General features: G+C 44.6%; 3 protein-coding genes across 3 annotated transcripts; 1 reads left to right on the top strand and 2 right to left on the bottom strand.

Moving 5' to 3' along the window:
• The first annotated feature begins 32751 nt into the window (after window positions 1-32751).
• On the top strand, window positions 32752-38680 carry LOC119388726 (uncharacterized). Its single transcript, XM_037656155.2, has 4 exons — window positions 32752-32996; window positions 35170-35397; window positions 37589-37775; window positions 38358-38680. The coding sequence occupies exons 1-4, from the start codon at window positions 32794-32796 to the stop codon at window positions 38505-38507; spliced, it is 768 nt and encodes a 255-aa protein (XP_037512083.1). The 5' UTR covers window positions 32752-32793; the 3' UTR covers window positions 38508-38680.
• A 2558-nt stretch (window positions 38681-41238) lies between these two features.
• Window positions 41239-60120, bottom strand: LOC119389707 (ester hydrolase C11orf54 homolog). The gene is made up of 9 exons (XM_037657072.2): window positions 59675-60120; window positions 59000-59098; window positions 57099-57172; window positions 55420-55521; window positions 51777-51842; window positions 49926-50018; window positions 48256-48405; window positions 46664-46777; window positions 41239-44810 (listed from the first exon to the last, which is right to left on the bottom strand). The coding sequence occupies exons 1-9, from the start codon at window positions 59736-59738 to the stop codon at window positions 44637-44639; spliced, it is 936 nt and encodes a 311-aa protein (XP_037513000.1). The 5' UTR covers window positions 59739-60120; the 3' UTR covers window positions 41239-44636.
• A 3174-nt stretch (window positions 60121-63294) lies between these two features.
• LOC119388724 (cell cycle checkpoint protein RAD1-like) lies at window positions 63295-70564 on the bottom strand. The gene is made up of 7 exons (XM_037656154.2): window positions 70329-70564; window positions 70070-70225; window positions 68248-68333; window positions 67348-67582; window positions 66467-66531; window positions 65073-65217; window positions 63295-63425 (listed from the first exon to the last, which is right to left on the bottom strand). The coding sequence occupies exons 1-7, from the start codon at window positions 70434-70436 to the stop codon at window positions 63390-63392; spliced, it is 831 nt and encodes a 276-aa protein (XP_037512082.1). The 5' UTR covers window positions 70437-70564; the 3' UTR covers window positions 63295-63389.
• Between the last annotated feature and the right edge of the window lie 1525 nt (window positions 70565-72089).

The following is a 72089-nucleotide window of genomic DNA, read 5'->3' as shown; positions in this document are numbered from 1 at the left end:
CAGCCAATGTCCGTGCGTTAACTCTGTATTTGAGCATTCACAGAATTCTCAGTAAGGCTCAGCGATGCTCAGCCTTGAAATATAGAAGGGTACACTTTTGGGCTGGTTGGGCCATAGTTATAAGCAAAAAACAGCGCTGAAAGACAGCACAAAACGAAAGAACCCAAACCACAGCGCTAACAAAGTGCTTATTCTTTCAGGCAGCATCTGCAGGTCGTAACTTGAGCCTATTGAATGGCGCGTCAGAAGCGAATCGAACTGGATGCATACTATTCACACTGGCCTATAGTTGAAATCAAGAGTTTGACGAAAACTCGTCTGACCGGGAATGCTCATAGTCAAAGGAAAAAGGAAGACGCCGGCCATCTTTTTGGTCGGCGTCTTCCTTTCACCTTTGACCATGGCCTATAGTTACTCAGGCTATTCCTTTTATTTTACCCTTAAGTAACTCAGTAATTACGTTTATTTACCAATATTTTAATTATTGGCTGAAGATCCAAAGCTTGAACGCAAAGTTTTTACAGAGCACCTCCAGAAATCACCGAGTGAATTGTTTCCTGTGCGATATGTCTCACGTAGTCCTTTTTTCCGCGTTGAAGAGAAACACGTACAATTACCTTTCTTCGGTATTGATCATGAGGTTGGCAAATAGCACAAATGATTTACGGCCACCTTTTTAGACCGTTCTTTATAACGAGGTTTCTTTCGAGACGAAAGGACCCGTTAGTTCAAAGGAATGCTGAGCCATGTGCAACGCATTACACAATTCTTCACTACACTCGAAACCAGAACAGTGTACGCTCCTTGCAGGCAAACCTGCGGCCGACGGTGCAACCGTTCGCCGTGGTCATCATCGTTGCGCACATAACAACCTCCATCGGAGCGAGCCTACTTATGGTGGTGCTCTTCGCCAAGAGGTACGGTTCCGCCGGAGGCATGTGCCGGTCTCTCGAGTGTCTCGAGTACGCCAAGCTGCTGACGTCATCCATCGACACCACGGTCAGTCCCTGCAACAGCTTCACGCGCTTCGTGTGCGGCAACTGGGAGCGCAACAACGAACTGAGCGTACGCGAGACTCTGTACGTGAGGGCTCTGGACCGCATGACGAGGCACCTGTTCACCGTCGAGGTGCCGTCCTCGGGCCAGAACAGCGTGCAGAGGGCCGTCGCTGTGTACCGCAGCTGCCTGAACGTACTACACGGCCAATCGAACGAAGTCGCTTCCGTCTTCCGTCAAGAAGGCTCTGAGCGAGGCCGGGATTGCGTGGCCCAGACATGCGGATGCCACTCGCGTCGACCTGGTGCACACACTCATGTACACCTCGTTGAGGCTCGGATGGGACGTCGTGTTGCGACTGGTGCCTCGCCTGTCTGAAGAGCGCACGACGCTGCTCGTGAACCCCGGCAGGGCCTTCCAGCACCTCGTCTATCGGAGACCAAACGTTGGCGAGGCCTTCGACGTCTACTTCAACACACTCAAGAAAGTTTTCGGAAGCGGCGATAATGACGAGGCTAATATTCCGGAAACTACGCTCGTCGAGGACATCATTCGCCGCAACCTGACAACGACCTACATGCTTCGAACGCCACGTCGAGTGCTTTCCGAAGCGACTTACGTGCCACTCGCCGGACATCGCTGGAAAGTAGCCCTCAGCAACCTGACGCTGAACGTTCGAAACTTGGAATTCGTGACAACGGCGCTCGAGTACGTGGTTGAATTCCTCAACTTCTGGCAGGCGATGGGCGAAAGGCAAGCGCACTACTTAACATCGTGGGCTGTGGTACAGGTTGCCGCTCTATACGCCAACCGCGAACTAATCGTCAGCTACCATGGCGGCTGCACGATGCGTGCGCTAGCCTACCACGGCGCCTTCTGTGTCGGCTCCGCGTACGCCTTTTCTCACCGGGCAGTGCTCCTCCATTACAACGAAGAGGTGATGCGTGGCAGCACCCGTGCCGTGGCTACCCGTGGCTACAGAACCCGTGGCTACAGCCGTAGTCGACGCCCTCTTCCGCCGTCTCGCTTCGTGGCCACTGTACCGGGAGGGCATCCAGTTCGTCGACCAGTGGACGACCCTGTCACAATGTTTCCTGGGCTTTGACGCCGAAGACAGAGCGCCCGGCGTCGTTGGCTATGACATGACGAGCTCGTTCGTCGACAACTGGAGAAAATCAACTCTGCTTCCGGAAAGTTCGAACGACTCCACTGTCATCGACGCCCTCGACTCGCTCGCGCTGCTGGCACTATTCTACGAGAGCCGCTCTTTCCAGCTGTTGCCAGTGGCTCTCTCCTTCCCAATCTTCGACGTTGGCCTCGTGACGGCGGTCAACTTCGGTGGTCTCGGCGGTTAGGTCGCGTCGGCTCTAGGACTGCTGCTTCTGGAGGCCTACAGCTCTGCCTACGTCGGTGTCTCTGGCGGCGACCGCTTCGGCAACCTGACTGCGTGCGTCACCACGGGATCCAGTGATCAGTTGGATTCCAAGGCAACGGTCGCCATGGCACTTACAGCGGCGGCTCTCTTCGACGCCTATGCGGATGAAGATCCCCTTCCAGCCAATGCGCCGAGTCTGGAGCGTTTTACCGGCGCCCAGATGTTATTTGTGTCGCTTTGCTTCGCACTCTGCGAAAGCGGCCGCAGCAACAGTGGGATATGCGACTCGGCTCTGCGCAACGTCGCGGCATTCGCCGATGCCTTCCAGTGCTCTCAGCAGGCGCCCATGAACCCATCACATCGCTGCAAATTGCCTTGATTTAAACACTATCCTGCACGCCGTAGCTGGCTATGATGTGTATGGATGACGCTGCGTGGATCGTGCATCGCAGCACTCTTTGTTTAGCACGCAGTGGCGCTTCCAACTGTTACTTTCACGAATGGTAGTCTCCTTCACCTGCCGCTCTTACTTACTTGTTTTTATTTGTGCAATACCCTTAGTTCTTTATTGCGTTGTTTAACTAGCGATGTAGTGACATGTGGCGTTCTGTGGCGATGTGAATACATTAATGATGCATGTACTTCAGGCGGCGTCACCTAGGCGTTGTTGCAGAGGCAACGTTACAGAAGGGGATGTATTGCTCATACCTTTGTGCCCCATAAATGCAAATTACGCTAAAGTACATTCTGCCACGCAAAAAATTTTAACGTCTGCGTTTTTCAGATCGCTTACAGCCAGAGTATGCGGATCATAGGATAAAGTGCTGAAAGTTGACGAACCCAATCAGTTGCAGCGCAGAACTCTGCAGTGCAGCGCAAAAGCACTTTAGGTCCTTATTGTTTTCGAGTAAAATATGTCATAAAGGGTGGTGCCCCCCAACTTAATCACAATGACAGCCCCAACTGCTCGCACGAAATCCATCACTACAATCGTCCTTAATATACATTTGCACATGTAGTACAAACACAGACGCCTCCATGTTCTGCCAGCCGAAAGCGATCTGTCTCTACACAGGGAACTACTATAAATAAACCGAAACTGTAGCGCGAACGAATCACTATTACACCGGCAAAACAGCACATTGAATACTAGGCGCCGAGGCAAAGTGACACGTAAAGGGCTGCCGCCGTCTGATCACCGCTTGAACGAGCACGCGCAGAGTCGGGCATGACAAGAACGGCGGCGAGTACGCCGTTGTTGCTGGACCATCGCATTTACTCGATTGTAACGCGACCACGATTGTAACGCGAGGGGTGACTTTTCATTGCGTCCAGGAAGAAAAAATAGAATGTCGATATTCGACTGTAACGTGAGGGTAGACTTTAGGTAGCAAAAAGCTGAAAAAAATTTCGTTACATTCGAATAAATACGGTACACCGTCTAAGAAAAGAAAATGACGTTCCTTACCGTTCATGCAGGGAGCAAACAACTCGTGCATACGACACAGCAACAGATCCCCAGGAATCTGTCGTTGGCTGAAGCAGAGCGTGGTCTTGACGGTTAGCTTTGTACCACGACACACGGAAACGACCGACGAAAAGCGAGGCCTGTCTTAAAGAGAACGCTAACAACCGACGTCTTTGGGAGATTCTGAGATGTTTACCAGTACCGTGAGCTTGAAGTTCTTTTTTATGTCCTGCAGGAAAGTGGTGGCTTTCTTCAGCGGTTCCAGCTACCGTTCTGCTACAAATCGCAAAAGGCCCAACGCGCACAGAGTGCAGGAAACAATTCGAAGCGAGCGAAAGTCGAGGGAAGTTCGCTGCGCGTACTGCGGTGCTTCACCCGTTTCCGCGAACACTGCTTGCGTACGCGCGTATTCTTTTTTTTTTTTTGCCGTTCGTGATGAACCAACGTTTGTGCCCTCGCGCACTCTCCCCCAATACACAAAATTTAACGCATGCCAAACGTAAGTTAGCCATAGCGTATTTCATGTCGAAACATCATCCGATAATCAGGCAGGACACTTGAACGTGATCCTGAATGTCACATTTCGGTAGCTTCCTTCTTTTTTCGTTGTTGTTGTTGTTGTTCCTTGAGCTGAAAAACGTGTCATACTTCACCACTGTGCTCCCCCTCCACAAAGCATAGTCGTAATACACAATGGTACTAACAGCGCAAAACAGGACGAGGGACCAGGAAGAATCGCAGACAAGCGCTGCGATCGTAATACACGTCACGGTTGAAAAGCGCAAGTATTTATCTGCTCGCACTAATAGGAAGACTGACGAAAACACGAATTTCAAAGTATCATGAAAGCAAGGCCGTAGGCCTAAAGCGCCGAAAAGAAGCGGATCTCTATTACAGGTGCGAATGTTAGCGACAGCTAGGCATATTGGAACTATAGACAGTTCCGTGTTGCTCAGTGTTTGTTGGCATAACTTGAATAAGCGTTAGTAATTAAGTCCACGCAGCGGAAAACTGATGAGGCCGTCGCTATGTAGCACCTCGTCGTGATACCCTATAACCGCTGCAAAGTGTCTACTTCATATTACTTCGATTTCTTCGTTCGTTCGTCAAGAGAAAAAAGTAAACGGGAACAATCTGCAAAAAGAGCTTCAGTTGGAAACGATACGTCACAAAAGAGTCAATAGATTCTCAATAACCCTTGTATTTCAAGAAGCAGGTATAGTTAGGTCGTGTCTTTCTTCCATAATAAGAGTAACCCATGATGAGAAAGAAGTTCGTACAGACAACTTTTTAGGCACTGTTTGTACAGGCGCGGACTTATCACGAAGACTAACTTCTTTGTGGGGTTTATCTCGGTATTGTCTTTCTTGCCTTTTAACTTTGAAGCAAATCACAATCTAGGAAGCTGACATGCATGGCGTAGGCGACTTACGAAACAGCAGTATTAACGCATTCGGCCGCATTGAAAAGCTCTACTTTCTTTTCTTATTTATTTCTTTACTAGCACCAACTGTAGAGGAGAACAATAGATTCGCTTGTCGAGATCGCAGCGTCTTCGTGCGCAATTAGCAATTCAAAAAAAAAAAAAAAGATGTACTCGGCTGACTTGTGATTCACGAGAACTTCTTCAAGGGCAACCAACAAAAACTTGAAAGGCGAATGAGTGAGTCTTCAGAGACGACGCGGCAAGGTATGCGTATAAAGGAGTCTTAATTTCTACTGACGCTGCACAAGCCTAAATACAAAAGGCTTTATTCCCCGGTTAATTCAATCAGTATGCAATATACAGGACCCTGCGGGAATACAGTTGGAAAAAGACGAAAGAAAGGTCGACAATAAAGATGTCGGAAGGTATCTGACCTATTGTAACAATCTAAACGCTTCGACTTGCGCAATATTCGAAGAAAACACGGGATCGGCCCCTTTAGAAATCAAGGCTAACAATAGAGAACAACGCAACGTCGTCTGGCTACGTCACCACGCCGGTGTCCGCAGATCGTGAGCGCTGTGGGTGGCAAGTCCAGCGCTTCCGAAGGAAACTCATCGAGGCAAAATCGCGCAGAAGCTTAAAGCTGAAAGCTCCCGCTGTTTGGGAAAGGTGAAGACTGATAAGCTTGCGGTGGAGAGAAGGCAACATGTGACTGGCAATTCGGTTGAAATTTGTGGAACACAACGATGGAAGTACACCTTCCATCACCTTACAATTTCACGTTCGATACGGTTTGTCAAAATACCCGAAAATGAACGCGAAAGAAAATTAAACTGAAGAGGTTACTTTCATGATTCACAACTTGGCTTCAAAGTGGATACAGTATTTTCGCGTGTATAACCTGCGCCCTCAACAACCATTCGCGGAATTTTTTTTTAAAATTATCTCCGCGTATTGCCGGCGAAGCTAGCTTTTTCTGCATGCCTTTAAAGCAGTGTCTTGAAGCCACCTTTGCAAACCGGAATTCACGTTTTTAAATGCGAAGCATTTCTTAGCGAACTTCTGCGACTTTGAGCGTATCTATCTATCTATCTATCTATCTATCTATCTATCTATCTATCTATCTATCTATCTATCTATCTATCTATCTATCTATCTATCTATCTATCTATCTATCTATCTATCTATCTATCTATGTGGCGCCTACGACTTTGTGCTCTCCTGGCCGTTTCGTTAATCGGATGTATACCAAAATTGGTGTGTCATAACATGGCCTTATTACGAATATAAATGGCAGGTCATATCATGAAAATCATGACACGCATGTCATGAACAGCACGATTTACATTCCACGGCCTTTGGGCTCCCTGGCCGTTCCGTTAATCGGATGTATACCAAAATAGCTGTGTCATAACATGGCCTTATCACGAACATAAATGACAGGTCATATCATGAAAATCATGACACGCATGTCATAAACAGCATGATATACATTCCACGGCCTTTGGGCTCCCTGGCCGTTTCGTTAATCGGATGTATACCAAAATTGCTGTGTCATAACATGGCCTTATCACGAACATAAATGACAGGTCATATCATGAAAATCATGACATGCATGTCATGAACAGCATGATTTACATTCCACGGCCTTTGGGCTCTTGCGGTCGTTGCGTTAATTTCATATATACAAAAATTGGTACGGCGTGACAAGAGTTCATGGCGAACAGGTCCTAACAGGTCCTAACATGCAAATCACGACGCGCATGTCATGTGCAGCATGATTTACATGACATGGTCTCGGGGCGCTCGCGGCCGTTTAAATGAAGGGATACATACGAAAACTGGTATGACGAGACATTTCTGTATGACGAACATAACTGGCACGTGGTAACATGAAAATCATGATATGCATGTCGTGTATGACATGATTTACATGCCACGCTCATGGCGCACTCGCAGCCGTTTCGCTAGATTGATATACACCAAAATTGGTATTGTGCGATGTGACTTTATGAAGAACATGAATAACAGGTGGTAGCACGAAAACCATGACATCCATGACATGTATGTCATGGTTTACATGCCACGCTCATGATGCATTCGCGTCCGTTTCGCTTGCGTGATATACACCAAAATTGGTGTTACGCGACACGACTGTATGACGAACGTGAGACGTGGTAACATGAAAATCATGACATCCAAGTCATGTACGACCTGATTTACATGCCACGCTCATGATGCGCTAGCGGCAGTTTCAGTAGATTGATATACACCAAAATTGGTATTGCGCGATGTGACTGTATGAAGAATATGAATAACAGTTGGTAAGATGAAAACCATGACGTGCATGTCATGTATGTCATGATTTACATGCCCTCTCATTGTGCATTCCCGGCCGTTTCGCTAGCTTGGTATACACCAAAATTGGTATTGCGCGACGCCACTGTATGACGAACGTAAATGAAAGGTGGTAACATGATAATCATGACATGCATGAAATGTACGACATGATTTACATGCCATGCTCATGGCGCACTCGTGGCCGTTTCGCTAGATTGATATGCACCAAAATTGGTATTGCGCGATGTGACTGTATGAAGAACATGAATAACAGGTGGTAACATGAAAACTATGACATGTATGCCATGTATGCCATGACTTACATGCCACGCTCATGGTGCATTCGCGGCCGTTTCGATAGCTTGATATACACCAAAACTGGTATTGCGCGATGTGACTGTATGATGAACATTAGTGACAGGTGGTAACATGAAAAACCATAATATTCATGTCATGTATGGCATGATTTACATGCTCTACTCATGGTGCACTCGCGGCCATTTCGCTCCTTTGATATACACCAAAATTGGTACTGCGCGATGTGAGTGTATGACGAACATAAATGAGAGGTCTTAACATGCGAATCATGTTATGCATGTCATGTATGGTATGATTTACATGCCACTCTCATGGTGCGCTTCCGGCCGTTTTGTTAACGTGATATATACCAAAATTGGTATGGCATGACACGAGTGCGTGATGAACATGAACGACAGGTCATGCATTTATATACCAGAATATGCGTTTCATTGGCATGGTGTACACTAGATTGTGCATGCATGCGTGCATGGCAAACATGCGATATATGGTGGACTAGATGCCATGGCATGAATGATTTCATTTGGCTCAAAGACAAACAAGGCGATGTATGCAGCTCTTTGCTGGCTGCTTCGCATTGCATCGATTCCCACAGTGCGTGGGATCTGCCTAATTTTTCAGTTTCCGAACTCCTCTTTTCGAGGCGGGCGCGATTTGCTCCTAGGGAGTGTGGGGGCGCTGCAGTCTAACTTTGCGCCAAGTAAACTGCCGCTCTCCGCTGGCTTCCCTGCCGCCGCAGTTGTGTGCGTTTTAAGTCGGTGCTTGGTAGCGTCTTTTTCTTTTTAATTTAGCTCCATTTCTTTTATTTTCTGTGCGGGGTATATGCGCGAAATTACAGTACCTACAAAATTCGTCCATTCATCTATCCAACCATATCTGTGTCTATACGCCCCTCCATCCATTCTGCTGCAATGATGGCTTTGAACGGAAATCCTACACGGTGCCAGAGGCACGACAAGGGCCACTGTTTCCCCGCCATTCACTTAGCGAGCGAGCACTCTGATGTTTCAGGTCAGAACACGCGCCGTGCATCAACACCAGTGTACACTAATGGCGGGTACTCTATCAAAGCGAAAAAGAAAGCGCATATGTTGCACGCGCCGAGGTAGACCTGACTTGGCACCCGTCTAAAAGGGTAATCAGTTCCTCTACGAGATGAAAGGCTTCAGCGAAAGGTACAGAGGCTGCTCCTTACGCCGGTATCTCTTTCCTGCTGGACGGCGTTTGTTTCCCGTTTACGTAATCGTTTTATCTGCGTTGTATTATTCAAGCTCTCCTCCGTAGGTGCTCCGAGAGCGCATACCAAGGCGCGTTGCTCAAATGCGCGGTGTCACGGTCCTGTCCCGCGGGATGCGGCCTCGAACTCGTCGTTGAGTGCCTCCCGTAGGACTATCGCCTACGCTAAGAGAGCGTCAAGAGAACCAACGACCGCGGGATGCCGACGCAGAGACGCATTCCTAGAAGGACAGTTCACATTTAGGCCTCCATTGCTCCTGTGCTTGGCTTCTGCGGAGCAAGCTTCCGTCTCTTACTTCCCGGAGAGCCATTTCCGGAACGCTTGTACCGACGGCCGTCGTTAGTGTGTTCCAAAGAAGGCACCCCTGCTTGGCCTTATTCATGATCGCAAGATTTCTTTTTGCGCGTTTCCTTTAACAGCGGAGCAGTTAAAGACGAGCGTAAGGTGTATGTTTGAAAAATTTGGTTGAAGCGCACCGAAAAACAGACCAGAAGAAGTAGACAGGACAGCGCTTCTGGTCTGTGTTTTTCGATGCGCTTCAACCAAATTTTTCAAACGTGAAGGTTAACCAACTGGCCCAACTTGCCGTAAGGTGTAGTCCGTGGACTGGCAAAACAAATTGGCGGATATGCGCCAAAGAGATCGGGCAAGCCCACTACACAGTACAAGCATTTATGGGAACCATATAAATGCGCTGCTGGTGGGAAAGGGAGGTGAGGATGAGGAGGAGTGATGTGAAGGTGATGAGGAGAGAAAACAGAAAAAGAACGCCACCAGCTACGCTCTTTCCTCGGTCTTCTAAGCACTAGTGCGTAGCTGCCCCCCCCCCCCTTTTTTTTTTGTCTTTTCAACCCTCTCACCTTTTCTTCTTGTGCAGGCAGCCATCCGGTTAGTTCTTTTCGTTAACGTGACTTTTTTTTTGCTTTCTCGTTATTCTTTCTCTTTCCTGGTGGTCCTTGAAGTTATAGCAACAGCTTGTGTGGTCTTCACGGTAACGATTTCTATTCCTTCCCGGCGCGCTTCTTCAAGGTTATAACGACTCTAGACCTGCTGCGATTGGGCGAGCGGTTGTGACGCACTGTCTGCTGGGTACGCTACTCACGTATACATGCCAGTCAGGTAGACCATGATTTGGAATAAAGCCCGCGATATTTAACGCACAAGAGAGACAGAGAAAGAGAGAACCAATAAGATGAACGCCCTCAAGTTGCCATTTGTTCCTGAACACATTTAAGAAATATTATTTAAAATAAGTTTGTCACTGCCCTGTGTGCAGAACACCTGTAATTATACTACAGCGGTGCTTTTCTCATTAAAAATTATAGGTGCTCTTTTGTGACAGTCGTGTATTTCCCTGCTAGAAACATGCTCAGATGATGTGAAGTAGCAATTGCGCTGCTCTCGAACATTACCCCCCCCCCCTACCCACTTCACCCTCTTCCCTCCTCCCCGCCCCTTCTCCAGCGATGCATCATTTACTCAAATGAACACTAACCACGCGCCAAAATGAAATTAGAAGTTTACGCAAAGAACCTAAGGCGTTCACGAGGCTGTTCCCAAAACATCAAAGAACTCGGCTTTCAACTCGTTGCAACAGCGTTCCTCAAACCGACAGACATTTGTGCCTGTTATCTTCATAGCGAATTTCCAAATCAAAAACAAAATGAACGGCTTTATAAGCCTGCCATAAAGCCGTAATACTTACTCGGGGGGTGCCGTAGCGATATGGATAAAAGCTTTTGCAACTTGCTGATAAGGTTAGCGCTAGTATTCTGGTTAAGATAAGGCGGTTCGGGTTTTCGAGTGTTTCCAATATTCAAGCCTGTGCATCGCGTCTATCTATAGTCGGGCGTTAGTGCCAGTTAGGTGCCTCTAATTCTCTCAACGAGAAAACACCGAATCGGCCAAATTTCCGTTTTTCCAAACAAATAACTAAAAGAAAAGCCCATTGAGGTACTTTGTATGTATCTTTACATAGGCGGATATCACGAAAAGAAAGGAAAATCGGTGCCTTAAAGAACATGCTTAACCCAACATTAGCAGCGTTTTGGATCTGCAAGCAAACAAAAGGAGCCGGTACAAAGATAATACAACAGGGCACACACTTTATTCACGAAGCTAACCTTCTGTTCCCCTTCACTCTCAGTTCCCGTGTTGTCTATTCTTGGCGAAGCTGAACATCATAGCAGAGATCTAATTAAGATAAGCGCGCGAGTGCACCACTTCATGCTTCTTTGCTTCTTCCCTGGCATTTCTTCTCGCGATTACGAAAGCAACGTTGTACAATGAAGCCGGTGGTGGAGGAGCCGTTACTAAATCTGGCTCATTGAAGCTCTATAGCTGACGATCCCCTTTCTGCTGGTAGTGCCGCGGTAATGTGGTAATCAGCCTGATGAAGTTGTGCACCGAATAAAAGCGACCACAACAAAGAACAGCGGGTCGGAACGTCGTTATCCACGGCAGCTTCTGCTCGTGGCGATAAAGCTGTTTGCTCAGGAATGCAGATAGATAGATAGATAGATAGATAGATAGATAGATAGATAGATAGATAGATAGATAGATAGATAGATAGATAGATAGATAGATAGATAGATAGATAGATAGATAGATAGATAGATAGATAGATAGATAGATAGATAGATAGATAGATAGATAGATAGATAGATAGATAGATAGATAGATAGATAGATAGATAGATCAGAAATGGAAGCACACAAGACTAATAATAATAATAATAACAGTTCATGGTGTTTTGCGTGCCAAAACCACGATGTGGTTGTCAGGCACACCGTAGTGGAGGGCTCCGGAAATTTCGACCACCTGGGGTTCTTTATCGTGCACCTAAATCTAGGTACACGGGCCTTTAGCATTTCGCCTTCATGGAAATCCCCGCGGTCGGAATCGAACCCATGTCTTTCGGGTCAACAGCAGAGAAGCGTAACCGCTGTACCACCGCGGCGGCTGTAGTGTCATAAAGTGTGTTGGTAACGGCAGCAATATACTGATGGTGGAAACAGCTAATCTGTAAGCTTTAACACGTGTGCTTTTTCTACTGTATTTATATGTGTATCAGGCCATAAATCTTCAGTTGCTAGTCAACGCCCGTCTCGTGTTTCCTTCCCGTGTATGGTGTTTTGTTGTTGTTTTTTCGCGCGGTTTATTGTTAGTGTGGAAACATCTCACAGGTTGGCCGTTAGGGACTGAAATCACGCCTGCGACGACAAAAGACTGCTTTATCTACCGGTAATTATGACGAAATATTCGTTTCTCTACGTGTACCTCTTGTAAGGGATAATGGAATGGTCACGTATACAGCACTCTTAGGTGATGAAAAACTGTAAAAGACAATGTTCCGGCCCGAGGGCACGCATCGGGCCAGGAATGCCAGAGGAGCGCATCGAGCGAAACCAGGAAAAGCGATTCCAATAAATGGGAGGTGGTGCGGGAAGCGAAACGGAAAAGAAAGTTTGCCGATGGTACAACAAAAAACGTTAGAAGCGAGAGCTAAAAATAGCGGTGATATCTCACAGCTAAAATGAAATGCCACTTCGAAAAAGCACTCGTGGTGATGCTGCAGTGTGGAAGTAGTAAGGAGAAGGGAAGATGAGGAGGCAGCGGACCGGCGCTTTAAAAGCCCTCAGGCCGAGTACGTGTGGATGACAGCACCTGTGACGGAATTCGATGGGACCCCGAGTCCCGATTCCAGAGAAGCCACGTTGATGACGTTCATACCAGGTGTTAGAAAGTGCGTAGAAGCAAAACTGTAAAACGCAGATGCAGCAATAATCTTCCATTAAGATAACGAGCTGAACGAAGTAAAAAGCGTTTCCCTATAAAGACTTCAGACTTCTCTGCTTTCTTTTTTCGTTTTGTGTCACGTTTCCTAAACATTCTGCACAAGAATTTCGGCAAAGTTACAGAATTTTCAACCAGGAGCGGCATTCGAGGCATAATTTCGAACAGCGTGAATTGAAGGGACAAAGCAAACGTGGTTCGCGCTTGATCTCTAAGCAGCTGAGTGAAGCATGCAGCTGTTATTTATAGTGTGGTTTATGCGTCCGTTATGCGCATTTCTCTGCATATGCTTTAGTGAATGTTTACAACATTGCCACGGACAGATTCCGCGTACCATTGAAATAAATGCGCTAAAACATCACAACACCAAAACTAGATTTTTCCTCTTGCATAGATCAGCTACACATCGTCACGGTATAGCGCAGCTCAACCCGTCGAGTACGCTGCCGTGGCCAGCGACGGTTGCGCGCTCGACGATTTAAGGAGAACAGGCATTGCTGAGGAGGAGGGTAACATATATTTGCTAGCGGCTGCCCCGATACAAAGTGCGTCGCGTAATTTGTGGTGCGAATGATTTGATTACTATGTAGCATAAATGGTAACAAAATTTCAAAAAACCATTTCGGGGTCCCCTTAAGAACGAAGCTTAAGCATGCTTCAAGCTTTATGCAGTTCCCGCACTCGCTAAGCCTAACGTCAGTCTCCTGAAAGGGAAAATTATGGAGGCGAAAATGTTTGAGGCCCGTCTACTCATATTTAGGTGCACGTTAAAGAACCCCAGGTGGTCGAAATTTCCGGAGCCCTCCACTACGGCGTCTCTCATAATGACATCGTGGTTTTGGGACGTTAAACCCCAGATATTATTATTGAAAGAGAAAATTAATAATTATCGACGCCTTTATCTTAAGTACTGCACTTATTAACTTCTTCGCTTCTGTTTTTATTTTCTCGTTCTGTTAATCACGTTTCTGCTATTTATCGGGGCGAGAGTAAAATATTTCGATGAGTAATTAGCGACGGTCTTATAAACCCAACTACTAATCTTAAATCGTTTGTCTTCGTACGGTGCTGCTCTCTTTTTTCTTCACTCTGACAAATCTCATCCGGGACTGATTGGTACACGTAATTAATTGCGTCTGCGCTTCCTGCTTGGTAATTAGCCGAGTAATTTAGATTGCATTATCCCAAACGTCTCAGAACTCCGGCAGGGGCCTTGAAAATTGAGAGCAATCGAAAAATAATTTATTTTTCTTTATTTGGTTATTTGGCACTGAATGAACGAGCCTGATTAATTGATTTAGATTAATGGGGGAGAGAGGTGAACGATTGTGGCAGCGCTATAAACTCTTCGAATGCATAAAACGCCACTTTCAGCTATTACAAACACGGTACACTGACTAACAGAATGAGTCAGCGGAAATGTTTACTTTCTGTATCATTAAACTTTTTCGCTCGAGCTTGGCAGTTTCTGCATCTAGTTAGAAGAACTGAATATAGCACCAACATCGAGCCCACTGGTAACACCCATGAGCAAAGCAGTGGACGTAAGGCATAACGGCGAGAAAACATGAATGGTCAAGAACTCGTCGATCTTTCAGTTCCACCGCAATCTGTTTCTATGTGGTACCATGGAAATCTTTGCGACTGGGATAATTCACCAAAACGGGTGTTGGGGGTGTTGGTAATGTGCTCGTAATAGTCGAGGCGCATATGAACCGTGGACTGCGCATAAATAGTTAATTATTCGAAAGCAGTGGTCAGACGCCTCTGAACGGTGCAACACAGATAACTACAGCACGAATTTTGGAGGGTCTGCCTATCAGAGAACTCGGTTAACGGCACTTCGCAATTTCTGCGGGCCGCACTCAGACCGGCGCCATCGTTCTTAAAAGTCTTGTACTGTGGAAGCTTGTCGCATCTTTGTCTGGCGAAATATGAGTCATATGTAGCGTGGCGGCCTTGGCCATATAAACTATAAGATCTATAAATCGGGAATATGTGAACAGACGATCTTTAGGATGCAACGAAAAAGGATTTCGTGTCGTCGCGACTAATTTGTTACAACGAGGCAATAGTTGCGACATCGACCAGAATCTATCGCAACTTCTCGAACGATAACGGCATTTCCATTAGAAGCCCCAGACTTTGAAGACATTGCTTCAGCTAGGCCTTATTGCAGCTTTTATTACGTCTCCGCTGCGACGAAGCAAAATAAAATAGGCAGTAGATTGCCAAGTTAGTCTCTGCTAACTACTTCCTACACAGCGCCACTTAGCTATTGGGGAGCAGCTCACAGCTTATGTATGCGGTACGATCGTAATTCGAAGTTTCGTGGCTCATTGCTTCACCGGCGAAAGAACATGTACGTGTCTAACATTGGTTTCGGTGTCCCTTCTCTTAATTGCAGACTACTTCTAAGCGGCAGTAGCCCGGAGCAGGACTTGTTTTTTCAGAAGTTTAGAAACAAACTACTTTGACTTCAATTAGGCTAGTCGGTCGTTAACTAAAGCGAACTAAACGAAAGACTTAAATGTCAAATAGCTCTTCATGTGGCTTAGTGTAATAGTTGTAGTTAAGAGCTCGGCTGTCCCTTCTTTTCGTTTTACTATCTTTCTTAATTTTTTTTATTCTTAAAATGGTGATATCTTGGTGCCCATAGCCTACTTGAAAGCTATATGACGGCTCCTTACTTAAGCAGTAGAGGACACAGTGCTTGTTGAAATTTTAGGAATTTTCTGATAGTCCATATTCCACCAAAACCAAATGTTTGAGCCAGTTCGAACTAACTAAACCCCACTGCAAGCGTTCCAAAACCAAGCTTCGGAAAACAGCGAATATCCATGACATACACATACAGTGACCCTGAACGAAGATTTCTGTAATTTTCGTTCAGGAACGCCACATACTTCATATGGAGATTTATATGGGAACATAAAAACACTGTTAAGAAATTTTTGTAGAAGCATATTCAACGCCGGGTTTCAACGTTTGTCTCGCTTCAGACTGCTCAAATCCTACTACGCAAATTGCGATGTATTTTTAAAATGACCGCTTTTTTTTTTCTTTTTGCTTAAGAACGCCTGGAGAGCTCGGTGCCTGTAATTGAATATTAAGCGAGCTGGAAGCGCAGCTGGGCAAATGCTGTTTGCACGAGAAGTAATTTGAGAACACAAAGCAAACCTGCTCTTTGTGTTTCACAGTGCCGTATTTGCGCTGTGCTTCCATATTATTCTTCCGTAATAAAACAAAGATTTCTCTGCGCTAGACTGAAACGGTGGAAGGCGACCGAGAGGGCGACTGCAGGTTTACTTATTTATTTTTTTATCGGCTGTACGAGAGTTTGATGACATTTGTGTATATATATATATATATATATATATATATATATATATATATATATATATATATATATATATATATATATATATATATATATATATATATATATATATATATATATATATATATATATATAGTTAAAACTGCGTTTTGAGTGAAGCTTTCCTTTTACGTTTAATTTTGCGTATGTATGGCGTTTTTTTGTGTGTTTTTTGCAGTCTCTTCTTTTTTTTTATTATTGCTGCTTAAGTAACAAGTTCTAAATTTTAAAATCACCGGCTACGAAGTAGCCTATCCTTCAAAGTTTCTACATCTGAATAAGAAATGACAATGCTAAATAAACGGCAAACACAACAAGCGTGTAAATGTTGAAGTCGCTCGTCATTCCTCGTTTCGATTGTTATTAAAAAAATAACGGCAAATCGTAGAATCACGAAACGCAAAATGGTGCGTAGTCAATATACACATAGTAGTTCCACATAATATATCTTGCTTTCATTTTGTTGTTCTTTTTCGGGAAGTGCTTTTGGAACTTGGCCGCTTTTAGTCAATGTAGCCGCGCGATAAAACCGCACTTCCTCCACCGTTGCTTCCGTTGGTGTCCTTATCAAGGTGAAACTTTATGGTCAGCTCCAGGTCGAAGCAGTTTCGTCGTAAAATCGAGCTCCTTGCCACGAGAGGAGGTCGTTATGTCCAAACCCCGTCTTCCCCAGGCGCACTTTATTTTGCTTTGAGTTACGAAACGGCACGAGGTATCGAATTTAATGTGAACCTTAAAGGTCCCCTAAACCACCTCCGGTATTTTTTCGTTTTGAGAGAGAGAGAAATGTAATGCGGAAAGGCAGGGAGGTTAGCCAGGAAACATATCTGGTTTGCTACCCTGCACTGGGGAAGGGGTAAGGGGAGACAGAAAAGTAAGAAAGAGAGGGATGGTATAGGGAGGGAGGGAAGCACACACACACACACACACACACACACACACACACACACACACACACACACACACACACACACACACACACACAGAGAGAGAGAGAAGTGTCACAATCATTCAACGAGGTCGCTCGCAGAAACTTCATCAGCGCCTTCGTTGCTTTATGGCGTGAAGCTCGATCTTTCCGACATTCCAAGATTGGCTGCTCAGAAAGCGGCTGGTCGTCGAGGCGAGCAAACACTGCTGAGAGAGACTGTCTCTCAGAGCTGTAATGAGGGCACTGACATAAAATATGTTCAATGGTTTCGTCATTGCCGCAATGGCCACATGTAGCGCTGTCTGTCATTCCGATGTGGCAAGCAAAGGCGTTCGTAAAAGACACCCCAAGCCACATGCGGCAGAGAAGGGTCGTCTCGGATCGGGGTAGGCCAGATGGAATAGTGAGTCGTAGGCACGGATCCAGGCGGTGAAGACGGGTGTGGAGAAAACCGGGCGTGTTCTGAACCGGGCGTGTTCCACATCATGCGCAAGTGCATTAATCTTTGCTGCTGCGTCGCTTCTTGTTAGTGGGATAGGTTCCATCACGCCATTTTCGTGAGCATTCTTAGCTGCATCGTCGGCATGCTCGTTACGTTTCGTTTTGCATTTAAGGTAAACAGGCGCATCGAGATCAGAATGCCGCCAAGACCAACAATGCGAAACACGGCAGCACCACGAGTCACGAGCACCCCACAAGATAGAAAAACAGTCCCGTGCTCCTCTCCGGGCCTTCCGGTTTTCCCCAGCGTTGGTGGTGACGTCAGCCCCCGCATCTGGTCGTGTCAGCAGCGGCAAGGACCTGTTTGTCTGCAGCAGATATATGCGCGCTCCCTGCTCTTCCTCTTCGCACGGCCAGGAGGAGCCCTCTGAGAGAAGAGACAAACCGACGAACGGAGCATGGCGAAGGAAAGAGCGAAACGAGCGAGGGCTGCGTTTCGATCATCAAACGCGGGTAACTCCGCTGCCACGGCACCATTTCAAAAAATTCTCACCGCTACGTCTTCGTTGTAGACTCGTGCCCAACTGCAACACCGCAACTAAACTTCGGCATTTGGGTGGTTTAGGGGCCTTTTAAGAGGCCTCTGCGCTATATCGCGCGCCTTCTTCTTTCAGGAATTCCTGCTAACTTATGCATACAGCATGCAAATTATGGAGACTACCGCAGCGTATACGGAACGCGTACCCACCTCGTACCATAACGCGTCCACAGTCTGACAGACTTTACTGCATTTCACACGTATTGCACAGCAATACGTCTTACGCCAACGTGTCGTGCTAAGAACTGCATAAGTTCAAGAATAATGTAACATTTTGCCATATGATTGCATAACTATAGGTCAGCGAATCTGATAAACTTACAGATGTGTCGTAACTAGCATACGTCGTTGACTAGCAGCATATAGACGATTTTACGTAAGGCATATGGAAGCCGCCACCTTGGGCTGTTAAAGAATGTCTTTTTTTTATTTTTTTATATCGCGACATTATTTATTGAGGTCATGAAATGTCGAATCCACCAACCCTACCCTTTTCATGTGTACGCGTCTACCGTTTACGGTAGACTAAATGAACATTAATATAATACTGTTCGTCTAGTTGTTAAAGATATAAAGCGGTAAAAGAAGTCAGCCATTGAACTTTAACTTAGCGGGGAATTCTTGGCGGTGCTGGTGACGTATGTAACAGACCGGATGAACACTCCGTTTGTGCAAGAATCAGAGAAAATTGAACAAAGCGCGAAAGTGTTCACTGCAAAAGACAGCGAAATTCAGGCCAGAAATCAAGCAACGTTTCGAAAGTAAAAAGAGGGGAGGAAGGCATACACGGTACAAGGCACACAGCGACAATTTCTCAAAACTTTACGCATCACTTGCGAAACGAACCTGTTGTCGACAGGGTAGCAATTTCTTTCAAAATTTTGTTTGGAAATTGCTGCTACCGCTGAGATCCGAAAGCTTACGAAAATGTTCTCGGAACTTCTTATCCTCTTCTTCGTGTAGAGCACTTCCAAAAAGAAAAAAAAAAAGAAAGAGAAAAGCTGCGAACACCAACAAAAAACTCTTTCAACCTCTCATTTATAATCGATGCACCAGCGCACGCGACACAGTGATGATGGGAGTCTAGCCATTTACACGTTAAATACAGCCCTCGGGGTCTAATTTTCATATTTGAAAAAAAAAATCACCCGGGTCGTTATGAAATAGCAAATACTGCGAAGTTTTGTTCTGTCTTTCTCTTTCGTGATTTGTTTCGTCTTTCTATTTAGCAAAGTAGAAAGTACAAAAATCTGTATTGAACACTACGAGCATGTTTCAAAACGCTCTCTTCTGGTATCGAGATTTGCATTTACGAAATTGCTGACCGCAGGCCTCTCTTTCACGTGCTGCCTTGCAAAGAGTGCGGCTCGTTTATTTTAAAATATTAAGTAACCCTTCGAAGGAGCCTAGCTGCCATAGGCTCTTTCGTTGCCATGGATGTTGATGCACGCCGTTTCTGATAATTAGACTAGCTATATTCTTTGTCTATGAACCTCTCGCGGTTAAGTCGATTGCTGCACTCAAGAAGGTGCAGCAGAAGCCTTAGCATGATGGGCCTACACCAATGTTGATGATAGAACAGTTTTAGACGAATAATTCTCTGTATGCAGACACACCTCACTGCACTCTTTTCGGTGTGACGCGGTGCTTAGACAATAGAAATTCTAAAATTATTTCAGGAGGTTTAATTGCCAAAACTTCGCACAATCTGATTATGGTGCCCCCTGTGGCGGAAGACGTCAGATTAACCTTGAAAACTCGGTTTTATTAACATGCACTTAAATAAGAACGTAACATTCGAATATTTTGAAACTTTCGTCCTCGTCCAATCGTGGCCACAGCGGCCGGAAATCGAACCCGCGGCCTCCGCTTTAGCAACCCAGCGCCATATCAGCCGGTCAAGAGGTGGCGATCTTATGATATTGCTGCGATCTACCCTAAAAGCTATAAAATTCACCTTAACGTGGCAACACTAGACGATAACAACGCTGAAAAAAAAAAGTGGCCGCGTATCTGCGTGCTTCGCTGCAAATGTCGTCTAAAGACGATAGAAGAGGCTCTGCGTGAGATATGGACGCCATCTGGCAATACGTCGGGAAGCATGAGTGCTGTGTTGCGGGCTGGTAGTCCCGGCGCAGCGGCAGGCGAAGACCGGCGGTGACCAACGCGACCGGTCGGGACGCCGGCCAGCCCGAACACGCTGTTTGGCGCGATGCGCCGAAGGAGAAGAAACGTCCGCACTCAACGAGTACTCTCCGCAAACTCTCTTATTTACACGTCGCCTGGGTAAAACAGGAATGCCAGAGCGGCGCCCCCTGTCATTCGTACAATGCAATACTGAACCGAAACCGAAACACAACATGAGCTTGTGCAGAGGGCACGGAGGAAGACAAGTTTCAGCGCAGTCGCATTTTCAGCGCAGCTTAAGAAACTAGGGTCTTTAAAATTGCGTATATATGTATTTTCTATTAAAGGAACACACCACCTAATACTTACCTAATGATGTTGCGCCTCAGATAAGCGTAATATTTACTTTTTGATCGACAACGTTCACAAGTATGAACAGCCGTACCAATTCAGGATGGGTGCGCGGTAAGCAAGTGGTTCAACTTTGGCCGGGTGGCTGAATCGGGTGACGTGCCGACAAACAGAAAGACAGACCAAAATTTCTGCGTTTAAGTTCCCCAAGAAAGACTATCGTCTTTAACTATCGTCTTTAAAAGAAGTGAGACGATGACAGAAATCTACCCAATACAAGTAGTGTCACAAATGCCACAAATTACCGGCCTTCTAAGTACCTTAAAAGTCATGACCGCACCTTTCACGCCTTCTTGGATCACATAAAACTAAGAGAAGGCAAATAGAAGATTTGTTTCGATAAGGGTTCAAGCTAACGTGTACTTGAGAAAGTGACGTTGTGAAACTCGAGAAATCGACTAAAATAATGGCGGACGCGGCTATTAGCGTTCCTCAAACTCGCCGTTTGTTCCTCAATGTGGGCACTTGCTTCGTAGTGGGGCAGCTGCGGAGGACAGTCTCGCATTTCGCCGCGCTGTTCCTTGGAACTAGCCTTAAAAGCACGAGTGTGCAGCGCGCTGGACTGAGAAGGGCACTAGGACGCAGAAAGAGTCGCGCGCACTTTACACTCGATTTGCGGCAAAACTTCGCAGTTGGAGAAAGCCTAGGCGCCCTCGCTGAAAGCACGCAATCATCCGCGTTTCGCGCGGCCGTCTTTCACGCTACATAGACTCTGAAAGCTATCGGCGGCATCGAAACCGTGAGCTCGGCGCCTTGAGCTAATAAAGGCCTGCAGAAAAAAAAAAGAGAATTATTCCCATCGTTCAAAGAGCATTCGTCGTTTATATCTCATTGTCGGGATAACTCGTTATTGTTTTCGTTTCTTTCGTTTTTAAGGCGAAAGCCTTAGATGCCGCATCAAGCGCGTAAATTGACCGCCTGCGTCAACACGAGTGATGCGAAAAAAAAAAGCAACGTCAAGACGTCAGCCTGTGGCGTCATCATGACGCCACATTACCAAACTTTGTGAGGTCGTAGTTACGTAATCGTGGCATCACTATGACGTCACGTATGCTGACGTCACATGATGACGTTATCACAAGAAATCGTCGCTTGGTCAAAGGTAGACCGTAAACTTCTACAGTATCAATTCTATCATGTTACGTTTCGGTAAAAAGCAACATCCTGATGCTGCAGACTGTACTTATTAAGAAATTCAAAAGCGAGCGATGTTGATGTACGATGCATCACTATGAAACAAATAACACGCCACTAGTATCCTTGAAGCACCCTCGTAAATAACCCGAGGGTATTACTCAAGTTGCAAATTTTTATGACATATTTGTCCACTTCAGATATTCTAGGGAGTTTACAAAACGGCCATATTGGTGTGCCGGTAGATGTCCTCCTACTATAATCTCTAACACAAACACTTCTTTTCCTGCGTACATTCTCGTTGATATACTGCCATCACTTTACGCCGTGCGAGAATAGGAAAGGAGCTCAGCAAGCAGTGAAGAAAAAAAAGAAAGAAAGCGCCATAACAGGAGAGATAAGCTCCAACGCCTCCGAGATCTCGGGAGTGACCAATGAGCCACCGGCTGCCACATACATCTACGGAAAGGGCTATCGTTATCGCACCTAACAGCCGGACCGAAGCGCACTCCCCCTAATGCACACACGCTCTGATATAAGGAGGGCGGCCGAAAGACCAGAAATGGGTGGCGTAGGAGGTGGGAACGGAGAAGGGGGCGAAGATGAATGGGGGGGGGGGGGGGTTAGGGTAATGGAATCAATAGAGGCACACAGGGTGCTGATCTGGCTACGTGCACTGCACGCAAATAAAGAAAAGAAGTGAAAAAGATATAAAGATCCGAATGCAAGGCGATATAAGCAACTGGCTTTCCCTGATCAATCAAGGGCTTCAATCAAAGCAACTAAGTTGTCTGTTTATACTTCGAATTCCATCAGTACCCCTCGCGCTAGTGGCCCGTGCGAAAGAACCGAACTCCCTCCCCTCTCCAGAAAAAAAAAGAAAAGAAAGAGAGTTAACGAAACTAACGACAGCAGCATTGCCCAGCTGTCGTTCAGGAAAAGCGCAGCGTCATCATAAGAAACCTTCACCTTTACTCATTTTCTCGCTTAGCAAGCGTCTTCTTGCGGTAGCAGTGGTCAAGGGCAGCGGTGCTTTCGGTATTTTTGAAATTGTATTTTTGCTAGTACGGGAACAATCGTTTTTCACTTTGGGGTTCCTTTAAATGCTGACAGTACTTGTACTTGGTTTATGAAAAAGCGGTATATCTACAAGACAGCGGACATTACCGTATGTGTGTAATAAATCTTCGTAAACTTATGTCTTGAATTCCGCTTTTCCTGCAGACTCCATGTCAACAGGAATTGTCGATGAAGACGTGGCATAAGTCAGCGGGTATTGGCGATGCTGCAGCTGTCTCTTTCTTTCAGGTTTGTGTTCTCAGTCGGTTACCTTCGAATACGCTTTTTTTTTCTCATTCCTGACGTAACGAATAGTGCGGTACCTCTTAAAATGAAGCGTATATACTGAAAATGAAGACAACTTTGTTATGGGACGTGATAATAGCGTCGATCGATCAATGCACTATTCACCCTTCTTTTTTATCAAGTTAACTAAGCCTTCATCAATAACGTCTTATTCTGCGGGTTTAGTCAGTAAATGAACGCACACCGAAAATGGTATCATCAAAAGCGATCGATACAAATTGCTGATTTTGCGTTCGAGTGCTTCGATAGCTCCTTCGTTTTATCTCTTCATTTATAACCGCTTCCTTTTCTTGAAGCACCACATATAAGAAAGAATCCCACATTCGGCGATACGAGGCATGATTTCAGACCGGAAATAAGGCTGCGCTTCCGGTACTTTGTGATCGCCGCTTCTATGCCTTAGAAACACGAGCAAAGTACGCGCATGCCCTCCGTAACGTCCGCCATTGTGCTAACTCGAGGGTGAAAATTAATAAAAACAATGATAAAGAACATTTCTGCTTCTTTCCTCATTAGCTGACGCTGCTGGTGCGCAGGCAGCAAAAAAAAAAAACTGCTGTCTTCGTCCTTTCCTTATGGTGTAAGCCATAGTGATGCAGAACTATCGGTAAATTGACTATCGATAGTATCGATAGTTTCTTTGAAACTATCGATAGTGTAAACAAACTATCGATAGTCAATCGGTAGTACCATCAGTAATATTACTAGCGATATTACTGCCACGCGTGTTTATTGCTTTGTTTTGATGTATTCGGGTTTCACCCACAGACTGTTAAGCTGTGTTTGACGCAGACCGCGCCGCAATGTTTGAGAAGCTTCGAGATTGTTTGACATTTTAAGATTACGCGCCGGACGCGAATATTCAAGTTTATCCGAGAGCTTACGCGAGCACCAGCGATAACGCTGGAAGGTTTGATGACTGATGTATAAAAGACGAAGCGTTCCACCGGTTATCAGATTACTCTACGGCCGGCGACTGTTCTCGCCGCAATCAGTGTGCAGCGTGTATCGCTTGTATTCTGAGTTTTGATTTTCTGGGCACAAGTTCAACCAAAAAAAGAGCTTCGTATTTCCCAGTCTTGCTGCAGAATTCTTCACTGTCAAAACCACGTAACAGACTATCCATAGTGGTGCGAATAACGATGATGTTGCTGGCTGGCCAAATTACCAAAATATTCGCGATAGCCTACTATCAGCTTCGCTTAATTTATGAGGAAATTTTTATAGAGAGAAATTATTTGCGCAGTGAAAATGGCGGCATATGTCCATCAATAAATTAATATTTAAAAGCAACCAGTTACATCTTACAGTTAACAAACTTAGTTCTTGATAATTTTTTGATTTTGAAATTATCAAATGCAATATAAAACTCAAGCCGCGCAGTTCTACCCCATGTAACGGCTTCCTTTCCGCTACAACCTGCTCCTCCGGCTCCACTATGTACCACGCGCGCGGGGAACCAAATTTATTAGATGCGAAGCAGCTTTTTCTCGGGGCTGTGTCCGTAGGTCCGTAGTTCCATTGGCGACCATCCACTTTCTACCACCAAGCATAGCCATCTGAGCGCGCGCTCGCGCCAAGGAGAAGTCTTCCTCCTCTTGTTCTTCGACCGCCTTGACGATGATACGTGCAGAGCCCTTTAGGGGCCCGGGCTGCCGTATGTTGTCCTAGCTTGGCGTAACGCAGACAAAACCATGTGTGCTGGCACATGCTAGCGCGTTCGGGCCTGTGTAAGGGGCTATGTAAGACGCTGTGGCCTCTCCCCCTTTCACTTTCTCAGCAATCATGTGATGACGTCGGGGAACGAGATTCTGCGATGAAGCCGCGTGGCGTGCTCCAACAAGAGTTCGGGACGAGTAACAGCAGCAGCAACTACAGTGAATTCATGGTGTGCTGCACTTGCAAGGACGCGTTAACACTTTAAGTCGACCAATGCGCTGCTTCGCATCCCCACATGGTTCCCTTTAGTGGGAGATGGTGAACTTTTTTTCTGCAATGAGTTCGCGCTGTTGATTTTGAACTATCGATAGTACTTACTATCGAAAGCACTATCGACAGTATCTTTAACTATCGATAGTTCGATAGTGACTCAACTATCGATACTATCGATAGTACCATCGATAGTTCTGCATCACTAGTAAGCCAAGCTCAAAATAACTGATAACCCCGAGAACAGAAATCAATTATTAGCCGCTGACAGAGCATTTTGTCTTCTAACTAGCACAGAAGTCTTTCCTTTCTTTTTTCTTTTTTTCTTTCTTTCTTTCTTTCTTTCTTCCTTTCTTTCTTTCTTTCTTTCTTTCTTTCTTTCTTTCTTTCTCTCTGCTCATCTTATCCGTTCTTCGTGGGTGTACACAGCTGTCTCGGCATTTTCTTCAGCTTTAGTTGATACGACTCAAACGACCTGCTCGTTAAATAGAACCACGTATTATGAAGTGCCTTCATAGGCTGCAGACAAGCAGCACTTGTCTGCAGCCTAGAGACGCACTTCCGCTTGTTTTTAGATGCGAAGCACCTTATGGTCGGGGCTATGTCACTTCCTCCCTCCGCTGTGCAGCGTCCACACCCCAACTGCGCATGCGCATCCTCCTCCCCCTCCTCTCTTATGCCCCCCCCCTCTCGCGCGCCTCATTCTCTCTTGCGCAACGCCGCGATGAGCGCCAGCGCATGCGCGTCCCCTCCCCCTCTCTCTCCTCTTCTACGCTCCCCCCGCTCTCACGCACCTGTCGACCACGTTCCCCGCTCGCCCTGTGAGAATTAACGGCCAGGCTAGAGGGAAGACACGACGCGCGTAGAGTTCCTCTTCGCGTTCCACGACGCTTTGAATGGATGGATGCAGCTAACGGCGCGGGACTTCGCTCCAGCTTAAGAACCTGGCGTGCCAGCTCGTAAAAAAACATTACACCAAATCCCGCTCAAGCGAACCATCTCCCCGCTGCTTCGCATCCACACATGGTCCCCTTTAGCGGGAGGTTGTGTAATTTTTTAGATGCGAAGCAGCTTTTGCTCGGGGCTGTGTCCGTCCTTCCATTGGCGACCGTCCGCTCGGGAACCATGCGTGCTGGCACGCGCTAGCGCGTTCGGGCCCGTGTAAGGGGCTGGGTAACACGCTGTGGCCTCTCCCCCTTACACTCTTTCAGCAATCAAGAGATGGTGTCGGGAAACAAAATTCTCCAGACGCGCAATGAACCAACGCGTTGTATCCTGGTCAGAACGCGCTGGCACGCTCTAGCGCGTTCGGGCCTGGGAGGAGGAGAAGTTGAGGAAAGGAAAAGGCGCAACTTCTGCAACCCTAATTGGGAGCACGGCTCAGCGCGTTCGGGCCTGTGTAAGACGCTGTGGCCTATCCCCCTCACACTCTCTCAGCAATGCACAGGCTCTGAAACATGATGTAAAGTGTTCCACCTTACTACCACGGCTTCGTGGCGACAGCGTGGTCGCACAATGAGCCGAGAGATGTCGCAATACAATTGAGACGATATCGAGCGCTCTATACACGAATACGTGCCAGCAGGAAATCTGTCTCTCACGATGCGTAGATAACATTTGTTTTAAAAAAATGTAAACTATTTAGGGCAATTTACTATGGAAGGCAGGGTTGCCAATGGTGGCTACTTTTCGCCAAATTGGCGAATTTGAGGGGCCCGTGGCGACCTAAAATTATGAATGGCGACATGGCGAATTTTTGGCGATTTTCGGCTTATGTCTCCACTGAGTTATGCATCCTAAGCTCAGTGTCTTCCCAACGATTGAGCGGCAACATTCTCTGTATTTTTCTTGGGTTTAGACCCACGAGTAGTATGTGCATATCACGCGTCATTCGGTATGTCCGTCATGTAACTCGTGTGTATCTCCTCAGTTCATCTAGATACAGGAGGTACTGGAAAGTCCCCCAGCGACATTCTAGCAAAATGTAAATCAGCGGACTGCCTTGCAAACCGCGAGGGGGCAGTGTTGGACTATAAGTTTATGGCTTTAGGTGCTTTAAGCTTCACTAAAGTTTCGCTTCTGAAGGGGCTAGACGACGGGTTGGGCGCCTGTTCCGACCATTTGTTCCGCCAAAGCTCCAACTGTTTTGAATAGCTTGATGACTTATTCACTGTTGCAGTACTCCCAATTCAGCTCGTAAAGACTGTTTTGGAATAGCGAAGAGAGGCGGATACGCGGCTATTCGTGCAATAAAAAAATATTTATTGAGGCATTTTCCACTGTTCTCGGTGAGCGTGTGCAATGAAAACAATTGCTATGTAACGTTTTACATTGTCTACCCGATCATTAATAACGCATCAGATTGACGGGTGTAGAGATAGCTGACTTTAAGAAAGAGTCAGTGGCGTCCGGTGTCATATTAGTTCACAATGAAAAGGTGTAGTACTCACTAATGATCGGTTCCTGTAAGAATTCTGTCGTGTTACCTTCAATAGACCTTTTAATACTTTTAATTCATATAAGGGTACGTAAAGCTGTCTACAAACAACGCTTTCACGGTTTTCGCCCAAGGTTTACCAGACTTTTACCTTTGAAACAAGCGGACAGGGATGGAAGGATATCATGAGCGTTTCATTCATTCACCCTTGCACCACCACGCACATCTTGCGGCTAGTCGGCGAAGCAGCACTATGCACTCCCATGGTGAAGCGGGCGAAACGACTGGCATTGAGAAACGTCAACATAATTTCAGGGTCTTGGATGGTACTGTATTCCTCGGGGCTATACGTGAGTGGAAACTTTTATTACTAGGTACACCGCACATATCTAGAATGGCGACTTCTTTGGCGACATTTGTAAAAAAATGGCGACTTTTGGCGACTTTTTGCTCTTCGTTTGGCGACATTTACTCGAAAGTCAGTGGCAACCCTGATGGAAGGACATGCAGCTGTCCAAGCGCACTGCAAACGAAGAACGCCGTTAGATGCGTGCATTGTTTTCCGAACCGAAACCTTGAGGGCACACCTAGCATAAGTTATGCCGAAAAGCCTCCGTACTCGATCTGGTTACTTTGCATGGTATCGGCTCCTTGCCCAAATAGCTTTACATGTAACCTATGCAATGTTAAGACCATAAAAACTTAATTTAGCGTTCCATTTTATCCTTTAAGCAAACGACTACAATAACAGGAATATGTTTAGAACAGTGCCATTTATATGTCTACTACGGATTCCTCTCAAAGCAATGGGCCGGTTAAAATACGAGAAGCATTAATAGCAGGGGTGTGCCAATGGTGAAATTTCATCTCGAATCGAATAGTGCCGAATAGTGGCCAAAAATATCGAATAAAAAATATTTTTATTGCGATAGCAATTATATGGACAGTCTCGGCTGATTTTTGCAGTCGCCGCCGTCATGCACCGTATATATATATATATATATATATATATATATATATATATATATATATATATAAGCCACAAAGAAAAATAATTCAGAAAAACTTTCCGACGCGCGGAATCGAACGGGTGACCTCGCGCTTTCCAGCACGCGGCGTTAGACGGTTAGACTTAGGTTAAACCACCAACAGCACCGTCTTCCAGACGGCTAACGGCGAGTTATTTATATACACCACTTACATCAGCATGCTTTCTTAGTTACCACATAGATGGCGCGATGTGCACGCGTGGTGCGCTTTAACCCTTTCGGACGCCACCTATGAAGAAATGTCTGTAAGTGCGTCAAATCGGCACAATGTTATTGCAAGGCACTCGATATTACATTGCAACAAATATTATGTCGTAATACGTTAATTTATGTGTGTCATAGTAATCATTCCTGATTAATTTGTAATTAAATATCTATTTATTCTGAAGCCATTCCTGCTCTGTTTTTGCATAAATAGAATGAAATCTGAGGCTATAAATATAGTGAAAATTCGTTTTCAGTTATCAGCATGTTGAGCAAAGAAAAATTATACTTTTGACGTGGATCGCGGGAAGCGGCACGTCGAACTACTCGTCGAATATGGTAGTGCCTTTAGCAAACTGATCATATGCAACAGTACACTGCAAAAGATGTTAAATGAAGACAAATTTATTACGCAGGAGGTTCAATTCATCCAAATCTCAGTGTATCTTGCTCTTTCTTAGCGCGTAATCGATACAAATAGCAAGAACAATTGGTGTACACAATTGTGTACATAGCGTCTTAAACGGTTAAAGATCGTCGCCCCGTTCCTGCGAACGCCGTTGCTCTTCGCATACAGGGCGTGGTCGCCTTCGTGCGCTTATCTCGAGGAAAGAATGGGCGGCTGGCGGGGGGGGGGGGGGGGGGGAGGCGCGGGGGGTTGTATGTCTTGTGCTTTCCCCGCGATGTCGGCGCTGAAGTCACAGAGCGTACGAAGTTCACTTCGCTCGCTGCAGCGGCCGCGTTTGCGAAAGGAGCGCGCTGTTCAAACAGAAATAAGTAACAACTGGGTTCGCGCTCATCCTGTGTGTACCTGTTCGTTCGTTTCGTGCGTCCTGCTTTATGTTTGAGCAGTGCGCTTCAAGTGTCGAGCTGTGACGCATGATAGTTCGCGCTCGTCCTCTGTGCGTTCTTTTCGTGCGTCCTTTGGGCTCGAGCGAAGCGCTGGCAATTTCGAGCTGCTTTCCTTTCTTCGCGTTACATTCCAATTTATTGCTATCGCATTCATTGCTTCGCCGTTACGGCGAAACTGTGACTTTTTTTGAAAATTGAAAGAAGAAACAAATGAAATCTCCTCATGTCCTTGAGCACCTAACGCCGTGAGTGACTGCTACCGAAACACTACGAATTGTCATGCAGAAACACAAGCTGTTCCACGTGACCTGGCTTCAGTCTCTCTCGCCGTGATGTTACTGTTTCCTGCAGTTGAAAACATACGCTCACTGGGCACCTCAGTAGCAGGAATGGAAAGGTATCGCAAAGCAATTTTGGTGATACCTGCATAAAGTGCAACTCCATGCTCTTGCCAGTATTTCGAAGGATCATCCTTTCTTTGGATCACGGGCTCACTGAAGTATTTTTGAACCTCTTGACTGTAAGGTCTGAGCTCAGTGTGCTGGTTATTTTTTGACGCTAGCAGTTCGACACTCTCCAAGACTATTTCCTGACCTTCTTTGCTGGAGCCATTCCTTGCGGAAATGACATAATCTCCTTTAAAATAAACATGCGCTCGCTTATGAATCAGAATATCGGCGAAAGTTTTAACGAAAGGCCTACTGTAACGACGTTAGCGTTAGTTTTAGCCACCCCACCCTAACTGAGTTGCACCATTGGCCTTTGTCGCATTTTAGATATTCTTCCTGTCGAATTATTCGAAACTTCGAATATTAGCTATTCGAAAGTCGAATCGAATTATTCGGTTAGGTATTATTCGATTCGAATTCGAAACTCGAGTATTCGCACACCCCTAATTAATAGCCATTGCGAGGAATGAATGAATGAATGAATGAATGAATGAATGATCTACGAGGGATCTTCTTTGGGAGTGGTATAGGGGATGCTTACGCGTTGAGTTTTACTGTTGGTTTTTTTAGATGCGAAGCATCTTATAGCGGAGTTCAAACCGGTGGTGGTGTGCGGCGTGACCACCCTTACTGCGCATGCGCATACCCTCTCCACACACCTCCTCTCCACTTCCCCTCCCCCCTCTCCAACCTTCCTCTGAAACGCAGGCTAGACATGCCGAAATTCTCTCCTGCGCAGCGTCGCGATGAGCACCAGCGCATGCGCGTCCCCTCCCCCTCTCTCCTCTCCTACGCTGCCGCCCTCTCGCGCGCCTGTCGACCGCGTTCCCCGCTCGCCCAGTGAGAATTAACGGCCAGACTAGAGGGAAGACAAGACGCGCGTAGCATGCCCAACGAACGCCAACGGAACGCGATCGTGCAAATGCTCCGGCTTCGCATCGCCTCATAGTCCCCTTTAGCGGGAAATGGTGTATTAGACGTGAAGCATCTTTTAGCGGAGTTCAATCCGGTGGTGGTGTGCAGCGTGACCACCATTACTGCGCATGCGCAAGCCCTCTCCCCTCCCCATTTCCCAATCCCTCTCCCCCTTCCCTCTCTCCACTTCCCCTCCTCTTCTCCACTTCCCTCTCCCCTTTCCCTCCCCTTCTCCACTTCCCTCTCCATTCCCCCTCTGAAACGCAGGCTCTACATGCCGAAACGCTGCTTCGCATCGCCTCATGGTCCCCTTTAGCGGGAGATGATTTTTTTTACTTCTACTTTGTACTTGTTTTTGTTCTTCTGGTGAGCTCTTCGGCAATGAAGCAAACTACACACAGACGGTATAGCAGCACGTACAGCAGCAACGCAAAAAAAAGAAAAAAAATTTTGCACGAGTGTCTGATGAGGGGAACAGCAAGATCGCGACTTACGAAATGCGGACTTTAGGATGGGCGGCTTTCTGCTGGACGCCCTCAATTTAAAAAAAAACTGTGCCCGTCGCATTCTCGTAATTACGTACTCTCGAACGAGGTCGACATGTGTCGCCATATTTAAGCTCTATTCATCAGTCACTGGCGCCAATATTTTTCCCGCTGCAATCTTACATTTAAAAATGTGGTGGAGGACATTAAATTACTTTCCAGGCCAAAGGCATTACTGAGAAAGGAGTGATACATATTCAAACACATAACATGTCATTGATTGCCATGATTTTCATTGCTGCTTTGAGGCTCGGATTTAAATATTGAAATATTGAAAGCAGTTGCTTTCATTCCCCAGGTATCTTCAGATACATAATTTCGTTTTGCTTTGTCTTCTAGGGAAACTGGCTCATACCCACGAGGGCGATTGACCACACAATTTTTTTTTCCTTAAACGCTTTCTTCTTCACCGATAGCCCCGTAGAGGGTATGGCTGTCGTTCGTGGGGGAACGAGAATAAGAACGAGCGCACTAGAGCGAGCACATCTGCCTGCGAAGACGCCTAAACAGAAAACAATGGTAAGTGTTGACGCAGATTAATACAGTCTTTAAGACGATTCCTCATCATGCGAGTCCTCAGCAGTGGTGTAGCAGCAAGTGGGAACTGTTGCGTTGTGTTAAATGCCTGTTGTCTTATTACTTTAGTGATGCGTCCTTTGATTATGCGTTCATCTTAGCACTCGTCATCATGTGACGTCATGGTGATGTCATATGGTGACTTTATCACGTGATGATTTTTTGCATCACTCGTGCTGGCGCCGATGCCGCGGAACATCGACGGTGAATTTTCGCATTTGATGAGGCATCCAAGAGCTGCCGCCTTAAAAACCAGCAGAGCTCTGTACTGAAGGCCCCGATCATAGGCGTGCGCAGGGAGGGGGGGGGGGGGGGGCAAAGGTTCATCACAGTGCCCCCCCCCCCTTCCTATGAAGTCAAAGTATGGTGCAGACTTCGCCCCTCCCCCCCGTCTCTTAGCTGACTAGGGGGAGGGGCGCCCCTCCTGCCCCTCCCCCCCCCCCCCCCGACCACATCAGCTCCTAGTTTCTTTGAATCAATCAAATTTTAATGAATGAATGTGTCGCAGAGCACCTCGCATTCTCGGCTACGGGACGCAGCGGCCGTGGCGGCTGAGGAGGCGTACCACTTCGCGGGGATGGCGCTGTGCGCCTGCGACCTGGTGCTGGACACGTACTACAGCGTCAAGCCCAAGCGCGACATCAGCAGCGTCGCGATCTCCATGGCTCTCTTCATCTTTCACACCCTATTCCTGGGGTGAGTCGAACAACAACCCTTCGCGGTGGCTTACTGTGACGATGGCTACATGGTCTTGCGCTACTGAATCTTGGAAGTCGCGGGTTAGATCTCGGTAGCGACGGCCAAATTTACACGGCTCGAAATAAATATTAATACATTCGTGTACTTAGAATAAGCGTACCTTAAAGGGGCCCTGCAACACTCTTTGAAAATGGTCATAAACTGCTGACGATTGGTAGTCGAGGCTCCTGAGAACATGTGAGCCAAACACTATAGCGCAGCACGCGGCAGGGTATTTACAATTAAGCTTCAAGTTCAGCTCCGCTCGCACTTGACGGATTCTAAAATTTATTGCGGCAGTTTATGTGTGAGGCAATACACTCAGATAGTAAGGTCATTCGATGATTATTTGGAAAAGTGTTGCAGGGTTTCCTTAAAAAAATTTATCAAGAATATCACATGCCCTGTACGGCGTACCTCATAACCAAATCATGCTTTTGGCGCGTGAAAAGCCAGGAATTTAACCATTTTTTAACTATTTCTTTTTGATTCATTCCCGTTGGTTTTTCTAGGAACGATATACTTCATAGAGACTGTTTTTGTTTAGAACAAAGCTGTAATAATTACTCAGGCGCCTGACGGCCTTGATGGTGTCCACGTATGCCTTCACATAAGGGTAGCAACTTTGCATGTTTCACAACGCATCAGGTATATTCGGTTTTAGGGTCGTGAAGCGCGTCGACGGGCAACTTGCCATCGGAATATTTATCGCGAGGTGTGCGCTTGAGATGTAAAACTGTACAAATCAGATAGCATAAACCGACTGGCAGCTGGTGACTCGATCTACTTTTCTTATCGAATCCCGCTTAGAAACAATAAAAGCCGTTGAACTGACCGAAACGCCAGAACCATAATGTGAAGAACAACAGAAGAGAGGCAGAAAAAGAATCAAGTCGAATCGATTTCCAATAATTATTGATGTCCTGCGATAGCATCTTTTGTTAAATACATCATACTGTACGATGTCGCTTGCTATGCAGCCATGCAGCAAATGCTAAGCACACGTTTGGTTCTTGCTTACGCTTGCTGCCTGTGTTCCCTTATCTAAATTTCTCTATTGACTGGCCGAAACGCTCTCTATAGCCTTCACTGCACTGCGTGGAGTAGGTGAGGTCGACTGTAGTCGCTAATGCATTTAGCTGGGCTGGTCGGTACTGACTCAATGAATCCATAATTCGCTAACATACACTACACATTATACAGAACCACTCAAGACAAAGTGATTGACCTGCGTGGTCCTGTGTAGTCTGTAGAGTCGGTTACAACGTAAGAATTAATACAAGCTCCGCCCGCAAAACCGAGGCGCGCTTGTCAACCACCTATGCGAGAGAGTCGAGCAAGCGGGTTTCCTTTCGAACCGCAAGTACTTTTTCTGTGCTAATGTAAACACCACGCGTATCGGAAACTAAAGGTTCCTCGCTCGTACCTAAAATATGACCTTTGGCTAAGCAGTGATGCCATAATCTCTGATAAAATCTTCCAAAACGTTCAAGTTTAGGGTTTATAACTAGCGACACCAACATGTGTCTGCACTTATAACTAGCGACATCAGCATGCATCTCCCTGAAAACATCTACCATTCGAAACACTCGAAACGTACTTGACGACACGAAAATAAACACATGCGATTGGATAAAACCGTCTATGCAAAATCTATCTGGGTGGAACAACGATGGCTGTAGCGCTGTAGGTGGAGCTTTTATTTATTAAGGCGAAAGCCTTGGATGCCTCATCAAACGCGAAAATTGATTGCCGTCGGCGTCCCCTGTCGGCGCGTCAACACGAGTGACATAAAATATCATCACGTGATGTGTCACCATATGATGTGATCATGACGTCACGGATCACCAAAATTAATGAGTTAGTCACATGACCTCGTGCTTGGTCAAATGTGGGCCGAGCACGGAGGCAGTGCAAAACCACGTTAGGTGCAGAAACCTTTCGGAGGGGTGCGGAGGAGGATCAATAAGACTGAGAAGAAAAAGCAGATGGCTTTCGCCTTCGAGTCGTCTTAGGCGAATGCATAAGGGATCCTGTGAGTTTTTTCTTAGTCTGTAACCGACTGTAGTCGCGTAGGCTGTTAACACGCTTTTCTTTTTCTTTTTTTTTTTTTTTTGCGCGTTCGGCGCAGACGCAACCGGCACTCCAGCGTGATGCCCTCGAAGCTCGTCTACCTGCTGGACATGCTCTTACACGTGGGAGCTTTCGCCATGGACGCTGCGCTCGTGGTCTCGCTGCTGAGGTATCCAACCGAAGACCTCGGCACCGAGACGACGCGGCTGCGATGGAGGCTGTTCGGCAACTCGACCTCCATTCCGGTCATCCTCGTTCGCATCGTCTACCACACCGGTATCCTCGTGTGAGTGCGTGGCTTGGCGATAGCCGCTATGAATAACTTTGATTCGGTCGGAGGTCGGCACCCTTTTGAGGCGGAGGGCCGAGTTGCATGAAGCCGACACGGCGGAGGGCCGCACGGCAAATCGGGAGAGGGGGCGGGGGGAGGAGGGTGTTTACAGGCAAAGAGAAAAAATTCAGCGAATTACAATAATGTACAAAGCTGAAATAGAAGTGAAGTTTATTTTCAGTACGCATGTCAACAAGGTCTCAGTTCACAATCATAGGTTACAAGCAAGGAAAAAGAAAAACAGCTCTTTCAATGCGATTTTTGGTGCTGAACATTCTTAGCCAACTCGCAAATATCTCATCTTTCTTTCCCCCCTTTTTCTGGACCTAGTTGCGCTGCAAGAAAGGGAAGTGAAGACGTCATCTGGTAAAGTGTGAGAATGGGGGACAATGCCAACAGGAAGCTATATTTCTTTGTTCCTGTTTAACCCCATTTGAGGTCAAAACTGCCATGTCGGCCTTTAGATAGGAAGTGGCAAGGGAAAAGTGGGGGAACTTCTGTCGTCGTGCCGGGGACGGCACAATACCATACCTGCCAAGTTTGGAGAAAGGGAATCCGTGAGATTTACTCAACGGGTGGGGGGGGGGGGGTATAAAATATTTCGACCGCGGGAGGAGGGGGTATAAAGTATGCCGACCGCGGGGGGGGGGGGGGGGAGGGTGTGCGGAGAGCTGGGCTTGTTGGTTGTACATGATTAGAAAAACAGCGCTGTGTGCGTCCCCTTCCTGTGTGTCCTGTGGTTTTGCGCTGTTTTTCTAATAAGGGGAGGGTGTACTGCGATAGCAATTATATGTACATTAGGCAGTTTTAGAACAGCGTACGCAAAGCTTTGCGCTGGCTTTTAGCGCAACTGCGCGTACGCTAAGCGCTTGCGGCCTCCCGGTAAGTGACGGAAATAGCGGGCCGCAAAAGCTAACGCTAACTTAGCGTACGCAATTCTAAAACTGCCTACTGTCAGCGGGATTTTGCGGTCGCCGCTGATCTGTACAGAGTCCAAACCGATAACATCGCTTACGCATCGTCTGTTTCACGTGCGAGTAAAAGCGCGCTAGCGCTAGGGACGAACGCGGTTGAAGCAGAGATGAAACGACCCGGCCGTCACCGTCGCGCGAAGGACACATGCGATAACATCGCTCCGCGTGCGAGGCCTGTCGTCGCTTGCTTACCAGTTATTTCGTCGGGCAAGGCACCATAAGGGGCGCCGTTGAGACGGGGACGGTCGCGAGCGCTGGCGAACGCGCTATCTCGACAGACATCGGTAACGGCTACCCTTTTAAGTGTTGGACTGCGGCGCAAAGTGCACAGCTACTTCATGCGCAATGAAACTGAGTTGAACCCTTTCTACCATCGTTAAAAAGGAGAAGAAGAATCCTTTCTACCACGTGGCCAGACAACTTTGCTCATGTGACCAGACAAAGCACTGTATACGCGCGGGGCAAAACTGGATCTCCTGGAGATTTCTCTATGACCCGTACAACCGGGAGAAACGTTCAAAATCCGGGAGTCTCCCGGGTAATCCGGGAGACTTGGCAGGTATGCAATACTGCCCCGCGGGCCGCAGGTTGCCGACCCCTGGATTAGGTCATTGGAAGTCATTAGAGCCAGTTTTCACGGGGGCCGGGCCCCTCCACCAATATCTAAAAGGTTCCCGGTGATAAACATGTACATACATACATGCATACATACACATACGTACATACATACGTCGTATGTATGTATACATACATACATACGCACGTACATACATACAAGCAGCCTATATGGATTGGAGGGGGGCTGCTCAAGGTTGCCGAGTAAAAAAAAATGACCCTAGGTACAGTCTAAGGTACAGCTTTATATGACAAATGACAGTCTCAGGTGCAGCTTCATAAAAAGTTTAATGCAAACGAGAATGCTTAGCTGCGTTATTCCGTATAGAGTAGCTGACTGCCGCATCTCAATCGTGCTGCAGGCATCCGTAGGCCCGTCTTAAAAGTCTGCTATATTACGTGTTGAGCCATCTCTGGTGATATCGCATAGTTTACTTGTAGCGCAAGCCTATACCGGAGACCTAAAGAAAAACCGCCTCGGTGGTACAATAAACACAAAGTTGAAATTGCAGCGACGACTTATCTCTAAAACGCGCTCCCTGCTCGACGTCTTGCAGCACGTACTACCACTGGGTCCAGCTTAGGCCGCCGCCCACAACGGCCCCCTATCGCGCTTCCAACTGCGTATCCTGGCTGGGCGAGACCGTGCGCACTGGGCTGCAACACCGGCCAGTAGCCCCGCTGGTCCCCCCAGCACTACTTGGTGACGCGTTGGAACGGGATCGGCCGGTGGACGCACAACAGGTAGTCTACGCTGGCATTTTTCTGCATGTCGCAATTCTTTTGGGATCAAGCAGGGTGGCGGCGACACCCCCTCCTCCTAATCACCTAAGAGGGTCGCAATTTCTGCCCCATTTCCTTACTCAGTCGGAACTGTCCCGTCATTATTTAATGACTAGGGTTGAGACCATGCAGGTTTTTGACGATAATGGCGGCCAACCCCTGATGTTGCACTGTTTACTTCCCATCTCGACCCAGCTAGGAAAGCCGGGACCAAAGGCAAAGGACGTCATCGCTTGATTCTAATTTGTGTACCCACTGCGAAGCTTTTTTTCTTTCGGACACGACCGATGTGTGAGTGGGGGGGGGGGGGGGGGCGGGTTCTCCTGTGAGATCCCCCCCCCACCCCCCCCCACCCCCCAATGGAGAACTCTGCTCACGCCTATGATCCCGCCTAGGGTAGCACAAGTTCAGTTCTCTGGTTGATGACACGTACTTCGCTTTCGTCAAACCTCCTTCACTTGGCAAACTTCCACGGGGATGGTTTACTGCTTTATGTGAAACAGCATTGTCACATATAGGCGTACTAAAACGCAACTTTCGCAGATATGCCTGCCATCGTTCGAGCTCCAACACCGGCCAGTATCCGACGCAGTCACCAAGAGGCGGCCCGCCGCGCAGGCTAACGAGCGCCGAGAAGGTACAAACGAACGACACCCACCGACGGGAGCCCGCCACGTTGACCAAGACGCCTGAACCTATTGCGCTCAAACATGGCACGTGCGTGCACAAACACCCGTGCTGAAATTGCTAAAGTTCGTACTTATAAAATTCACCTTTGATGCAACAGTTTCTCAGAGTTATCTGCTCTTCTTGACCCAGAGTCAAGGTGCAGGCCGACAGAAGGAAACGCACGGTGGATTAAGTGTAAATAGTAGGGGTGTGCGAATATCAAACTTTTCGAAAACGAATCGAATACGAATATCCACCTTCGAATATCGAATCGAATACCGAATATCAAAGGAAAAATGCCTCCACAGTAACAATATTTTATTTAACATGTAGCTATTTGAAAAAAAAAGAACATTAACAGCCTGACTGGCAACAAAACATACACTGCTATCTCCAGAACACAATGTCCCGGCTAGCACAATGCACATCACAACGCAAGCAAATATCATGGCACAATGAAAGTAATGACTAGACGTTATCATCAAGAAATATGAGTTGCTCCACATGATCAGGCAGCAGGCGCTCCCTTCTAACAGAGACAACTCCCCCTCTCTCCCCCCTCCCCCCCACCCCCTGCCACTGAAGAGGCACGCTCGCTTGGAACAGAAGTGGCTGGTATAGGGAGGTACATGGGGCAAAGCTTTGCCAGACTGGGGTATCTGAAGGTGCCTACAGTCCGCCACCAGTCACGTGGGTCACTGTCTCTCTTCAGAAGTGGTCCCGCATAGTGAACGAGTGGTAGTGCGGCACGTTACGGCCGCATAATATTGAAAATGTACGGTTGCATGATCGCCAACAGCGCTGCACGTCGGAGGTGCACCAGCAATAAATCATACGTATTGGGGCGCTCGCCGCAGGCAGATATCGTGCCTCCGTGTACTTACGATATTTATCGCTCCTCTCGGGGACGTTTTTAGCTATACGAACGCAGCAGAAATGTGGAAGATGAGTTATTTTATGCATGATAATCGAATCGCATATTCGAATTTTCTTAATATTCGAAGTTATCGAATATTCGAAACTTTTCGAATACACGACTTTCGAATCGAATACGAATATTTCGAATGTAATATTCGACGAATATTCGAAACTTTCGAATATTCGCATACCCCTAGTAATAGACAAACCGGCTGAAGTGTATAGGCAGACTGCACGACGTTTCGACAGACGGGTGAAGTTTCGATGTCAGAACAACGGTTTAAACGGCTTTAAATTGACCGCCCTTTCCTTTTTAAGGCAAAGGCCTTAGCTGCCTCATCAAACGCAAAAAGTGGCCGTAGGCGTCAACATGAATGATTAGAAAACAATCATCCTGTGATGACGTCACCATACGACGTCATCACGACGTGACATGTCGCCAATTTTTGTGACGTCATCGTGAAGTGACATTATGACGTCACCCATGACATCGTTACACTATACCCCATGCTATACCCTTACATGCGTTTGTATGTGTGTACTAACACATGCCAGGATGAAAATTTTCAGAGGGGGTCACGGCGACTTGCCTTCCGCATTCACTAAGACAGAGAGAAAATATAAACAACCTCAGCTACGTACGGCAACTTTGTTCACGGGGTTCATTTTCTCTCACTAAACATACCACACGCATCACGTCCCAATATTATACTTTCAAGATCTGATCCGGCGTCGGAAATTTCCGTCAACATGTTTCATCACGGAAAGCCGTAATGGATCAAAGGGTTGCAAGTCGCAGTAAGAAGTGAGTGCAGTTCTGAGCAATCGGTCGGCTTCTCGTTATTTTTTTCAAGAGCAGTACTCTCACTGAAAGCACTTATCTGGAGTAAATGTAGACCGCTGGTTTCAAATATCCAATCACTCCTATTGAGTTTTTTTTTTTTTTTCACAAGCCAAAAATACCTTCTTCGGACTTCAATATTGTGCAGAGTGCGTGAAACGATGCGGAGACACGCGCGTCCCCTACAGCTTCTGCTACACACCACTCTCGCTACATCATGGCCTCCGAGATACCGTGGCTCATTTCGGAGGCAACGCAGACGTGCTCCGCTTCGGCGGCCACTCGGTCGCGCGGCGCACGATTTGAAATGCGTGTTCGTGAACAAGTATGACCACTGGCGCCCATCGCCTCGTTCTGCTGCCATGAGAGAAGTGAAATTTCGCTACAGTGGTATTGCGGATGAACACGATTCGTTATACTGACGTGGACATGGTCACGCTTCTTTACATGGAGGTTTAGCAATAATGTTCACAACAGCTGGAGAAAATGTGGCAGCAATGAAATGAAGGAGTCACTGCATGACAAAGTGCATTGACAAAAAGACGTAACTTCATGAACGAGCGATTCGTGAAACGAAATTTTCCATGAAATTAAAGTTTTTTGTGAATGGTACTGTGTGCTAAAGAGCGAGTCCGATTGGCATTCTCTATAAAGCTTTTCATTTTCATTAATGAAGTTGACCCGCTAAGGTAACCACAGTTGTTTTTTTTTTTTGTATTTCTGGCAAACTGCAGACATTGCTTTGATTTTCATAGATATTGATCACTAACACCCTCTATATAGGTGATTTCACATTGCAAATAAACCAGCGAATGTGAAAGAGACTGGTGCACGCATGGAATTGTCATGCACGTGACGACTCTGCCTATGTACGCTTGTCATTGTTTTTTTGCTGTGTCATCACTGTAAGTGGTCACCCATGATTGGCTGTGAAATGGCGACATAGCAAGTAACAACCACTCTCACACAATTCTTTCCTGAAGCAAAAGACTAGACCACACTGTGCAATAAATTTATTCCATTGTATTGGGCTGTCATGGTTTATTTCACAGATGAGTATCATTCAGAAGTGATACCATATCTCCAAAAAAAATTGTATAGCACATTGTAAAAAAGGTAAAAGTAATAATGCAGTTGCACGGAGCTTTCACGGCAATGGTGAATCTAACAATCACTACAGGCAATACTTTGTTTCAGCAAGCTCCAAATACAACTACTACATCACTCATTTATTACAAGTTAACAGTTACAGCAAAGTCACTCATTTTACAGTTGGAGTGCAGTTCTTTTATAACCTTTTACACATGCGGCAAACAATATGACTAAGCATTGAGTCCCAGAGAAAAGGCAAGAAAGAAGTATTGGCAAAATGCTGCAAGTGCAATTGCCAACGACAAAAATATGCGTCTACTTACAGAAAAGCTTTTGTGCAGTAATTTACCTCATGCAGTTGATGGTTTAGCAAGCTCGTTTTCTAGGCAATTTCCGTAAGGCATATCATCACAAGCTCGAGCATTTTTAAAACTGCCCTGAAGCAGTCATGGTTGATAAAATGATGGACAGTTTAGCAAATATATCGGAACTCATTTTTACCCATACTAGCACAAGGGCAGGATAGAGAAAGAAACCCAGAATATAGCATAGAGTCTCTGTAAGCATACGCAAATTAGGCAAAGAAAGGCCAGGTATATCAAGGTACAATGAATGGCAAAGTTAAAAAAAAAAAGGTCAAAAACATTAAAGTTGGAATAATAAGGTGAAAACGCTGTTACAGGTTATCTTCTGAACATATAAAAGAAGCTCATTGCAGGTGAGCAGTGCTACATTTCTTACTCTGCCCTCCACTTGAACAAGTTACTTGTAAATACTGACAGTGATGCTGTTGCATTCTGCTCAAGTCACTGTTGTGAATGAGATGAAACAGATGCAGTACTTTACACAGAATGCATGCAATTTAAGTAACCACAATATAATTACTGCATCTTCAGTTCTAGAAATGAACTATCGAACAAGTCCTATTACACGATATAGAATGAGCCAATGGCTGATTACAGCTTTAGCAATTTAGCGACAAAATTTTGAACAGGTCAAAGCAGAATGCTTTACGGCCATTTTATGCTTTGCAACGCAGGCACCAGTGAAGTTACTACAACAGCTAGAACATCCAGTACAAAACATAGTGCGTACCTACTACACTAAATTTTGGACCCTATTTCCACCTTCTGAAATGGATATAATTAAGGAGGACCTCCTATTCATCAAGTATGATAATGTCAGAGACAAAGTTCCCAGCAGGATCCAACCGCCATCATGGTTGAGTTCACGTGCATATGTTGTCAAAGCATCAAATAAAATTTGCTTGTATTAAATTGATGATATGTCAGTAAGCTCTACAAGGTTAACAGCACTTTGAATATCTGTACCTGAACTGCCATGAGATGATAATTTAACACATAAACCAGACTACCCAATTTGAAATTTTGGCACTCGCAAATGAAGTGGCACAACAGTAGCTCCAATTTACAGATCAGCAATACTCTCATTAGAACATTACTTAGCATAGATTATAGATTATCACGAATCACAGGAAGAGTTTAGTAACCCGGGTACGGACGTATGATACAACACCGCTGATTTATTTCTGTGCAACAGATTTTATCAGCATAGCAACATGAAATATCCTTGCCAATTCGGCCAATTTTGCAACTATAATGGCGTAATGGATAGCATATCTTCAATCTCCACAGTAAGAACATTACAAGCAATTTGTATTAGGTAGATTAGAAACTGTTTTTAACTCAGCAGCAACAAAATAGTTTTCAAAACTATGTCCCTGCAGTAAACCACACTGTTTAAAGTGAGGCCGGACATTATGCAGACCACACCTCAGATGTCAAAAAGTGATATGTTAAGAAAGGCACTTCATATGAGGCGGCGCCCATCTAGAAGTGTTGAGGCATTGAACAATGTGCTGTACTTGCATAATTCCACTCGAAACTCCACTTTTTGGCAAATGCCACTCTGCGACACTGATAGGCCAGTAATGTAGCACAGTGAATAAATAGTCATAGTCACTGGCACACACAACCTTGACTAATTTTCCCATCTTTTTCGTTCTCCCTGACAACCATAGCACTTGCTTTGCATTAACAAGGCACTGCCATGATATCACCTTCCTCATTCTGGTGGTAGTGATTATTATTGCTGTTGGTGTTAAACATCCCGAAGCATCCCTGTAGATGTACAGGATGCCACAATGGAGGGCTCCGAGATAAGTTTGACCAGCAGGTTTCTTAAGGGGTACTAGTAAATACTTATCATGATAAATCTTCTAACTTTTTAGTTAAGATCCTAAAGAAAAAAAGAGGATGACCTCATGCTTAGGTCTGGCAGTCCCATGCCACCAAATATCCCACAGGGTGGGTGCCCTCCCAAGTGAATATGTACTTCGTTATGCCAAGCACCAAACCAGAAGCATGCTTGTACCCATTTTACCGGTAGGTACCCGGAGGCAGTAATTCTCTGCCTCCCACAGCAGCAGCAGATGCTCAATTATTTCATCAAGGCTGTGGTGGGCTAAGGTGTGCCCAGTGGCCTTTACAGAACCTTACGGGGCCACCAATGAAAAGCCTGAAGCATTGCAATGTCCCCGATTTCACCTGCACGCAGTTTAGGCAGCAAGCTGCTTCTGTACGCACCTACACCTACCAATTCTCTCCGAGCGCTTGGCCTACACACAACCGTGCAAAGTCAAATGTCTCCAAGAAAGTGAGCATGCCTGGAGCAATGAAGGTGCACGTTTCGTTGTGTAGGCTTTACTTGCACTCTTGATTTGTCACTAGCTACGGTAAATTTTGTTATGCTAAATTTCAATAAACGCTTCTGAAGATTACTTTGACACTTATTAGTGCAATGACTATAGGTTCACGACATAGCGGCAGTGTTGACTAAGCTCGAATTAATGTGGATCATACTTCTACACATGTGAGGCTTTTCTATGCATCATTCTCAAGCATTCACAGCTTCTATTCTGCTGTACCAACAAAAATATTGTACTTTAGTTAAGCTCACATACTCTAATGACAGTTGACTACGATTAGGATCAACACTGCCCACGTGACACAGTCAGTAAACCTTGGTGTAACAAAGTCACGTCTGACACAAAAATAGCTTTCTTATATGCAATGTTCATTATAAGTGTGTTAGTTACACTGCAATAGTGGCAAGACATTTTTTTATGTACTTCGTTATATTCAGTAATTATATCTATTCGTTATGCTGACGTTCAACTTAATTGATTAGAGACAACAGCTACGCCTTTTCTTTTCAAATGGCCTCCCATAATACTTCTTAAAGTTCTCAAGAGAAGAAAATCACTTCAAACAAAAAACACATCAGTCCCTGCCTATCTGGTGCGTCGACACGGGTGCGTCAATCCGAAACATGCACTCTGCCACATTAAAGTAGCCTAAGTATTCGACCTCTTCAGGTGTAGTGTCGTAATGGTAGTGTCCGCCTTGCTTGTGGTCACTAAAGCAGTGGGTGTGCTCTATGCGAAGATCCCAACCCTGCATATGACGCAGCAAAGATGGAAAACAGATGGTCAAAGCACAATACTAATGGAAGTATTCTACACGGAACGGCACAAAAGGCGCTAGTCTGCGACATGTAGAAGAAGTTTCACAAAGTTAATTTGAATTCCTTACAAACAAGGAAGATGTAGCAACTAAGACATATTCATGGGAGTGATATTAACGCAGAGGCATATCTTTTAAGATGAGGTAGCAACACTTTTGACATTGTAATTTGACTTGTAAGTATAAAAGTCGGAGCGAAAAAACTTTTTAACCCAGGTGACAGAATGTACTGTAAGACTTGAAACCAGTCATACCAACTGGTTTTAGACAAGCAACAAGTTGATGCTAGCAATTTTTACAACATGATTCCACTTCGACAACTAAAATAAAACTGCATTGTGAAACAAATGTTTCCCAATAGCTGCCTGCAGATCACCGTGGAGAATTTTACTGCCTTCACTAATGTTTGAATGATCATAAAACACACAATTACCAGCTACTGTTTTTCAAGGAAGCCCACAACCTACAAGTGAGTAGCACAGCCTTCTTAGAGCAGCTACGGCAGCTAATTCCAATTACCTTCAAGAACAGATTAAAGCCTAGCATAGCCGTGTATACTATAGTATAACAAGAGGTGGGAAAGGAAAGTGAGGAGGAGTGATGTGAGGGAGGGGAGAAGGGAGATTATAGCATAGTATAGCGAAGCCAAGTGGAGGAGGGAGGTGAGTTGACGGTTGGAGATATGCAGGTGGTCAAATGGAGAGGACGTTCCTTCTGTGCTAAACCATGCTAATGTTCGCCTAGCTTTGCACTCCTTTGCATTTCATCGCCAAGGCTTCCCCTCAGCTTCGCTGTACATTGGCCTTTACGACATTAGATCAGTTACGCGAGATCGGATCCAAAAGAATTAGCTGCTAGCCTCACTTCGTATAACATTACAATTTCTTGCTATCGCATTAACTGCGTAGCCCTTGCGGCGAAACTGCGATTTTTTTTAACAGCTATAAATGAAACAAACATAAATGTTTCATGTCGTTTCATTACAATTTTGTTACCGCAATGTACCGCTTGTCACTGCTTGTCCTGGTGACACTGTAATTATTTGTTTGATTAGTGTACTCAGTGTTTCTGCCCTACACTGCCTTGTAAGCAAGGGATATGGGAGCCTTGTCAAGCTGCTTTCTAGTGGCTTTTGCTGTCATATGCCACAAACATGCATGTAAACATGCTTGTTGGAAACAAACTAAACTAAATTGTTTGACGTTCGATATGCAGTGCAAGCCTGAAACAATCCTGAAACTTCAGCAAAAGTGACTTGCAATTTTTTGTGTGCTTAAGCTATTTAGACACAAGAAAGATACATTTTTATCACTACAGTAGACTCTCATTAAATGGAAGCTGAAGGAACCAGGAAAATATGTTCCGTTTAACAGGAGTTCCATTTACTGAGAGATGACCAGGGTTGCAGAATACGAGAACGAAACCAATATTGTCAGAAGCACTAGTTCCATTTAAGCAGCAGTCCCGTTTAACAGATTTCCATTTATCTGAGAGGCTACTGTAGTTCCACCAATACAAAGGCAACAGGGCTCACTATCTGCAAAAATGATGGTTTGGCCTAAATTAATTTGTACAACTACACTGCATGGTTCTGAATGTGAATTTGCAGTCGCCAATTTTCATTTGGTTGTCATATATCGAAAACAAAATATTGCTTCGAATATAGCTTCATTATGTCTGTATTCAACTTTGCATAAAGAAGCTATTGCTGAACAGAAAAACATTTACTGGTCCACCCATGCAGAGATTACAAGCAGCACATTGCAAAAAAAGAGGTCACTTACCGGGTCATGGGAGACAAACACACTCAAGCATACCAGGGGTGCATCCATCTCAAAGAACTTAAGCCAGCTGTTCATGGCCTCATTCGTCAGCAGTGGTGCTGTGGAAAACTTTGGCTGTAAGAAAAGGGGAAATTAAAGTTATCATAAATACAAGCAAAAGCACTGCACTCTAGGAGTGTCCAAACATTGAAAATTTCATAATATCAAGTTGAATTAAACCTATTGGATTCAGTCTCCAAGTTAAATAGCCACTGTTCATAAGTATAAATATTTTTCTGGTGGTTTACGAGTATCTCAAAATGCTAACTGCACCCGAATTAAACACAAAATTGACAGAAAAGTACAAAAGATCACATCCCCATATGCATATAGTAAAGGCATAAGGCATTAGGGCCTACTTGATGGAGCAGTCTACGTCGCTCAGATAGCCAGACTTTTGCCAGACACTACACCACAATAATTCAAAATGTCTGAAGAATTCTGGATATGCAATTCTGGAATTCTCATTATAACTCAGTCGCATCTGACACGAAAATAACTTCATTATAACCAAAAATTCGTTAAAAACATGTATAACACTGTATCTATGGCAATACTATTCTTAATTTGCTTTGTTCTAACTGATAATTCATTACATTCGTATTCACTATATCAAAGTTTGAGTGTATATTAACAGTCATTGTACTCCATGACCATAGTAGCATTTCTGCCATAGGAACTTACTACAGTACACTCTTGTTAAATGGAACCTGAAGGGACCAGGAAAATATGTTCCGTTTAACAGGAGTTCCATTTATGAGAGATGAACAGGGGTGTGGAATTCAAATAGTAAACCAATCATGTCAGAGACAGTTGTTTCATTTAAGCAGCAATTCCGTTTCAGAGAATTCCATTTACTGAGAGACTGCTGTAGTAGTAATACTGTATATACCATTTGATTCAATCTGCTTCCGACACAATTCGATTTAGTCTACAAAATCTCATGTCATACTGAACTTGGAAAAAACAGCGCTAAGATGGGGCATAGAAAGAGCAGTATATACATCGAAATAAAACTCGTTAGTCAGCGCATGGTCTTGTTGCTTCTTTCTATGCCCCATCTTAGCTCTGTTAATTCGGAGTTCAGTATGTACCAACAAGACCGCATGTTTGCTCTTCCATTTCATCTCTCACAGACTGCCTAGTGCCTCACAACGAGTAAAGATGCCCTAAAACGTTCAGAATTCTGTCTCGCTTGATTTAGCCAGACCCTAGACAAAATTTTATCTGAAAAATCACGGTTGTGGTCAGGAAAGCAAAATTGTGAAAGAACATTGCACATATGCCGTTAAAAGGAGCAACAGAGAAAGGAAAGCCGTACAGTCAGCGTCAAAGGTTTAGAGGCCACGAGACATAGGAAAAAAGCTGAATATTCCTGCTGCTTTGGCAGGCAGCCTTTAATTCAGATTTCCAGCCTGCTCTAAAACACACTAACAACTAACAACCAAATACAATCATAAATTGCTGGGAAATTTAAAGTGTTCCCAGACTTAGTGGTGCCAAAACTTTTTATGCCAACTGTACATGCTGCTACGGCAAAAAGATAGCCTTACCATGACATGGAGCTTGGCTTTGCCTTTAGCAAGCAAGAAAGCACCGCCGAGACCCACTGGATTGGAACCGTAATGAGCTGCAAGTGCTTTTCGCATGGCAGTCACAAAATTGTCCGCGCCCATGCGCTTCTTTGCACTCACACGGATTACCTGAGGGCAGAATACAAATTAACATTCATAAATGTTCTAAGGTGCAGAAAGTAGAGTCCATTCTATAAGGACTCAGGCAGCTATAGAAAGGATGCATCAAATGCACAAACAAGAGAGACATTAGGGATAACACAAGTGCCAAATGTCAACTTCGTTGCTACAACACTTCAGCCGAGTTTCGTGGAAATCCACTAAAAACTTGAATCAAGGAATGGCTGTTGGTATTTGCCCAAAGTTTCCACAAGAAATGCATGCAAGTTTCTCAGAAAGATTTGGGATGGAAGCTGAACCCACGGCTATCCCAAAATAATCTTTCTCTTTTTAATAAACTCTAGAGATTGAAAGACAGATGATTTCTGCAGAAAGAAAGCTACCCAGCTGAACAAAAATTTGCCCTGGTCATGGGATTGAAACCAGGACAGCCATTCCCTTGTAGGGCAGACACTCCCCATCTGACCTAAACAGGAGGCTGGAGCTATGATATGCTAATTAGTGTATTTAAGGCAAATTACCCATCAATTCGAGGCAGGGGAACAATGAACGAGCTAATGAGTTCTTCCACAGTCTACAGTGTGAAAGGAGCTTCAGAGCTTCGTACGACTTCAGGTGGATGCCTGCTCGCATGAAATTCAAGATGGGAATCAGTGTTCCCACTAGCATTTCCATCAAGTTTTGCTTATCTCATGCTTATCTCATGCACCGGCATGAAGAATCATGAACATTCTGCATTTTCTAAGAAAGATTTTAAGAAGGGGCAGTTGCACTACAGAGATGCCATCAGTGGTGACAATCACGTCGTGGTGATGGGAAATACATAATACTTCAGGTCTTCAAAGAAAGGTCTGATATGACTATCTTATTTTCTCATGTGTTCATCAGACGGAACCGAAACGGAATGTGAAAAGCTCTTTAAGAAATATGAGACATACAACTACATTTCATTACTGTTCATGATAATTAATCATCAGATTGTTTCATAATAATCTCAGCATGATCCACACCTTTGACATGATTGGGAAGATGCACGCTCTAACCAACAGCAGTCTTCTCCAGTAAAGACTATGCAATAATTTTAAACTTGTGTCATTTAAATTGGGAGTGCTTCTTATGGGGACTTGGAACATGATCTGATCAGCGCAATGATATACATTAATTAACAAACATGGAAGTCATATACAGGTGAATGAAGCACAATTTGGCTACATCAGCAATACCTCGAATGACAAAACAAGCTTACTCCTAATCCTACATTCATTCCCTAAAGCAGCCCCTGCTGCTACAGGGCCTATAATGGCCCCTCTGTTTCGATGCACACTGGCACCCAACGTGTTTTGACATCAAAATTCATTATTCATGGCCCAGTTAAAGAACCACAACCGCACACTGTCTGTACACAAAGTACAGTACTTTCTTTTTAAAAGGAAGTCATAAGGGTTTACCTAGCTCCAGCTGAAAGCATGGCGTATCAGACATTTTAACAAGCAAACAAACAACAACAAAACAAACTAACAAGGACGCACCTTTCCTGGCTTTCCTTCGGAGATCATCAGATTAGCCATAAGGCCAAACTCACAGCATGAAGTTGTAAATCGACCCAGCTCATAGGAACCATCCTGTGAAAGAAACCAACAGCACAAGGACATTAGCCATGCACAGTGGAAACAAGACTTTATGTCGAAGTTAGAAGTACTACTTCTTCACGGGTGCACTTTCTCAAGGACCTACAGGTCTCTAATACATATAACCCACTTCCTTGTTACATTTATTACCTATATGCGAGAAATAATCTAAGCACAACTGCCAACAGATTTAATCACTGAGAAAGTTTCTCATACAAGTACAGAGAGCAAACATATGTTGGTTGTACTGTTGGTCCCAGTGGCAGGGGTTTGGCAGAAAGTCTATGTATATAAGCTACAATAGTACTAATGTATCAAGCATTTGGTGTCAGAATCAAGGCAGCTTCAGTGCCTCATTCGCACATTATATACAAAGAAGGCCTTTTTGCTAAGTTTGATTGCTGGAAAATAATGACTGATGCTTAAAACTTCCTAAAAATATGAAGGCAAAAGCCTAGTTAGACCCATAGCAATGTGCAATGAAGCTCTAAGGCCACGCAAGGACGTATAGGTGCTGAGCAATGGAGCTTTCGGAATGTGACAGCAGCGCAAGAATCCAGAGCCTATATCAAGTGGAAGCAGCAAAATTGGGTCTGGCTCCAACTAGAAGCGAACGCTATTCACGAGTTTCCCCCATCTAGACTGTGCATGCTTAGCAGGCCCATTGCCGCAGAACTGGTGTGGAGCATGCGTTTCACCCTTCATGGCCCTACTGTGCTGCTTCTCACGCGAAGAAGTCAATGAAGACATGAAATTCACATGCTCACGTGCTTTTAAAATTTTTTACACTCACACGCAAAGACGAAGTGGACAAAGTAGACGCACAGCTCGCACACTCATGAACGTTCTTCATTTTTTTATACACGGAATGCCACAAAAATGAAGTGGACAAAGTACTACATGCTCAGCTGGCATGCTCGCTCTTTTACGCTGTACCACGACTTTGAAACAGACATATGAAAGGCTTTCACCTTAAAACCACTGCTCCAGAGGCAGCATGATAGACATGGCTAGTACACCAAAGCTACTTTACCATAAAAAGCATGTTTCTCCCTCCCGCAGTTGAGTCACATGCATCATGTTATCAGGATACGCCCTGATCAATCTCCCTTTGACAGTCACTAGGTTATTGCCCACATGATTTGAACCACTGCACGCTCGCTCACTGCGGCAGGTGCTCCCCAAGCCTGTTTTGCTCAACGTGAAACATCGCTTCGTGCATTTAGTAACGTTTAGTGGAACACTAGCCAGTTAGCTTTATGCAGCTGCTACAGATACCCAAATGGCCTTTTCCCGCAAGCCACGACTCCTTCACTGTAGTGAAATCTAGGCTAATGTGAACCCCTCTTTCATTCTGACCCAGAAGCCTTCTGTATGCCAAGCATGAAAAATTTAAAAACCCAGACATAGTGACCTCTGAGCAACATGGAGCGAAAGATCAATGGGTCCTTATCTACTGGGAGAGTCATACACACAAGAACCATATTCACAATGGACAGCTCTTCAATGACTGAGCATCTTATATCCAGTAGCTGCTACTACTAAAAAAACCAGGGGCGTAGCCAGGGGGGTGGGGTTGAAACCCTCCCTGAAATTTTTCAATTTTGCATGTGCATATATACACGTGCACATACAAACGCACGCACAAACATACAAAGAGGATGGTTGACCCCCCCCCCCCCCTAAAAAAATTTCTGGCTACGCTTCTGAAAGAAACACTTATGACAATGCTAAAGAATTACCACCACTCACCTCGTTAATTATTGCGTAGTGACTGTTGTTGAACGGTTTATTTCCATACTTCATGTTATGCATCATCTGTGTGATAAAAACAAATGAATTGATGAAGATCACACAGCAGAGCATGTGCATTTTAGTACTTGCACTAGAGAGAGAGAGAGAGAGAGGTTTATTTACAGAAAGGCAGAGAGGTCAGCCTGAGCGATAGTGTGACTTAGATGACACACTGACAATTCTTCCGCAAATGTGTCAAGAAGTAATAAAAATACTTGATATGCACTATTTCTATCGTGGTACTTTAATGCCAATTTTCTAGCACACTTAGAATTCAATTCCGCCTAAACTTGACTGTCGCCTCCTAGCACAAGACTTATTTACGTGGCATTTAGCATTAATTAAACTTCGGTATACTACAGTAGACTCCTAGTAAACGGAAATATATCTTAAACGGAATTGCTGCTTAAATGGAACAACTGGTTCCTACTCCGATTGGTTTCGTACCTAATAATGCAACCCTGTTCGTCTCTCAGTAAATGGAACTCCTGTTAACTGGAACATATTTTCTTGGTTCCTTCAGGTTCCGTGTAACGAGAGTCTACTGTATATCACATGTCATACTACATGCATTACAGGGTGCCATCGGTCTTAATATAGAATGATAAAGATTAGTCAGCAAGTACACTGAATCTATGCTTTTCTGATATCACACATATTCAAGGACCTTCGCATCCGAATTTACATTGATCAGTGACTTATCTACCGTACTCAGCATTTGTTATGCATCGTGGCCTTGGTGGCATAAAGTGCTCATCCCATCGAAAGTATTCATAGATGACGCTCGCCGGCAGCATCTTCACTACAAGCACATATTCATTACATTATGATCAGTGCTGGGCAGTATCGAAGATACATGTATCTTCGATACTATCTTAGGTACTCTTTGGGTATCTTGTATCTGTATCGCGATACGCCTTGCAAAACGAGTATCTGTATCCGTATTTCCGATACATTCAATAATGTATCGTGTATCTTAAGATACAAGATGCTGCTATAGAAACACCAGCGTGCGAAACAATAAACGTCGACCGGAATTCCGGTTCTCAAGCTGATATTGCTGCCACTAAGCCACCTGAATAAAACTAACGAGAGTGACATTCTTGTATATTTCCGCCAGAGTGCTCCAGCGAGCACAGGCGATGATGTTTAAGCGTCCCTATTGATGGAGCAGAGTCACGTGGTGGCGCTCGAGCCATCGCGACAAAAACAAGCGTGCGAACGTCTACGCACAGCCTATACTTTTTTTCTATATGTTTTCTTTCTTTTTAGTTGTGTTGATGTCATGACACTTGTTCATAGACCCTGCACTCTGCTGCGTACTCCAATGCATGCGGCGTCTTTCGCACAAATTCTGATGTCGCTATACTATCGCTATCGAAGTTTGTCTTGCATGATGCTTCGTTGCAATCTCTCAAGAATGCAAAAATGGGGCTCCTTTGCGTCTCGCGCCTTTCACACATCAGCGATTTGAAAGATCTTGTGGATGCAAGCTTGACTTACATAGTACGATGAGACTGACTTACATGCAAAGGAGATTCTAACAACTGTCCCACTATCGGTGCTGACGTTAGATGCAATAGAAGAAGCATTTACGTAACAGGAAATATTTTGACGTACTGTGTCTTTGTTCTTCCTGCTAAATTATTTGAAAAGTTCTTTTAATGATAACTTGATTGTTAGCACAAGTGCTTTCTTTGCTGTCTTCCGTTTGCATCCCATACATTACCTAGTCCTCTGCATAGTTTTTCGCCCATCTGTTTATTGTAATATGTCTTTTGTAACCTGCTGCTAAAATACGTTCTCTCCTTTATTCTGTTTTTTTAACTGTCTGCGAACGTGGTTTTATTTCATATTTCGCGGGCTTTCTCTAAAAGCTCGCAAAAATTCACCACGCAGCATGTACGCTACCCAAAAAAATTGGGTCGGTCGTTTTTAAATTCGCTCTACGATGTGTCGAAGTGCAGTTGGCCCTAAATTGAATATTAAAAATGTCGCATAAATGGCCTTATTTAATTAACCAGTTAAGCTTAGTACAAAACATACCATAACGAGTGTCACATGACGGCAAACCAAATACCTTTGGTTTCATTCAGCGGCGGTTAGCCACTTGTTTTTTGATATTGGGTTCTACTTACGTGAAACACCTTGTATACTTATTCACATTGATTGTTTAATACGGAACCACCTTGCTATTTGACTTAAATATATTCGTTTTACTTTTTTTAGGTCACCTTAAAGTATTCTTATTGTAACAAATCCGCAGGTAAGTAGAGCTCAAAGTGGCAATAGTGTAAATAGCAGTGATAAGCTGCGGCGTTTTGTGCCGAGAGTACGTCTGAGACGTTTCTTGGCGGCTCAGGTTCTCTCGGAGAACAAATGGTAAAAGACTGCATGTTAGTGAATATGTTGCTAACGAACGCTTTACGCCAGCAGATAAGTAAAATATGAAAAATCACTGCAGTTTTGTGTGCGCCGACTATGTAGTTCCTCGTCTTTACACGATGCGTCACAAACAATACCGCTACCAACGTTGTTGCTGCTGTACACCTGTCGGTGGATGCGGTATTACGAAAACAATACGCTTGCGGACAAGGTAAGACTGCACAGCGGTATTTGCGCCATCGTGCGAAGGCACTTGCAAGTAGGTGGTAACCAGCTAGCTGTTCGCCAAGTAGAACAGCGACACCAATAAACTACAGAAGTGTCAAGCAAAGACAACTAACAGCGCAGCAGTTAAAGAGCTGTCATGTTAAATAGCTGAAGAAATCCCAATAGGTCGTTTAGAAATGAAACTAATACGTCTTGAGCAAGAAAGTTTGTATCTTGTGATACAAACAGGTATTTTGTTAAAATTAAACAAAGCTGGTCGCAGTTAAGAAATTTTCAAGTAAACACATTTCTACGTAGGCCTTTGCTGCTTCATTATATAGATATATAACAGCAAATTTGCAAATGTATCGAAGTATCTTAAGATACAATTGGGAAGTATCGTATCGGATACAATTATTCCGCGAGTATCTTGTATCTGTATCTCAAATACTTCTTGCCCCAGTATCTTGTATCGTACCGCGATACAATTTCAAAGTATCTTTGCCCAGCCCTGATTATGATGCTGGTGAGAAAGTTTACTATGTTCATGTTCATTATATGACAGTTGGACAGATTAGGAACAACCTTTCATGCTGTGTGACAAAAAGACTAGCCTTTAAATGTCATTTACAACGAAATGCCACGAAAACAATCTTGACAAGGCCGCATGGCTGGTAGTGCCATATGTAGTTTTCTAGTTCGCAGCTTTCAAATGGCACCAAGGCAGATGACACTTGCACTTGACAGTTGTTACAATGACATATTCCACCCAAGTATCCCACCTCTATGATGTTTTAGCGATTCTTATCTCCATGATCATATCGAGAAACCTTGCATTCTAGGTCACACTTTCGTTTTTGTTGTGTGCCACTTCCAGTGAGCAGTAGTGATGGTGTTTCTTCTTTTTCTCTAGCTTCAGTATCAGAAACAACATTTTTTTGCTATGCAGTCTAAAATTTCGCTGCAGTTGACATGTCAACAGCAATGTCACAAAACAATGGAAACGTACCTCGCTGTTGACACCGACCACATTGAACGGACCTGCACCGGCACCGATGACAAGTGGGTCAGGAACGTTTGTCTGCTTCACGACTTGTTCTAAATTGTAGATCTGTAACATGGACATCTATAATTATGAATGCCACACAATAGCAAGGAGGCAGCTATGCGTGACGGCGAGTGACAATGAGCATGCACGTGGTGCAGCAAGTCATGCATGCTGCAGCAGAACTGACAATTGACCCAATTTGACAGAAGAGAGAGGCTGAGTGCAAATGGAACATTAGATGAGTTACTGACTTGCAAGTTTCCACACTAACATACAAATTTTTTTATCATAAACACACAAAAACTTGAGAAAGCAAAGCTAATATTTGCCCGAGCAGAAATGGCTGACAATCGTAAAGATAGGACACTGCTAAAGAAAAAGTGCTGCCCTTCAGTAACTGAAAACTACTCATGCTATGCAGACATCATGGAGATTACCCCGATGGAAGGCTTATATCTATCTTTTAAAACTGCATAATACTTTTTTTTTACACCAGCACAAGCAGTTTACACCAGCTTGTGCTGGTGTAAACTGCTTGTAACCATGGTGTGAGCAATGTTAACTGCACATGTGTCATTGTTAGGTTACTAAATAGTGTATGGTTACTAAATAGTGTATAACTCTAGGTATTTAAATTTCCTAATACAGTTGAATGCCTTTATAAAAGACATGCCCTGGAAAGCAGTTCTTGCTCCTCATAAATGAAGGACAAGAACTCATAAGCAGAGTGCCACACCCTCATAATGTACCACGTGCTCCTTTTCTGATGAACCCCTATTTCGATGTAGGCACACTGATGTCTCTTGTACCAAATTGTCTATTACATCAGTGCCTGTTATAAAGGAGTTCAACTGAATTATTTTTCACTAATTTCCAGCTATACCTATTTAGCACATATTGTACTTACACATTATTTTCTTAATTCAACCCCCCACCCCCAATGGCTAATGGGCTACTAGTAAAAATAAAGAAAATAAGAGTATTCATTTTCTACTTCTCTTCGCTAGCTATCTGTGATATAAACAGGGGAAAAGCTTCCGTTTCTCTTCAGATTGAACATTATAATGTTCTCTCATTTAAATGACAATTTACACTTCAGGTCTCCCAACCCACAGCAGCACATTGTGTAATGAGGAGCATCGTAGCGAAAAGTGCTGAATTAATTTTCCACACCGGTTCTTTGATGTGTGCATATATGATTAGCAATTTGATGCACCATTTTTATCTGAATGGGGCTGTGGCAGCCAGGGTAACAACCAACTTGTCACCTAACATACTGCTTTCAAGTCCAATTGAGAGATTTGACATCCTAACACGTAATGAATTATAAGACAAGACACAGTGTGGGGCGTTGTATTATTTTGTCTAACTGCAGTTTTCTTAACATGCACCCACAGCACAGCATGAGAGAATTACTGAAATCGGCTTCCTTCGGAAAGCAGTTGCTGTAGTCTGCTCGTAGTTTTCTTCCACACAACTGGGGCAGATACAGTGCAAGCCTAATAATGATCACGATTACACTAAGAATGCTATGCTTGGCATGTGCTGCCTTAGTTCACGCACTTTGTCTTTTCAGAAACTTAAATGTAACTTTTTTGTGTGTGTGATAGGAGGCAGTGGTTACAGAGTAATTCCCTTACCTTGTCTTTTTGCACAATGGGAACTAAGTAAGGGACACCACCGACATCTGCTAAGCAGGGCTTGCCACATATACCTGAAGGACAAAAGATAACAAAACAATGCACCAGTGCTGCAATAGAGAGCATGCTGACACTGCGTTTAGGATGCTCACACACACATTTCTACGTACATTGAACTGATTGACAGAATCAGTCCCACACACAAAGCAACACTGGAGCAATGAGAGACGCAGTAGTTGAGGGCTCCAAACAAGTATTTTTGACCACAAGAGCTTCTAGGACATGCGTATATACCTAAGTATATGAGCTTTTTTTTTCTTGCATTTCGCCGCAACCAAAGTATGACTAACACAATGCACCTAGGACTGAGACATCTGCTAAGCACATAGCACATTCAACAGTTCAGATGGCAGGTTAAACTGCACACACACACACACACACACACACACACACACACACACACACACACACACACACACACACACGCACACACACACACACACACACACGTTACATCTTTTTTGTAACCTGCTCTGTAATAACTGCTTTAAATACTCCTTTTTTTTCCCCCAGGAGACAAATTGAATGGAATCAACTGTCAAATGATCCATGGAAGTAAGCAGCGCAAAAAGCAAGACGACACACACAGAAAGGAATGACAAGAACAAGACTTACTTCCATGGATCCATACCAACTGGCCCAGCTATCTACACTTCTGTCAAATGATATGGTGTTGCAGCCTTCCCTGCGTTTTTTTGTCTTGTATTGTCCTACGATTTATTTTTGTCTCGTTTTCTAACTGTTATACTTGTGCTTGATGCGCCTTTTATTTCGTGCTATCTGTATTGTGCCAGTATCAATATGTTATTCTATTCTTTCTTTGTCAAACTAGTCACATCATAAAGTTGTATTACCATGCTGCAAAAATCCCCTAACGGGACTGCAGCATCTGTAAATAAAGTAAATAAGATATCTGCGAATAACTTGATCAGTTCAAAAGCATAGGTTTCAAAAGATAACCGTTCAACATTGCTCCGCTGCATTTAATCTTATTTTGTCGTGGTATTAGCAGAATAGTTCAGATTGGGTATGATGTGTTTGAAGAAGATTGTAGTCAAGAACAGCAAGCATGCACCTTTGTACCTTTATTGGCATTTAGCTTCTCTATCTAAGTTTCTACTGAGGCTTTCCAAAGGAGGAAGCTTGCACCGAGAGTGCATAGTAGTCATGAAATGGGATTGCCTTCCAAAGCCTTTCATCCTTCACGTAGCTGTTGACGATAGTGCAAGAAGGCATGCAGACGGGCTGCTGTCAACGTTGTGTTACTTTTATTCACCGTCTGCGCGGCCATTTTTCCTCCTCTGACAGCTAGCTGCCTTGGCGTGATGCCAGCTTCATCCTCATTAGTGCGAGTCAGTGGTAATGGAAAGCTCTGACATGGAGCGCCTCTCCGCTTATTGGAACACTTGCATGAATAAAGACGACTTAGCACGAATTCACAAGTGATTTATACATAGCAGCTTTACATTTTATCACGTCTGTTATATTCATAAAGGCCTGCAGCAGTAGCTTTGGTAGCTGCTGTACGAGACGATATGCAGAGCATGTAAGAAACAGCGGGAGAGCTCTTATTAGGCATTTCAATTATAGATTGTTGCATAGAAGGAATCCAATGCAACAGTAGGGTAGCTAAAATTTTTTTCCAAAGGGGAGGGGGGGTGGGGTCAACCATACTCTATATATGTTTGTGCATGAGTTCGTATGTGTGCAAGTACATATACACGTGCAAAATTGAAAAATTTGGGGGGGAATTTTAGCACCTCCCCCCCAACTCCTCACCAAGGAGTGCAATGTAAGGACATGTTACTGCTGCATGGTAATTAACACAAACCACACCTCACCTTCGGAAGCAAGCATGAACGGCTTTTCCTTCAGGTCCGGGCAGTCGACGACAGAAACTTCGACATGCTCGAACGTGCTCTTAAGTCCATCGTTCAAAACTGCGGAGCGTGAAAGAACCAGTTAACATTTACATATTGATTATGATCACTTGCAGGCTCATTAGTTATACGCTGCGTCGACGAACAGCAGCTCATCAAGGCATACACACGAGCTCCGAGCAGAAACGAGCCTCGTTAAAAATAGATACGGGCACATGACCTCAAGCGTAGTATCAGCTGTAAGCACCTGTATTTCTCAAGCTCCTCACGTATTTATTACGACAGCACATAAATCAATCCTCTGTTTCTTCTCGGATAATCTAGGCAACTATATGCAGCCATATAGCTCCCAGTCGGAAGTTGTATTCAGTAGACAGACTACTGCGTTTAGTTATAACTCTGTACCTGTCCCAACGTATGAGTAATGTTTGTAACAAATGCACTCCCGAGTAGAAACATGCCGTGCTTAGTAGATACAACGGTACTCTGCGCCATATTTCGAGAGCAAGGTGCCCCGCTACACATTTTTACTACTCCTTTCCGTGCGAACACGATGAAGGAGCCCAAATTTAGTACGACGATCGATACTGCTACGGGCCGTCACATAAACGAGCCACGTATGCCAGCGTCATTTACCTTTGGCGACGTCTTCCAGGCTCGGGCAGTGGAGCTGATGCTTGGCGACCTTTGACGTCGGCATCTTATGCAGTCGCGACGTCCGTATTCACGACACCTTCAAACCGAGACGGTTGCGTTAGGCTCTCTCGAGTCGCTACAAGGCCAACGACGAAGCAGCTGCGGTTCAACCGGCGTGTGCCAAAATGCACACAAACGCTCGCCTCTCAGACGACAGCGCAATCGGCGCGGCCAACGTCGGTAAAAGGGCCTTTTTTATCGTGCTCCGGTCATCTCATGGCCAGTTTTATCACCAAACAGACCGGCGACGCCTCGCTCTCGTGGAGAAAGTGGGCGGCTAGACACAACACACACTGGGGAGACAAGCGCGACAACTTGTTGCACGGCGCCGGTTTTCGCGCTGACGTGCGGCTCGAAATCGTTCAATCAAACGCCAAACAGTCGACTGAGCCAAACCCACTTCAATGCGAAACTGGTCGGCCTCGAAGCTTTGTGTGCTGCGGCGGTGATGATAGCGGAGCCTGCTCAGTTTCGGTTTCTCAGCGTTGAGACTGGCATTACGGTGTTCTGCAGTAGATGCGTATTTCTCATTCATTTTGGGCACCGAGGACAGGCACTGCATTTGACAACGGTATAAGACGATATACACACCACAACTGAGAAATCTGAGCACATATGATAGCATCATGAAGTGCACATTTGGTGCACACTCACGTTTCCATTCATACAGACATTTCTAACCTTGTAGACTTTCGCTAAAGAATGTGCTGTGTTTCCACTCCAACTTCCGCCTTTGATAATAGCTTTTTGAAAACCCTGACGAATGTACTACAGCTTTTGGTTTGTGCAAAGAGGCTCGTGCCATCCATTCTTACAGCTCTTCAAATGCTTTGAACATGCACACCTTACTCCTCACACTTCATCTGGAGCTAATGATGTGCTTAGGGTTCGGCTAAGAACTGCCACCGCTATTCAAGCACGTAACTCCCTCAACATGCTCATGTGAAAACCAACCTAATAGCTGCAGAAGGAGTGTGCACATATTTAGTAGTGTGAATATATTTCGGAACATTCAAAGTTCTCGGCTTACTTTTGTCATTATTCTAGCTTTGAGTTATATGAATATTCAAGTCAAACATTTTCATTTGGCATCTTAACATGCTTCCCAGTCGCGAACTGCTATGCAGAAACTAATGCCATTTCGTAGTGTTCATAAGAACCCCAACAAGGAAGCATAATACACGTGGCAATAAAGAAAGTGCTTGCCAGAATGGTTATTAGGCATCAAAGACGTGCATTTTAAGCATCTAACACTGTAAATATAGGCACCATAAATTTTAACAAATGTGGTAATAATTGCAAACAAAGGCACACACAATCCATACCTAAGACAGGAAGAGCAAATCTATTACAGTTAAAACTCAATCTAACGAAACCACATTTTACGAAGTTCTCGGTCTAACACCGAAATTTTTATTCCTCAGCAAATACCCATAGGGCTCAGTGTTATCATCAACCCAAACGAACAAACTAGCTTGGCCATCAACCCCAATTCAATGAAGGTTTTTCAGAAATAACTGAGTAAAAAAGTGGCGATTTTCTTCCAGTTATGACAGGGACGGGTTTTTCTTCTAGCGTGTGCTCTAACGCTACTGGATTAAAACGCCTAGGCGTGCTACTCATGGCCATAGCTTCAGTTTGACGAGGCTGCACGCTGTGCCCGTGTATACAGCAATGCACTCTGCAATTGGTAGCGCTCTTACGTATAGGATGGTGCTATGGGTGGCGGTGGTTGGTTTCATGATTTCATGGCTCTAATCGTCTCCTTGCAATTTTATGACTCGGCCTGCTCGCACAATCACTTCATTCATTTTCCACGTCTCTGCATATCAGTCGCCCATCATTGCTTCACGTAACCGTCTTTCTGGCCTGTATCACCCAGACATAGTGCCCCCTATGTCCGGGCGACATGAGAGGCTACATGTCAGGACCGCCCTCAGGCCGCCCTCACGGAGTTTTCACATGCGCAGGAGTAGATTGGTGGCAAGAACAATGGCCTGGTAGCTTTTGGTTATCGCAGCATTGCAATTTTTTATTTTGAAGAGCCAAAAAATCTTTACCTCGATTTTATGAACTTTCTGACTTAACGAAATAATTTGAGCGTCCCAATCACTTTGTTAGATCAAATTCCAACTGTACTTGAAATGGCACAAAGGCACAGGCAGTTGACTATAGTCGTTGACTTGCGCCAAAGCACTGCTGAGTGCATCTGCAGCATAGCACAGTGAGTATTGCAAATGAGTTCTGCGGAATTTTGCAAGGTGGCGGAAGGGTTAAGAAAGCGAAAATAGGCTTCGTGCTACAAATGGGTGGTTGTCTATTTTCTCTTTCTTAACCCTGCCGTCACCTTGCAGGATTCCGCAGAACTCATTAGCAATACTGTGTGTCCATGTGCTTCGAGTTGTCGATGAATTCGCTCTCGCGCTGCCAATTGCTAGCATCCTGATTAGCTCAATTGGTAGAGTGACCGCTCCGGAAAGGCGCTGGTCCCAGGTTCGAACCCCGGTCCAGGAAGAATTTTTTCGGGAACTTGGAAGCTTTCTTTCTGAGAAATCCATATGGATTTCCTCGTGGCTTTATGCTACAAACGGGTAGCTGTCTATTTTCTCTTTCTTAGCACAGTAAGCAGAGTGTTCACCGCCGAATCAACACACTCTTCGATATCTTTCTTTTTGGCACGGCTTAGAAGCGCAGGGTGGACAACCACAAGGTCAACTGGACCAGCGTGTCACAATAGAGCTTGCATAGTTCAGAATAGTCAATGTTGTAAGGTAACACGGCTAAGAATTTGAGGCCAAATTCACAAAGCTTTTCACTTGCAAGTGCTTTTTGACATTGGCTGACTGCCTCTACTGATGAGTCTATTGTCAGGATTGTCTGCAATATACTTTACAAGCAATTCTAGTGTAGGGGATTTCCGCACATTTAAGCTCTGCTGGGGTATGTTGACAAGGTAAGAAAATCTTAAGTCACGATTGTTTGTAAGAGGAAATTTCAGGTAATCCTGACATTGAACATATTAGTACTATTGAAGGTGACAATCCAACGGCAAAAGGCCCTGATGAACAAAAAACTGTACACGAAAACAAAACCGAAGGTGACATATTGTTTACATAGACAATGATGTCGAGCATAGGCACTTGCATGCACCAACGTCAAAATTAGGGCTATGTAAGCAGCATTCTGGGCAAGTTGGTACGATTGCGGATTAAAAAAGACACAGACAACAGAGAAGAAGACACACCACGAGGGCTCGGTGTGTCTTCACCTCTGATGCCCGTGTCTTTTTTGTTGCGCAATCGTACTGAAACTATGAAGGCATCGTAAAAATTGCACTAAACATCTCGTTCACACTCAATTCACTCTCATATATCGAAAAGGCTTGATAATTAAACAAGGAAAAATATATGTGTTAGCCTAAAATTTGGTCTCCAGTTGCAATAGGTCACACACCAAGGAGTGTAAAATATCTGAGAGCATGAGCTTTGATCACAATGTATTACCTATTCTATGGAATACGCTCCTATCTTACACAGCTTGTAAACACTGAAAATTGTGAATGATACTTCAAAAATCATGTTTATTTACAGGTGCACATACAAATTTACAATCTTCTGTACAAAAATAATAAGCAGCATGGCATAAAATTGCTTCATCAGCCTTCTTGTGGTTCCTCTCTGTTTGGAGTGCACTGTAAGTATAAAATATGAAACCCAAGAGATAGGTACAGATGAATTAAAGTGTATATAGACTTGTAGTATGCAAATACAATGAACGGTAATTGCAATGCATGTATTTATTTCAAATTACATCTCACATAGAAGACTACAGTCATAACCTCGATGCTACCTATAAAGATTTCATGCTTAGATCTAACTACCGCATTTATACGATTGTAACGCAACCACGATTGTAACGCGAGGGGTGACTCACTGCGTCCAGGAAGAAAAAATTGTGACTTCGGTATTTGATTGTAACGCAAGGGTCGATTTTAGGTAACAAAAAGGTGGAAAAAAGGTCGTGTTACATTCGAGTAAATACGGTAATTCACATCACCATTCAATGGAAAATAATGAAAAGCAAAAAAAGCTGCACTAATGTAAATTAGTGAGATAAAATTTGAACCTCGCCACTCAAAGACTAGTGCCCAGCAAGCTAGGTGAGATCAGAATGCTCAAATTTTTTTTATTAAACGTAAATGGCTTTTATAAGGTAAACCATGTGCCTTGTGTGTAAAATACTCAACTTATCAAAAATGCAAAAATAACTTTTAAAAACGCAATGTTGAGACCAAAATTGCACCGTGATCTCCAGAAGGCTGCTTCTTGTAGTTTTGGTGGAGACATTACAGCAGGCATGCAATGTGAATAACAGTACCAGATGCAACATAATGGGACAATGTACACTCAACAGCAGCAAATTGTAAATATTCCTATGTTGCAGACCTTGGAAATAAATAAAGATAAAATCGGGTCTAAACGAGCAAGACTGTGCGGCTGTCTTGTGACGAGACTGAACAAGAAGACAAAAGACCATGTAATTGCCTTCTTGTTTATTTTTAGTCGCATTTCTTTAGCTATTTCCCGCACTGCCCACTAGCTCACCAACATGTATTGTTACATAGCTTTTCTTCTTAAAAGAGATCCAATAGGGGCTTTTGCAAAGGTCACGCTGCTGATAAAGCCCTTAAAAACAAATGCATGAATGCTATTGCCCATGGCAATAGAACTCCTACATACTTTAAAACTTTAAAGATGGCCTTGCTAGATGTTAGTATCTGTACTGTTTCTCACTTGTTTGGGCCACTAGTGACAAGCTCACAGCAGCCAGTAAAGACCTGCTGCATGAGAGAAGTGCATGCCAACTTTTACGATTCTGCCCATCTATTATTGAAAGACTGCACTACTTTCAGCTATGCCAATTGGAGCACATCACAAAAGCAGCTAAATATAGCAATGCTATACAAATTTTCTTGCCATTTGTTTACCTACAAGATAATAAAAGGAGTTCCTACTGCTGCTTGTCAAGCATGCTTGATGCTTGTGCTGAAGTACAGAACCTTGTTGTGATGACAAAGAAAAAGAAACAACTTAAGACAGAGTGTTTCTCAAGAGCAGAATCATGTGCCGAAATATACCTTTGCACTGGTTGGAGTAGGAAAGAAGGGCAAATGAATAGATACAATGTTCGTAATACTAGGCACATTGGTAGTCCATATTGAAATTAACAGTGTGAAACTACCTGTAGTGTTGCGCCGTGGCTTTCAGTCGGCATATAAGACAGGTGACTCTTTTTTTTTTCCTTGTACGAGAGTGTTCTACGGTGAGTAAGTACTCACATAATACTCGACAAAGGTGGCAGTGCCTTCTTCCGTGCGTATGAGAAACTGGAAGCATATGAGTCCGAGCTGATCCGTACGGATGGCCACTTTGCTGGACAAATTGAGAGCCTTGATGCACTGCTTCATGAGATTTATCTTGTACCTGAACATGAGGACAGACCACTGCCATTTTTTTAATACTCATTACGGCAAAACAAGAAAAAAACAAAGCAGCGTGTTAAAGACGTGTTATAAAAAGACACAAAAACAAATATAACATCGTCAGGCTTTTGTGACTCTAATGCTTCGGGGTGCATTTTAAAAACTAGGGCAGCAGAGGGTGCTCACAATAAACAGTGCAACAACTCCCTTGCGATGCACACATCATCATCACTGGCTATTACATAGTGCCTGTTGTAGCCTACAAAACGTGTGCACACACAGGTACGCCACCAGCTCTCAGAAACTGCGTGGCAGACAAAACCCTTACGCCAACCAGAAAAGCTGAGTGATAGTGCAGCAGTTGGTGCACTCGGCCCCCAACTTTACATTGCATGCCTGCTAACAGCAGCAGTAGTTAGAGCAGCGTCAACAGGGTGTTTTTCTATGCCGCACTGACAAATGTTTTAGTGACAAGAAACGCAATGAATACTTTTGTGCCTGATTACATAGGTATGTTCCTTATAATAGCACACACTAGGTGGCTCCAAGCCATTTGATGAAAGTGCAAATGGATAGAAGAGACACAGAAGAGGGTTATGGGAAAAGGTGTACTTATTCTACCAGGTTTCTACTTGGCATCTTTGGAAATCAGACTGAATGAAGTCACAATGCAGTGAGCTGGAAGCCATAGCAATGTGGCCCATGGCAGTATATTCACACAAATTCCTGTGAACCTATATCCCTGTCTCATCGTAAACAAAAAGTAAGAGCTGAGTCATTTAATCATGACTGTCAGGATTTATACATTGGCCAAAGAATTTAGACTATTATATAGGGTTATGTGCACACATAGGTAAACATAGGTAAGGATCTAATAAAAAAAATACTGAATGAATGAAATTAAACTTCCTTATTCCATTCCAAGTATAAGACTGTGTTCTCAATAGTTCCTTTCCAGAGATGCAGTCACTTTGACAAGAATTCATTCACCGAATGCAGCGTCAGTTCCTGTGGGTGACAGCATTGCTTACAAGGTACTGCCCCCCTCATCATACACTAGAAATACTGCGGGCCACAGATGCCAATGCTTACAGTACTGAGCATGCATAATATTGTTGAATCAATTGCATACCTGAAAATGAACAGTCGAGAATATGATCGCCGCATATCGGTACTATTGTGCATAACATGCCATCCTTTTGAAGCGACACCTTTGCAATAAAATCCAGCAGAACCACTAAGGCACTCACGTGTTCCTTTGCTCCGTCTTGCATTGAAATGACTCCATGAAATCCGAATCCTTAGAGTAAGCCACCTGAATAATGTGCGAGAAACTCAATTACACATTGGCAATGTTCACATTCATGAAATCCATGTGATAAGAACATCCACAGGAGACAATGTCGCCACTAGAAGGTTGTGCCTTCTAGTGGCGACATTTTGACAGTGGGGCTTGTCTCCACCAAGGCAAAGGCAAGTCCTTCCCTTTGTTTTTGAAGCACTAGGTTTAGTGTAAAACTTTCCTTGTTTGCACATACTAGTTGATACTATGACCATGCTATATCAATACTATATGAGGATTTAAATAACATGCACAATCTCTAGTTTGCAAATAATAATCTTCATGCTGCTCAAGTTCCAGAAACGTCTAATTTTGGAACACTTTGGAAGTGGTAGTTGTAAGGTTCCAGTTAAGGTGAGTGACCAAATGTGTGCAGAAATGTGCTTGTTGATAGGAGAAGATGTATAAAAGAAACAAAGCAAGGCAGAGGGCATGAGAACAGATTTTATGCATTAAACCACATTTTTTTTTCTGTTGTGCACAAGCAAAGAACTATTTCAGTTAGTCCCCTAAGATGTCAAGTTGTCATGCAAGTACACAAAGACATATTTGCACACAAGGATATTCTTTTCGAAGTTCAATTTCAATTCTCAGTGCTCTTGTCACAGCCCACTAAAGATTAACACTAATTACTGCAGCTTCAATAATATATGCAAAAGGAATTGAAGAAACTGCTTTTGTAAGCAAATGGAGAAGCAGCACATTCACACACACATTCCAGACTTTATAAGCAAATGTGAGACAACTGTGAGAAACAGCCTGTATAAAACAACGTTCTCCAGAACTTACTTCAACAGTTCCTGCAGCTCCAAATGTGCTAAGCCTGAAGTAAGGGTCATTTGGAGATATGAAAACTTCCATGTCCTCGCTGGAAATGTCAAGTTCTGACCAGACCTCCTTGATGCTTTCGGACTTCAGGATGACGACGTTAATCACATTGTCTCTCGACAGGTCGAAATTGACGACGCCTTCGGATTCGAGCGTCCGTATCTTGCAGTCAGTCACAACACCACTTTCCTCGAGGCTAAAAGCAAACATGGTTGATATAACTTGCTTTACCACTTTAAGAAATACAAGCGGAATGCTCATAAAACATGGCAAGCCACGATAGCCAAGCAAGAGTAGGGCATAGTCTATTTCTCAATACTGACACTGCTAGAGTCACCAACAAGTCAGGAGTGCTGTAATATGTGGGATGTAGAAGTGCCCGGTGAAGGCTATTGTTCCTCACCCCTCTTACTCTGTTGTCGGGCTACTCTCAAGGTAGTTCTGGTTGTTTAGGCCAGGAATGCTTTTTTTCCTAAGGGGACACATGCTTAGCAGGCTTAACTCATACCAAAGCACCCACATCGTTTCCATCTTTACTGCCCCGATTTGAAAACTGCACTTTCAACGCCACCAAAGCTTGAGCGCACGTGATCTTAGGCACTTCCCCGCTTTGGGGGGATAGTTTCTTACGATTTTAGGCGAGCTTTTCAAACTGCTGTAATAGTGGCCGCGATTAAAGATGATAGCATTAATTATACGATCTGTTAAAGCATTCGCGATTCATTTTTGTGATTACCAGACACGAAGCTACACATTACAGTAAAAAAGTCACAAACAAAAATTTTGCCGTCAGGCATCCTTTAACACAAAATTCCTTAAAGTTGCGTGAAAACAGCTAGGAGAATGACCTTGCAAACTCACAACATAACCAGAGGATTTCCTTGACCTCCATAGCACAGTCGCGTTGAGACAGGTCCACCCATGGCACCAAACATTGTGAGGCATTCCTGAACACAACACAAAAGAAAGTGCAAATGTAAATTGAGTGACTAATGAGCGTACAATGCAGCTAACGAAAGTATGTTGCTGATAAGAGTGCAATGAAGAGTCACACTGCATGACCTGTTACAACGTAATTAGCAGACAGGCGGTGCATGATTACACTCACTCTTCATCACACTCACGTAGCTGCCATGCTCTCTAATTGCCACTGTCATTAAGTAAATTTGCATGCAGATAGGAGGTACAACTGTGTACAGTTCACTTTACATTCAGAAGGTTCACTAATCCAAACATCTTTTCTTACAAAATAAAGCCCTTCCGAAGTCAGACCATTAATCTCACTGTAATTAAGACACAGAAACACTTTACTGACTTATGCAAAATCTGAAATTGCCAAACCCTTTAAAGCATCTAGTGTTCAGTAGGTGTAAATTTTTTTACGTTCACCCAGTGAATATTGTCCTACTTTGAGTTCTACTTCCATTAAAATTTGCCTGTCACGCACAATCTTTTCGACACTGCTCCAACTACAATGTTATGCACCTGTGTATAATATACACTACAATAGCTACATTTACCCATCAGTACCATTACAACTGCAAGCATGCCTATTCCAGTGTGGCAAAACACCCTCTTGCCTCGTACAGCTGGGGGTAGCCATCTCAAATTCGATTTTATTTTACATAGAAGCCACTTGCTCCTCTACGACTGACTACTGCAGGTGTGTCGAGAGATTTTAAAGTGGCAAACATTTGACCCAGTGAACTGGTTTCCCTCACAACTTCACATCACTGAGCTAACGCAGTTGCCCTGAACAAACCAGATACTTTGCACTGTGCATGCTGTCCGAGTTTCCTGAGCCACTGTGTTTTGGGGGCACCATTTTCTCCAGCTTTAACCTTTTTTTAATGTAATATTTCCCTTGTCTTCAGACGTGTACTTAAGAAAAGGCAGAAGGAGGCAACTCAGAATCGGTGTTCCTGTCCCGGATTTTTTTTTAAAACAGCTAGGAGAGAAAGAAAGGAGTGCCTCAGAGCAGTGTCTTCTGCCTTATACAGCTGAGGGAGAATTACTTGGACTGAAATGAGAAGGGCTTCTAAAAAGTGCTGATGGATGTGCATAGACTAATTCCTGCATCCTTCATTACACCTTCCTAAATCTCTGATATCTACCTTCCTTGGTAAATACATTGACACTTGTTTTTAATGCGTTGCAGTATTTTTATTGTCCTGACTTCCAATCGGAAATACACATGCTTCCTTTAAGAAATAAGAGGAAAACATGTTTCGGAGAATGAATGTCTCACAGCACAAACTGACCCAGGGAATTATTGAGGTTTATTTTAATTTATTTGCCCGTACTGCTATCCTAATGTACTGGGGCACGGCAGAAAAGTACAGCATAGAAAAACTTGCCCAGAACATCAAAACATTCAGCACATTTCAAGTTTTAGGCACTGCCTTCACGTATCATACACAATACGATTACGCGTTATATTGCAGACAAAGTTTCTTTTTCGAGGTAGCACTGAAAATGTTAAATGAAACAAGAATTTGTACTGCTTGTAATGGTCTTGAAACGCAGCTGACATTCTTGGCGTCAGTGGACCATTCAAGCAACCACTACAGATGCTTTTTCAACGTTCTTTCTCGTTTTGTGCCTAAAAAGTGTGGTGTAAAGATTTTGTGGGCCGAAGTGTAACTGTATCACCTAGCAAGGCAGTAGGAAATCAACGCCTTACCAGCCATATAGACAAACTGATATCGAAAGACAGCGTCGGTTCCTTCAGGGCGTAATTCTCAAAAAGTTCTCGTTGGACGAAAGCGATAGCCTGAACGCATTTGCCCTCTTGGGCGATCACTCGGATTCCCATGTCGTTGATCTCCACCGTGGCTACCTGATGAAAGACACAACGGCAGAACGACTCACAAACTACAACAAAGGCAAGACGAAACTGAATCAACAACGTAAGCCAACTAAATACACGAGCTGTTACGTACTTCTTTAATGCTGATCGCTCTGAGAAGTTGAGAAAGGTCTTTGGCGTTGTCGAGCTTGGCGATAAACGCGTACTCAACCTCAGCCAGACTGGTCTGATCCTGGCTCATGTTGAAAAAATTGCGCCGGAGACCGTCTCGTAGAAACTATGAGTTATGCGGATCGCATACAAACTTTAAATGAAAGTTTCACACACTACGAACAGCAACATCGCAACAATTTGCCGCCACTCAGTCAAGTTCAAGTAAACGCAATTGGATTGGAATTGGATCGGCTCGAACAATTCTCACTTGTAGCCAACAAATGTTTGAAGCCAATTAAACAAAATATGCCCTAACTTATGCGAAATAATATAACAAAAACAAAAAAACGGCAAATATAACGTCTGCACCTTCAGTTCTAAATTTGAAGTTAGCAAATTGTTTGAGTCGAATGCCGCAGGGTGGCGCCACCAGCACCAGCCATTCGTTCGCGCGCAATATTCAAAAGCAGATCTGGCAGCACACACAACTTAGCCCTTCGATCGTGTTGCAGGCAGGCAGTAACGCAGCACTAAACTACAATTGAATCAGCACGGAAAACTACGGAAAACACTCGTGTCGAAAGGACGCGGGATGAATGCTGCCCAAGCGTATTCCGCCGTGTATGCATCCGTTCCAACTCACCCAGCTTTCTACATAGCTAGTATTCGTTGCTAGACTGCTCATGTGCAGCGAGAACCATAAAGTCAATAAATAACTTTGGCTACCCGACGAGAGTAATACAGAAACCGGTACGCCAAGAAGACAGTGTGAACAGGCCGTAGTGTAGATGGCCACAATACTGTGGCGAAGCGCGGCTAAATAAGGCGCGTGGTTGTTTCATAAATATTCCTCGGTCCAAGCAGCAAGCGCCGTACACTTCACGCGGCTGGCTGCAGAGAACAACTACACTAAACCTCGCCAGCCACATGCTCGAAGGCTTGTAGACGCTGGAGTATCGCTTAAAGGGCCCCTCACCAGGTTTGACAATTTTGAGCTGACGAGCGCAATCCATGCACTAGGCGTTCACCATTACGTCTGCCAAAATTTGCAACGCTACGCGCCGCGTAAATGGGTCAAATTTCAAGCTGAACGCTGCTTGCCCTTCTTCTCGCGTCCACGCGCCCAGAGAATGAGGGGATGACGTGCATGAGAGAATGGCCCTACGTAGATAGTAGTGCTGTGACGTCGCTCCTCTACGTAGACGAGTGTGCTCTGACGTCGCCAACAGTAGCACGTGACACTGCGATAATTATTTGACACGACGCGTAGTTTTTGTAATTTGTTGCTTGAATGGATGAATAAAACTTGAGAGCAATAATAAAACACACAAACGGAATGTGTGCGTTTTCTTTTTTTAATTTTTACTGCGAATCGCAGCGAGATTCGAGACTAATCTACCTCCGTTTCGCACGCGTTCGTGTTCTCGCGCTTTGCGCATCGTGCAGACGCCACCCTTTACAACGAAACTAATTTTCTACTGCGTTCCAGCGCTCATTAGGCTCATTTATCCTCCCGCGTCTAACTAGATGTTCATGCGGCACACCGCTAGTCTCGCGTCCGTAGAAATGTTGCAGCTTTCGTGCTCAGGAATAGGTTGAAAGCCAAGTGATCGGCGAGGGCGCATTCGGCATAACTTGCAGAGATGAAGCGCAAAGAACGCCGCCACAACACAGCTCGCGTCTCGGGGGCTCGGGCTGGTTCGGGCGCGTCATGCGCTCGTGACATTCTGTGCGCATGACG

This window comes from Rhipicephalus sanguineus, chromosome 4 (assembly GCF_013339695.2).
Source record: "Rhipicephalus sanguineus isolate Rsan-2018 chromosome 4, BIME_Rsan_1.4, whole genome shotgun sequence".
Classification (NCBI taxonomy): domain Eukaryota; kingdom Metazoa; phylum Arthropoda; class Arachnida; order Ixodida; family Ixodidae; genus Rhipicephalus; species Rhipicephalus sanguineus.
This window is presented reverse-complemented; position numbering and strand designations above follow the sequence as displayed.

What these genes read in the sequence shown, in the direction of transcription:
- LOC119388724 (XM_037656154.2), bottom strand. Translation starts at nt 70,436, where the DNA reads ATGAGCCAGGATCAGACCAGTCTGGCTGAGGTTGAGTACGCGTTTATC. An exon ending in GAGCGATCAGCATTAAAGAA is followed by an intron (nt 70,226 to 70,328) that starts GTACGTAACAGC and finishes GTCTTTCATCAG; the next exon opens with GTAGCCACGGTGGAGATCAA. An exon ending in GGAAATCCTCTGGTTATGTT is followed by an intron (nt 67,583 to 68,247) that starts GTGAGTTTGCAA and finishes GTTTGCTTTTAG; the next exon opens with CCTCGAGGAAAGTGGTGTTG.
- LOC119389707 (XM_037657072.2), bottom strand. Translation starts at nt 59,738, where the DNA reads ATGCCGACGTCAAAGGTCGCCAAGCATCAGCTCCACTGCCCGAGCCTG. An exon ending in CCATTGTGCAAAAAGACAAG is followed by an intron (nt 55,522 to 57,098) that starts GTAAGGGAATTA and finishes TCCATGTTACAG; the next exon opens with ATCTACAATTTAGAACAAGT. An exon ending in ACTACGCAATAATTAACGAG is followed by an intron (nt 50,019 to 51,776) that starts GTGAGTGGTGGT and finishes TTTCTTTCACAG; the next exon opens with GATGGTTCCTATGAGCTGGG.
- LOC119388726 (XM_037656155.2), top strand. Translation starts at nt 32,794, where the DNA reads ATGAATGTGTCGCAGAGCACCTCGCATTCTCGGCTACGGGACGCAGCG. An exon ending in TACCACACCGGTATCCTCGT is followed by an intron (nt 35,398 to 37,588) that starts GTGAGTGCGTGG and finishes GACGTCTTGCAG; the next exon opens with CACGTACTACCACTGGGTCC. An exon ending in GGCCGGTGGACGCACAACAG is followed by an intron (nt 37,776 to 38,357) that starts GTAGTCTACGCT and finishes CAACTTTCGCAG; the next exon opens with ATATGCCTGCCATCGTTCGA.